Raw genomic sequence first — 69992 nt, 5'->3', positions numbered from 1 at the left:
AACGTCTAGAAGTGAGGTAACAAACAAGGTGATCAAAGAACTGTGTTGCAGTACCTCAACGGTGTATGAATTTGTACTTGGCTTGAGAAGATGCAAAAAAATTGGCGTACGCGCGAGTTTGAGGAGGACGCGTTGTGTCGGGGTATGCCGGGTATGTTTGTCCAACGTAGCGGCATTATGTTGCAGCTTGGTGAGCTTTGTACTAGAACTATTTTCAAGATGCTTGAGTCTCAAGTGCTGCAATCGATAACCGTGAAGATGACCGAGGAACCACCTGACTTAAATGTCGAACTTTCAGTTTTCAAGGTATTTTCTTCATCCGCTATGAATGGTTATAGGGTTGTGATGATAAATCAGGAAACAAAGCGGGGTATGTCTTCATGTCATATGTGGGAGACGGAAGGTATTATTTGTCGGCATTTATTAGTATACTTTCATTTGAATTTGGATAGAATCCCGGATGAAATGGTTTTGAATCGTTGGCGGCGTGACTCGAAGGAGCGTATACCATTAAAGGAACGGGTTATCGGATGTGCCGGGCCTAACAAGTTCTCGAATATGGTTTTTGTTAATCACAACGCCAAGCGTGTTTATGACTTGTTGAGCGATTGCAAGGATAATGAGACTTGTAGGGATGCAGTCAATGATTATATTGGCACAATGATAGGAGTTGTTCGTAGCATGATGAAGGGGTCGAAGACTGAGACTAAAGAGACCTTGCATCGCCCCATCCGAAATCCAATTGTAAAGAGGAAACGAAATTCCCGACGGAAGATGTGTAGTAGTATGTGGGAACAAGGAGGCCGAGCCAATAATCACTCATCATACGGTACTGATATATATTTGGAAGTTGTAATTTTATATTTTGATCCACACAAGCTAATTTCATGTTTATATATTTGGCAGTTGTAGTTTTATATTTTGATACACACAAGCTAACTTCATATTTTTTGTTGTTGTTTAGATGACGATGATGATTCACACAGAAGTAATTTTGGGTTCATCAATTCTGGAATGGAGCATGGCATCACATCCCCTGATCGTTTCTCAATGGATTAGTGTTTTGTGTTGCCATTTATTGTTTATCTCTCACTGCACTGAACTTGCCATTTATTGTTTATCTCTCACTGCACTGAACTTGTTTTGCTTTTATGGTTGTTTGGGTGGCTGTATTGTTTCCCTTGCATAGAAAATGTGAACTTCTGTTTGAGTTTTAAGTTGTCATCTAATTTGTTTTTTCACGTTATTTTGAGGTTGGTGCACTTGTTTGTTATTACGTCTGCGTTTGTCGATTTGAAGTATGGTCAATGTATAGCATCATTGTTTTTATATACTATATCTTTAAATGAGTGAGGTTCATGAGTTCCAGTTAAAAATTTGGACATGTGATATGTTATGCAAATAATTAATAACCTCACATATTTAGTAAAAAAATTGAAATCGAAATCGTGTATTTTAATAGTTTACTTGGCATTTGAAATTCCCCAGATGTTTATAAGCTTCGAGTAATTTAGAAAAAAAAAAAAGCAAACCCACCTTACAGTAGTCAGTATTCATAAATTTCTTGGAATCTTTAATTTTATTCCTTTGACTTATATTAATCATTAATGTTATACCATGTCGCCGACTTTAAGTTATCATATAAACAATAGATACTTTGACGAATTGCCTATATATATTTTATTTGCAGAGCAAATAAAAAAGGTGGCCCACACCTCTCTGAACATGAAGATTGACTACAATCTCAAAACCAGATCCGCTGTCAACGTTTCATTGGTTTTCTATAACATTCATTAATGTGGACATGTCCACATCACGCCCAATATCTATTTTGTTTCTACCGATCTGCACCAACTACAAGTATTTCGAATTTCTGTTATATTAATATTTCAGAATATTAACGTTTCTGAAAAATTAAAAAGGAGTTCATACTCCTATTCTTTGGAAAAAAAATTTAAGCTACAGTGGAATAAGTGAAAATATAATTCCAATGCATCAAATTAAATTTATTTTGTGGTTTCCTGTCTTAATAGGTCGACTATTTAAAAAAAAGGGAAAATTGCACCTAAATACACAAACTTTGCCGAAAATCCATTTTTGACGCGATTTCAGGATTTTACATTTTAATACACCAATTTAAGAAGTTGTTCAATTTTGACACAATTTTGAATTCCGGCGTCCGGGATATTGACGTGGCAGCCACCACGTCATCGCCACGTCACACACACACACACTCCACCCCCTCTCTCTCATACCCCACTCTCTCTCTCTCTCTCTCTCTCTCTCTCTCTCTCTCCCTACACGTCAGCTTCCCCCCACCACCCCCGGTCGGACCCTCCCCCTCCCCAAAATTGCGTCGAACCGCCTCTTCCACCACCGGCTTCCCCCACCACCATCACTCTCTCTCACCACATCTTCCACTGCCACCCCTGCTCTCCCCACCACCACACCTCTTCCTCCACTTCCTTTCCCCACCACCAACACATATTCGCCGCCCCAGCAGAGGGGGCTGGAGAAGAAGCGTGGGCAGGCGGCCGTCGGACCCTCCCCCTACTCCCACCGCGTCGGACCCTTTTTCTTCCCCCACCACCCGCCGCCACTTCCCCCACAACCGCCGAGCCCATCGTCGAAGTACCGAATCGGGGTCGTGGTCCTCAGAAACGCGTTGTCGGAGTACTGAATCGGGGAATTGCAAGGTGAATTCGGGTTTTGGGTTTTGGATTTGAGGAGAAATCGAGCCCTAATCCCTCGTCGATTTTGTTGGTGGGGAAGGGCGGTGGAGGGAGAGAGTCGTGGGGAGTGCGGTGGTGGGGAAGGCGGTGGAGGAAAAGGTTTGGTGGTGGGGAAGAGCAGGGGCGGCGGATCTGTGATGGTGGTGGGGAAAGGCGGTGGAGGAAGAGGTGTGGTGGTAGGGAGAGCATGGGTGAAGGAAGTGGAGGAAGAGGTGTGGTGGTGGGGAGAGCAGGGGCGGCGGTGGAAGAGGCGGTGAGAGAGAGAGTGATGGTGGTGGGGGAAGTCGGTGAGGGAAGTGGCGGCGGGTGCGACGCGGTTCTGGGAGGGGGAAGTGGCTGACGGCGGGAGAGAGGGTTTGCGGCTGGGGGCTCGACGGCGGCGGTGCGACGCGGTTCTGGGGAAAAGGGAGGGTCCGACCGGGGGTGGTGGGGGGAAGCTGACGTGTAGAGAGTGGGGTGTGAGAGAGAGAGGGTAGAGTGTGTGTGTGTGTGACGTGGCGATGATGTGGCGATTCCGGCTGCCACGTTAATATCCCGGTCGCCGGAATTCAAAATTGTGTCAAAATTGAACAACTTCTTAAATTGGTGTATTAAAATGTAAAATCCTGAAATCGCGTCAAAAATGAATTTTCGGCAAAGTTTGAGTATTTAGGTGCAATTTTCCCTTAAAAAAACAAAATGAAGCAAATGCTGAAGGAGAAGATTACGGATAAGAGCATTAAGTGATGTGTTGTCGCTTTCTCAATGGACCGATTTCTAAGAAACATAGGCTGTCTGCCCACCAGTGCATGGGTAGTCCGTATCAAAACCCTAACTAGGTTAAGGCATTGACCTACTAAATAATTAATTCTGCACAGTGCAATTAATGGAAGATGGATTGCACATGATACAAAATTTTAAATTATTTCGTCATGTAGCGAGATCAAATATAATTTCGGACTCATGCACCAATTACTCTATTTAAGCTTAAGTCATGAACAATAGAAATGCATATTTGTTATGAATTTGTGGCATAACAATTAAATTTCTGGAAAAACATAAATATGAATACGAATCCTTCTTTTATTAAATGTTTTCACGGAAAATAACATTAATGGAATCTTAGTTCAGACGTTAGCGTAATTAGTCATAATTTTTTTAGTATTATTGTACATAAATTTCCAGTCTTCCACATAATTAATCATTTATTAAAAAAAATTGACTTTCATATTATTGGAATCTTAGTTTCAATATTAACAATGCCACCTGATGTTCAGTGTACCACACGTTATGGCCCACGTCCACTTTCAACTTTGATTAGTTATATATATTTCTCCTTTGTTTTTAACTTTGTATGCTTTAGTTTAATGTTGTGATTATTATGTACGATTCATTCCATAAGCGAGGGTATATTATAATTTGCTAAAAAATCTAGCTAAATCAACCTTGCACCAATAATATATCTAATTAGGCATTTAATATTTAGTTTCTAGAATTCTCTACATTTCCTTGATTCTAGATATATATTTCTAATACAAATATCTTTTCTTAAAAATCAAGATTATTTTTACATTTTATTTGGCCCTTCAAGCTCAACAACAAATTACTAATGTCCTGCAAACAGGAAAGATGACATTCATGTCAAAGCACAAAAAAAATAAAATAACTTGATGAAATAATATCACAAAACTCACATTCAACTTTCCATCCCCTACGACTGTGGCACCTTCCGAAGTCGCAAAATTTGAATTCGAATTGCTATGGCTCCGAGGTGTGGCATCAAATCCATGGCAACTACCTTTACGCTTCCTGGTAGACTTCGGCACGCTTCGTTTGAACTCTTTCGGTTCAATTATTTCAACATCCAAAGCATCGACACTCTTAGATGAAGTACTCATCCTGGGTGAAATACCCGGCCGTGAAGTTTTCCTTTTTGTACTTGCCTTTTTGGTATTCGACTGAAGCCCGTCGCCACTACCGAATTCTAATTTGCGTCCAACAGGCCTTGTTAGGTCAGTGAATGGAGGCGGAGATGACACATACATGGATAGAGTCATGCCGAGTGATCCTATTCTTTTAACTTCACTTGTTGTCAAAGACATGCGTACCTATATAACCATGCAAAGCAAAAGGATATTTCTCCACTTAACAAGCAGACGTATAATGGAAGTTTCAATACAGAATAAACTAGCATAATACAAATACAAAAACAATTACTTACGGGTTGGCATCCATGCTCCGACAAAAAAACTTGTGCAAACCATCATCTTTCAGCGTTAAGTTGCGACTAACAATCCATTTCAAAATTCGAGGAAACGTTGTCAAATGTTCCGTATTCAAAGTGGCACAGAAAGTTCCAAGAGCAGGAATTACTTCGTAGGACCAACATTGTAATGCGCAGAAAAAACCATAGGTTTCCAATGACTGAGTCGGCCTCTCTTTACCAATAGTTGATAACTCGCGCTTCAATCGGTGCGTGGAAGTAACAAGATACTGGTATGAAACGAGACCCCAAGGAAATAGATTGAAGTTCTCAAGATTGTCCATCAAATGCAAATATCCCAACTGTACTTTACCACTATCTTCATCATTGCACAACAAAATCCCATAAATTAGTACTAAGTAAGCCAATTTCAAACTCCTAACAGACTTTCCTCCACTAACTTCACATTCCTTATGGAATGCCTTCACAATATCATTAAATACTAATTCGTTGCGACAAAGAAACACATCAGCATGGAATTTCGACTGTTTGGGAAGTGAAGTATCACCGCTAAACTTCAATCTTGTCATGACACAAAAGTCCGCTTTTCCAAATTCAACAGCAGGGTCTCCAAAGTTAAATATTAATGAATTTTTGTCAAGGCTGTTGGAATGAAGCCTCCTGCATAACAGTTTGAACACTTCCCCTTGAAATTTGATCTCACCAATATCCAACAAATGCCCTAAACATGACTCACGCAAGGTGCACATGTGTGCCTCCGACAAGAGTTCCCGTATTTCTCCAATATACCACAATTGGCATCTCGGTGTCAATGAAACCACTATAATGACAACAAACAAATAGAAAAAATTAAACTATTAACTCTAACACGTCATAAATTAAGCAAATATCATACAATTAAACACTATCATCACATACAATGGCGCATTCTTTCTATGGCAAAAAATTTTAATAATGCCGATCAACATAGCAAACTGGATTTCAGTGAATAATTCCTAAAGTTAAAAGTAAAATTTCAACACTTTAATAACAAAGTTCCAGGCATTTATTACGGTTCTTCTACAAAAGTAAACAACACAATTTCAGTCATTTATTTCATAATAACCATTCATTTAATGCTTTCATTCGATTTTAACCATCTATCGCAACTAAAAAATACATAAATTGAATACAGCAGAAAAACCCACCACGAGTAAACCACACGTGTCACAGGATGCAGAAAACGCCGAAGAAAAATCTATTAAAAAATAAAAAAATACCAGAATCTAAGTCTTTGGGCGTATCCATCACAAGCCTAATATCTACACCGCAACAAAGCTTCAATCTTTAGAGTTTTCACGATTCAGAAGCACAAACGTATGCTCGTCCTCAATCCTCATGCGTAAACTCTTGCATTTTGATTCCAACGGCATGCTTCCAATAAAAATTTAGAATACACTGGTGTGCTTCCAATAAAAATTTAGCTTAGGACTAATACAATCTAATGGTGTGAAATAAATGGAGGAATTAAACAATAGCTTAGATGAATGAAACGTGTCCCACTAAAATTTGAAAAACATAGGGAGGGTCTACAAGATTACTAGGGACAGGTGGCAACATCGAAAGAGATGGTGGTATTGGAGGAACAGTCAAACAAATGGGGCGGTATTTAATTTGAGAAACTCGGTCCGGCTCGGGAAAAACCAAACTAAAAAGCACTTTTCTCATTTGCAACGTGTCAAGATCTGAACGTCAATGTGTAATACACATTGGGCAGGTAAGACTCTACCATCTCTTCAGGACTGACCATGATGTTTCAGTAATTGTCATTCTAATGTTCGTTGTCCTTGATCAAAGAGTTTCTCTACCCATGCCATTCAGAGCTAAAACATTTCTCTTTGGATATGGCGCTCAGTTCTGAGTATAGAAATTAAGGTGGTTGATGATCACATTCCTCTCGACTACAATTAAGATTATTTTATTTTAGTTGAGACCAGATAAATATTCAAAGAGAAATAGACTCATCAATGCTGATATATAACTTACTTCACATCAATTTAATTAAACATCGACTCATTTCTTAGAGCATCCATATCGGTCTTAGAGCATCCATATCCGTGGGACCTCGAGTTGTTTTTCGGATGAGTCGACCGATGTAAGCCCCATGCGACTCGAGACCGACTCATCCGTCCTTTATGAAAGTTGCATGCAATGCACGCGCTGTATTAAAAAAATCGATTTTTTTAATCCAAAGGCTATTTCAGCCGATTTTCAAAAAAAAAAAAATCTAATGTAACGGCCATAAACGGCTATTTTTTTTTTCCTTTTTTTTATTTTTTTTTTCTTTTCACTCCTATATAAACCCCTCTTTCCCTTTCATTTCTTTCACCTATTTCACTCTTTCCCTTTCATTTCTTCATCATCTTTGCTTTCCTATCACAAAATGGCTTCATAGTTCGATGATACTTCGTCTTCGCCCGATGGGGAGACGAAGGAAATCATGGACATCATCGTCCAATCACAAAATATGGTTGTTCAATTTTTCACTCCCCAACCACAACCCCAACGACGTGTTATTTCCAATAGAGGGTTCGTTTATCATGATCGTGAGGCTACCCATCAACAGCTTCTTCAAGATTACTTCAACGACAATTCGACGTACGACCCCAAATATTTTTTCAGCGTCATTTTCGGATGCAGAATGAGCTATTCTTGTGCATCGTCGATGGTGTGCAAGGTGTAGATGGTTACTTTCGGATGGGGGTGGATGCTTGTGGCCAGGACTCCCTCACGCTGTTGCAAATATACACGGTGGCTATCTGACAACTAGCCACTGGTTTTTCTGCAGATACCTTCGAGACGAGTATTTGAAGGTTGCTGACACGATGGGGCGGCTATGCCTAAAGAAGTTTTGCACAACTGTCATCCAGGCATACGGCGGCGAGTATCTTCGGCGTCCTACACCAGCGGACGTCCAACGACTGCTTCACATGCACGAGGCGCGGTATTGATATCCCAGGATGCTCGGGAGTCTTGACTGTATTCATTAGGCATGGAAGAATTACCCAAAGGTGTGGCATGATGCATTTACATGTGGTGATCAAGGATAGCCCACCTTGATTTTGGAGGCTGTTGCATTTTATGATTTGTGTATTTGGCATGCCTTCTTCGATTTCGCCGGCTCGAACAACGACATCAACGTTCTGAACCAGTCGCCTCTATTCGTCGACGTCTTAGGAGAAACGTCATCGCTGGTGACGTTTGAAGTTAACCGGCACTACTACCAGATGGGCTACTACTTGTATAATGACATCTATCCTGAGTGGCGAATGTTCGTGCCCACCGTTGGCAACCAATCCGAAAGAAGCGAGGTTCAAGAAAATGCAAGAATCAACACGAAAAAATGTCAAGCGTGCATTTGGAGTGCTTCAAGCTCGATGGGAAATAATTAGAAGTCCGACCTGACCTTGGTACATTGATTATTTCAAAGACATCATGTTGGCTTGTATTATTCTACACAACATGATTGCGGAGAACGAAGGGAAATGAGCTACCCACTGGAGAGATGACGACTCGAGACACGAGGCGTTTAGTAGTGACTCGTCGGATGCGACTCGATGACCCCGCATAGCTTCGAGGAGTATGTGCAAAGATATGCAAAATTCGGAGATAGGAAGATACATGCGAAGCTTCAAGCGGATCTAATCGAGCACTTTTGGGAACGTTTCAGACCTCTAGGGCCGGAATAATTATTTATGTGTTTATTTTAAGCTATCTTTATTATTTATTTATTTTTATGTAATTTCAATTTTATGTAATTTAAATTAATGCAATTTTAATTTCAAGTAACCGTGTTATTTGAGTTGGTGCAATTTAAATTAAATGAAAAATGCAAATATCAAAACTAATGAATATGAGTCAGCTGGATGAGCCTCCCCAATGCAGGCAACTGACTAATAAGTGGACCACTCCTTGGATGAGTCAACGGATGTGGATGCTCTTAGAGATATAAAAATGCGCACATTTTCATTAAATGATAACCAATTTCTAATTTTAATTTACATTTATATATTTTATGTTAAGTATTAAATTAAAAACACAGAGAAGTAACTGATATGTGTAACTTTCTAATATTGGATCAAAATATAATTCACATACTTTTGGGGGGGGGGGGAAATCTTACTATTATTAATTTTTAGAAGCAAAATAATGAAGTTGAAAATCAAATAACAAGAAAAATTTCATACAATGAGGCTAATACATTATTTTCGGCTCAAATCTATAGGGTTATAGCTATTTTCGGACCAGGTGTCGGACTATTTGATTACGAGCTATTCGCAATGTAATTTTTATTAAAGTGAAAATTTTCAATACTAACTCTATCAAATTATCGGTCTAATCGAGTCAGCCTACGAGTTTTTGGTTGGATTAATAAAATCCCTATTATCCACTTGATCATTAATAGTTTAAATAGGTTTTTCTTTGTATAATTATATCAAAATCGAGATAGATTTTCAGGATAATATGTAACATATACTCTCTCCATCCTCATCAAATGTACTCCCTTCGTCCCGTGAAACTTGAGCAATTTCTTTTTGGCACGGGTTTTAAGGAGTTAGTATTTTGTGTATTAAGTGTGGTAGGTGAAAACGTAAAAATGTGAATAAAGAGGAAAAATTTTGTCATATAAGAAAAATGCTCAAGTTTCGCAAGATAACCGAAAAAGAAATACTGGTCAAACTTCGCGGGACGGAGGAAATATCTAATTTGTCATTTTCGTCCGTCCTTATAACATGTATCCAGTTGGTAAGTTTTTTATTCACAATAAAGTGCGATCCTACTCCACTCACAATATATTTAACTATTTTATTAAAATTCGTGTCATTTAGAAATTGATACTTTTGAGTGTGTATATAATTTTTTTATGAAGTTACAAGAGGTATCTGAATACAATCAATTATGCAGCTTGCAACACCACTCAACGGTGGAAAAACATCATCGCACGCAGGCGAGCCGCACATAGATGAGAACGCCCACCAAACAATATAATATAACAATAACACATCACCACATAAAGTGAAAAAATATTGCCGTTAAATAAGAATGAACCCAAAATCTCTTACAAAATAGAATCTTTTAGTGTCTCAACTTTGCAGCAATGTCTCGTTGGCTTGAGTGTGTATAGTTGTTATGTTTATGTACAACTATGACCAGTTTTTCCATAAATATCTTTATATATATAAAAAGCAAAGTAAATGTAATTTAATTCAATTGCAAGGATATAATTGGAATTGGAAAAAATCTTAATTAGTGGTTAATTCTTTTGTTTCAAACGGATACACTTTGTTATCTAAAAAAAAAACGGTTACACTTCTTCATTTACTTTTTATTCTCATTAATTATATAAAACCTATTTTATTATTTATTTATTTAATAATTTATTATGAATATAATATACAAAATGCATCTTAAATAAAAGATCATAAAAAGATCTTTACTTTGATATATAATATGTAAAAAATTAATTTAAAATAAATAATTGTTATCATTTAAAGTTTAACCATATTCAAAAAAATAAATACTTCTAACTTCCGTTCAAATGTGTAACATATTCAAATATCTTTCAAAATATTTTCTAATTAATATTTCTTCTTTCTTTTTATGAATTTTGTTAATTTTATTAAAAGTTTGAATTTTATAGGTTGATATTTTTTTTTAATTCATCATTTTTCACACCAAATTCATAATGTTTTTTTTTAACTAAACCAAATTCATAATGTTACATAGAAAATTCATACACAACTTATTTTATGCGGTAAATCTAGTTTAATTAGTGTAATTATAGAAACTCCATATATAAGTGATACAATATTTATATATAGACACATGTTATATTTTTGTATAATTACATTGATAATGTTAAAATATTAGATCACTTAACAAAATATAATTTTGGTGTCGAATTTTAATTATATTAATTTATATTAATATTATAAAACATATATATGCAGATTTTACGTGAGTCTAAATTCACATTCAACCGCGCATAGCGCGGGAGGTACACTAGTCTTGTATAAATATTGATACAACGTAAAGTTCAAATTGTTCGAACACCTGAATATATATTGTAAATTCTATTCTTATAATTTTTTTTTTTGAGGGAATCTATTTCTTATAATTTAAGCATATGATAATGTGTTGATTTTTTCTTTTTTTTTTTTCCCGTCTTGGGCGAACCAGTGTGGAGAGAGAGAAGGCTCTGCCTTCTCTCTAGACTCCTCACTCTCGCTCCTCTTCACACTTCCGCCGGAGGAAACTTCCTCCTTCACGTGCGGATGAACCTCCCTTGCGCTTATCTTTTCAAATCTCCTTCTCCTTCATTTGGATTGGAGTATTTTCGAAATAAGGGAAGGATTCAAGAGGCATTCAAGTCAAACTGCATTTCATCGGAAATTATCAAGGCATTTTGGCATAACAGCAGTCTCTCTCTCTTCGATGGAGGTTTCTTTCATCTGTTTGGTTTTCATCCGGCTCTTAGTTACTTGCTGTTCATTGTGTTTTGGGAGCGCCGACAGACCCTCCATCCTTCATCCTCTCGAGCTGATGCTTCACGCCGGAGATAAGCTTTTTCGTCGGGTCTGCCCTCTCCCTCATCACTTTCATCCGCTTGTGTTCTATTCGCTGTTGGTTTCCATTCGGTAGAAGTGATTCAGAGCTGCGGCAGTCCCCCATCATCCCTCTCCCACCGGAGGTGCCATGCTTTATCGTCGGGACTGCTCTCTCTTTCCATCTTTTTTGTTAGAGAAATCTGCTCTTTGCCGTCTTCAAGGCATAACAGGTGTTCTTACTCTTCGATGGAGGTTCTTCCATCTTTTTGGACCTCTTCCGGCTGATGGTTACGTACTGATGACTGTGTTTTTTGGGAGCTCCGGCAGACCATCCATCCTTCATCACCTTCATCCGCATGTTCTTGTTGCCGTTGGTTTCCTTTCGATGGGAGAGCATCAGAGATCAGGCAGTCCCCCACTCTCATCCCTCTCGTGCTGTAACTTCATGCCGGAGGTGCCATGCTTATCTTTCGGGGCCGCTCTCTCCTTCCATCGTTTTGTTTGTGTAAACTGCTCTTTGCCGACATTCTTAAGGATTTGCAGAAGATTGATTTTGGGAAGGACTCATGCGGTCTTCATGTTCATGGCTGACCCCATTTCCATCCCTTTCGCATTGATACCTCACGCCGGACGATTGCAGAAGGGAATCTTTTCTCCGGCAGTTCGTCTGAAGTTCAGTTTCAAACTCCACTTTTTTAGCCAAAAAGTGGGCGGCGGTATAAAGGCAGCAGACATGGAATTCAATGCTATGTCTTGGTAATGCATTGTTTAACCGAGATAGTGGGCGGCAGCAGACAAGCAAGCGGCTGCAGCAAACAAGGAATTCAAAGCTTTATCTCGAAAAACCAATTTAGTGGGCGGCAGCTATTATGGAATTCAAAGCTTTGACTCGAAATTAATTGAGCTGCGGTCTGGTGCATTACGATGCAACTACCACGGCAGTTTTCCCCTCGTCAAGCTCATGGTGCACGCACTTCATCGGTTGGCCTCCCGGCCTATTCCCTTGCAGCACACGTGGGACTAGTTTTTGGATTATCATTGGACCTTGTAATGGTACCATCTTAATGCAAAGGATGTGCCAATTTTGTTCTCTGCTATCCTTTTGGATTAGCATTTTTCTTCCGTTCCCTTTTCTCACTTGAGATTTGGTGACTTGTACTCACTTGGGTATGCCCAAGTTTTTCTTGTATCTTTTTCGTTATTTTTATAAAAAACTTATTAAACAAAAAAATGTGTTGATTTTTTCTACTCCGTATTAGATATTCTATGAATTTCTTTTATTTTTATTTTTTCGTTGATCGTTTTTCTTTTTTCTTTTCGGCCAACAAACAAGGCGGCGGCTTGCCAAATAAACTAGGATTTTGAATCTGAAAACCATCTCTCTCTCTCTCTCTCTCTCTTTGGGTGAATATTTATACCAGCAGGTCCACCACACAATATTGTTTCTCTCTCCAACGAAAAATCGAAGTGCGAAACCGACAAACAGTTTTCCCGATTCAAGGCGTTTACACAATCGAGAGATTGCGAGCGGTTCAGCGTTCGCAGATCGATCGATCCATTTTGTTTTAATTCTTCGATCCGAGCTGGTTGGATCAATCCGTCAGTATACAACTGTGAGCTCACCTGCTCTAAAAAGATCCGAAGATGTTCTTGTTCGATTGGTTTTACGGAGTGCTCGCATCGCTCGGTTTGTGGCAGAAAGAGGGGAAGATTCTCTTTTTAGGGCTTGATAATGCCGGCAAAACCACCCTCCTCCATATGCTGAAAGACGAGGTCTCCTTTATCTCCATTTTATTTTTATTTCTTTGTTAGGTGTTTACGTTTCTGGCGTTTGTTATTTTTATCACTTTGCGTTGAGAATCGGAATGAATCTTGTTGGGTCTTTAGCTCTTGTTCGTCATCGACAGTATTTTTGCGAAAATTCCGATTTTGGTGAATAAATTGATTTAGAGATCAGATGATGAGCGACTTTGTATAACAAATCGGGTATTTTCTATGTTTGCTTCTGGATATATGGTGGGGATAAGTGTTTGTATGTAAGTTCATCTCAGCTTTTGTTTTGGCAGATTTTGATACCGTAATTGATGCATATTATCCATGGTGTAATTAAATCATATCCCTTCCCAAAAATAATTAGATCAAATCAGTTAACTGGAAGTGCTGTACTCGGACTGACACTATAAAATAGATGTGGGTCGAGCCTCTGAAACTGCATTCAGTTGTCTAAATTTCCACTGCAAGTTGCAGATGAGATGTATGACTGAATTTTAATACATTTGCTTAGCACATAATTTTCCTGCTATTGCTTTCATGAAGAGTTGCCTTCCTGGTTTTCTCGGTGTCTGTCCTAAATCCTAATCTAAAATGTTCATCTTAAAGTGGGATAAATCATTGTGATCAAATTGGAGTTTTACTTGCTTTTTTCCTGAGTTAAGAAGTAAACTGAAATTCTTATGGTGTTTAAAATGAGCAGAGATTGGTACAGCATCAGCCAACGCAGCATCCAACATCAGAGGAGCTGAGTATTGGGAATATCAAGTTTAAGGCATTTGATTTGGGAGGTCATCAAATTGCACGCAGAGTGTGGAAAGATTATTATGCCAAGGTATAATATTTCCGAAACTTCTATTCATCATCATCCCAGTGATGAATGCTTCTTTTGTTCTTTAGTGACTGTTCACCAAGTGCCATAGCTTACCGTGTGTCCAAATTTTGCCTTTCGGTCTTGTGTTCTTTGATGGATCCTTGTTTTGCTGCAACATGTATTCGTCTGCTCCTACTATTCATGTTTTTTAATATTATTGCCTTCTTGCAGTGTTCTCTTCTATTGGTGTTTTCTGTGTAAAGTAAGTGTATGTAGCAGCCATTTGTTTTGGTAGTTGATTCTCAAGATGCTATTATTCTCAAAATATTTGATAGTATGGCCTATGTGATGTTTTAATACTTGACCCTTCCCAAATAAAGTTGTCATTTTAAGTTTTCTTGTCATTTAATTGCATTAAATCTTTTTTCTGGTAAGTCTTGATGATGTTCTTCACTGCTAGACTTTGATTCTTTAATTCTGTCCTTTTTGAGTAAGCTAGAATCATGTGAATTTTGCTCCTCTTAAGCAGTTAAAATCTTTGTGATATACTGTGCTTGTATAAGCAAGTCAAATTCTGAAGTGGAAAAGAAGCTTATTTACTTCACAAGAGCAGACTACCCTGGATAATATCTTGTTAGGGGTCCCAGTCCATAAGCTAATCCCTCTTGCGATACCAGGATTTGCTTTAATGTTGGTAAATTCTAAGATGGGCATTCATAAGCCCATACAAATCCAATGTTGTAAAAGTCTTAACTCTTAAGGGCATATTTGAGGCATTTTGTCTCGGCGAGGCGTAAGCCTCAAGTCGGTCCGAAGCTTAAGCCTCGGACTAAATTATAATGGTTGATATCCAATAATCTAATAATCTCTCTTTGTTGATGATTTGTTATTTGTAAGATGGATTAGTTGATTAAAATTTGTCAATTTTTATCCTGGAATGAATAATTTCTCTCTGATAAATTTAAAATTTTCTGTGATTGATCTTTTTTTGATAGATTCTGTGATTGATCTTTATCTCAAGGAAGTTGTTCCACGTTATGAGTTTAAAAGGGACCTTAAGTTTAAAGTTAAATTGTTCTGGACTGGTCAAATGCACTAATACAAAGTGATATATTCACTGAGAAGTCCTTTTAAATTGCTGCACCCTCTGCGCTCTTACTGCAACAAAAAGGTTAAGAAGGAAGCAACTTTTAAGAACAATAGTGTAACTTAGAGAAAAGTTCATGCTCTCACGAACATTGTTAGATGTTTTTTCTTTCCTTCTCTTTTATGAAATCCATGTTGCTTTTTCTTGACTGGTTCAAATAGGTATTAATATCGCGTAATGCAACTCAATGTTTTGAACTCCCTTAGCTAATTATGTTTGCAAATCTTTTGGATGCGAAGGTGGATGCTGTTGTTTACTTGGTGGATGCTTATGACAAGGAGAGGCTTGCAGAGTCGAAGAAAGAGCTTGATGCTCTTCTTTCTGATGACGCTTTGGCTAATGTTCCGTTCTTGATTTTGGGCAACAAGATTGATATTCCTTATGCTGCATCTGAAGAAGAGTTGTGCTACCACTTGGGGTTGACCGGCATCACTACTGGCAAAGGCAAGGTAAACCTTTCTGATTCAAATGTGCGTCCAATCGAGGTGTTCATGTGCAGCATTGTGCGCAAGATGGGCTATGGAGATGGCTTCAAATGGGTCTCTCAGTATATCAAGTAGAGGGACAATACATTATTAGACTTTATTCGGTGCCGCTGCCTTTCGCTGCTGCACTTGTCTGTTTGAAAGTATTGTTGGATAAATTTGACCCATCGGTTAAATTAATTGAATTTTTGATATATTTCTTGCCGAATGTCAGCAGATATTGGACGTATGAATACCCATTTATAGCTGACGAAAAGATTAAATTGATGAAATCTTTTGGGATTTTGAGCTTCGATTTAGATATAAAAATCTATGCAAATTATAAGCTATTATTTTCAGCCTTTCTTGCGTTTTGTTGATTTTGTGATCCAAGTACTCGTACTTTAAAATAGTTGGATGGAATTCACATTCAAATGTGAAGAATATTAAGAGCATCTGCAACGGGCTACTCGATGGCCCTTACTCGAGTAGCTCAATGCAAGACTTGCCTATTCGAGGGCTACTCGTTTGTTCGAGTATACCCGAGAATCACCCATTTTCTCTTCTTTTTTCTTTTCTTTTTTCTTTTCTTTGAAATTAGATATTTTAATGTTAGTTTTAAATATGTTTTTTAGGATTTAAGTAATTTTTAATTTATGTCTTTAGGTTTTTTTTAATGTAATTTTTAGGATCTTTGTTTTAATGCAATTTTAATTATTAGTAAATTATTTTATTTAAATTTGAGCAATTAAAATTAAATGAAAAGTATAAAAATCAAAATTAAAAAAATCAAGTAGGCTATCAAGTAATTTCAATGCACCCTCTCTACTCAATATGGTCCTCTCCTATATAGTAAATTTAACTATCAAGTAGGCATCAATGCAAATGCTCTAAGAAGGAGAGACTTGAAACAAAACAAGAAGAGAATGAACAGAAAGAACCGAAAATGCGCAGCACAGAGGCTGACTCAACAAAAATCCTTTCTTGTGCGCTGACAACACATCAAGTCAATCGTAGCTGACCTTAATTTTTATTTATTTATAGGATTTTGGCTTTTATTGGGAATTTTTAGCAGTTTCAAACAATCTTATCTCTTTTTAATTTTCTTTCACTTTTACTGAGCAAGAACACCATGTAAAACAAAGCTTTATAAATTATTTCAATTTTTCAAGCATTTAGAGTAGATTTGTACTTGAAATTGTAAGAATCGTTTTATTCTATTCCTTTAGTTCACTTTTGTGAATTACTTTATCTTTTGTTTTTATTTCTATTCTACCATGAATTTTAAATTCCTAATCTATGGATTGGCTTATTCAAATCGAGAGTTTGATTTTATTTGTGAATTATTTGTACTTGTCTAATTAAATTGTTTATATCCTTTGATTATCAATTGGTTATGATTATTCATTTTAAATAATGAATGAGATCGAGAGATGAATGCATTATTCGATCGTTGTTTAATTGGAGCTCAACTTAATCGAAAACATATAATCTAATTTGTTGAATGATAAAAATACGATCCTATATTCTATCGTTTGATTGTGACCTCATTATCTGCACAATGAGATTTGCTGACGAAGAAGGACGGAAATAGTAAAAGTGTGTTTCTCCTTTTTGATATTGATTTTGTGCGTACGTTACAAATAGAGAGAAGGACTATATATATGTAAGGTACCTAAGTAGAAAGGTAAAACGGTAATTTCTATCTATCACGTATTCTTCATGCATGGCAATGACATTTGCATGGGCGATTCTGTCAGAGGATAACAAATTTTGGCTTTTTATGACACTGATGTAGAGTGATAGGGATGCAGGAGTCCACGCATGGGCATATTCTTCAATAATAGCAAAGATAGCTACTATATTTTGTCGTCTAATTCCCAGCTCTGTCGTTGCAGGTACAAATGTGGAAACTTCCTCTGCAAAGGTTTTATTCAGACTTGAGCTTTGTAGAATATAAACGCAGTTTCATGACCGAAGTTGCATACTTCACAACTGATATTTCCATAGACAACCTTTTCGAGGTAATTGTCCAGTCCGGCGTCTTGCCACTCCCAACTCTGTGATGCACAGTCATGTGGCCTTCCTTTCAAGCCCTGGACATTGTCCGTCTCTGAGATCTGTTCCATTGAAAAGGACGTACGTGTTGCAATATTAGTCACACACATATTTTACTCATCATCATATAATTATTAATCAATTGTAGCTATTTAATTTGCATAGTTTCAAAGCATGGATACAAAAGTTATTACACTGTCTGTAATTGACATTATTCGGTTATATAAAAGACACTGTAACATTTTAAATACTATAGTGTCATTTTTTGATCTTATAGTGTCAATTACAGGAAGAGTCATTTATATTTCTAAATAGTGTCAATTATACACAGTGTCATTTGCGATGTTATAATGTCATTTCTATGTAGTGTCATTTATATAACAGAATAATTTACACGATTTGGATCAGGATGTGGATTCGAATCAAAATACAAGTCAGGATTTGGGTGTGGATCAACCCGATTGTACGGTATACAAAATTGTACCCAAGACCACCTGTTTTGTTTAACTGACCCCACAAAAGTGTTTAATATCGTTAAAGTAGGTAGACATCCAAAAATTCTTTTGCAACACTAATCCTTGAAGTTATTTTTCTACAATGTCTCATGTGACATATTGGGCTTCTTTTATTCTGCACTTACTAAACTATTAAGTCAAATTTGAAGTATTGGTAAAAATGTCATAAATGGGGATGTAGCTCAGATGGTAGAGCGCTCGCTTAGCATGCGAGAGGTACGGGGATCGATACCCCGCATCTCCACTTTTTTCCATTTTATTTGTTTCAATATCTCTCCACTTTTTTCCATTTTACTTTGTTTCAATATATCTACAGCTTCGATCGGTTCTATTTTAACTTTAAACAATTGTTTTCATTTTAACTTTTTAAATATCTACTGCTGCTTCGATCGGTTCTATTTTATCTACAGCTCCATTTGAACTTTTAACATTTATTTTCATTCGATCGGTTACATTAATTTCCAAGAGATCGCAAACGCAAACTTACATGACGAGCTTTTTTTTTTATGTGGGCAAATTAGTACCCTAACATATACTAGTATATAATAATATTAACAAACAACATGCATGCATATACAATTCAGGGGTAGTAACTAAAATCTAACGTTGGCAGGAATACCCAATCCCACGACGAGTAGTGGGGAAAATGGTGAAGAAGAAGGTGGAGAAAACCCCCGCCGCCAGCGGCAAATTCACCACCAACTCCGGCGCTGCCCACGGGAAGAAGCAGCCCTGCACGTTGGCATCGCACAACGCGAACGCCATGAACACCGCCAGCGCCGCCCACGCGTGAAACAAGTCTATCAATCTAACCCTAAACCTCGACAAATCCATCTCATCATCGTCGTCATCATCTCCGTTCAAAATCATCATCCCCTTCCACGTGGCCACCCCGTAGTGCAGCCTGCCCTCCGAATCCGTGAAGCTGTCGGTGAAGGAGGACAGAAAGCAGACGACGGAGCATGCGCCGATGAGCCACGCCGTCAGATATCTGTTTGATAAATGGCACACGCCCTTGTTGGAGAAGGACGGCGCCAGGGTTTGAAACGCCAACACCGTGCCGCTTGGGAGGAGGTTCGCCAGATTGGCCGCGCTCGCTAGGGTTTTCTGCACGGGCCGGCTCGTTGAGGAGCTGGGTTTCATGGTTTTGGATGTTTTTGTTTTGTTATTGCACAAATGTGTTTATAAAGAGTTTATTGAGTTCGGTTTAAGAAAATATTTAGGTATTTACGCATGTGATCAGTGTGAGGTCTTTTTTTTGGCATTGGAGGTTATGGCGTATGTCTAATTTTTGTGTGTGTGCTACAAATTGCTCGTCTGATGTCACTTGCTTCTTTGCTATCGATAATTAATTATATATGTTGCTATTCCTTTTGTCTAACTAATTAAATAATTTAAATGTATTTCTAAGTAATTAAGGAAGGAAAAAATAAAAACAAAGTTTGGTATAATGCCAACTATTTCTATTAATTAAGGTATAATATTTTTTTTTGATGAACGAAAAAATAAAATAAATAAAAAAGAAGTATACAAAATACTTGGGCATACCCAAGGGAGAACAGGGCCGAAAAAGCAAACAAACTCAAGTGAGTTTGATGCCGGCCGGGGGTGGGGTGGGCTCCCGAACAGATGGGGAGTCCAATAACAAACTAGTAGTGAAGTACCCTCGCAGGGGTAAGAGAAGCTTTCATCCTAATCAGCAATATTCAGATACAAAAAGAGTGAAGTACCCCCGCAGGGGTGAGAAGAACTATCATCCTTGAATACAAGTACAGAAGTACTTGTATGAAAATCTTATTATGGAGTCCGTGTATCACCAATTTAGAACGTCATCTTTGTTAATATTGTGTTTGAGTATTGTGGTTTAGGATTATGTCACGAAAGCCACTGGGGTACTCTAGCCCTAACCCACTCGGTTTCGGGCTGGCCCGTTCGGGTCCGCAAGTTTTACTATTTTTTTATATATTTTTTTTAAATATAAATAATCATATTCTTTTAATAAAAATATGTCGTATTTTTTAAATCAAGACAATTCGCTTTATTTTAGATACAAAAATTAATATTTTTTTAACATAAGTTTACATAATATATAACTTTAATTTTGTTTTGATAAAAATTGTATATAGATTTAATATAAATGACTATCTTTCTTTGACTTTTATATCATAGATGTTTGTTATTAACCGTTGAAAAAAATCGAAACATATTCTACAAGCATCAAAATGTTATTATTGAATTAAAAAGTAAAGTATTAAAGTTTAAAAATCAATTATTAAGAATGTGTTCGGTTAATCGGGCCAACCCACTCGGTTTTCGGGCCAACCCTATCGGGCTCGGGCTATTTTCGGTTCGGGCCATTCGGGCTAAATTTTTTTCGGGCTAAAAATTTTCAGCCCTAACCCACCTTTTTTATCAGTCTATTCGGGTCGACCCGTCGGTTTCGGACTTTTTTGACATCCCTAGTATTGAGGTTCATCCAAGGCCACAGCTTATCAGGAGATCAGCGCCACTAGCAACCTCTGGTGTGCGTTCCAACTGCTGAGTGTTGTCAAGTGCTGGCCCGGAAGTGCTGCTCAGCGCAGCGCAGCCCTAACCCGGAAGCATGCATTATACTCTCTCCGTCCCGTTAATAATGGCACGTTTTCCATTTTGGGTTGTCCCGCTATTGATGGCACGTTTCCTATTTTAGAAAAAATAAGGGAGTGATTAATGTTAATTAAAATCTTAATTAAAAGCCTAATTAAACCTATTTAATTAAAATCAAACCTCTCTCACTTTAACTCTCTCTCTCTCATGCTACACCCTCGCCGCCTCTCCTCCTCCACGGCGGCGGCGTGGCGACTCCGCGTCCACCCACCCTCCTCCGCAACTTCTCTCTTTCTCCTCTGTGCGTCACCTCCACTTCCGCTGGATCTCATTGTCTCCTCCACCTTCACTGTCGTCTCGCCTCTCTCTCGCTCCAGCCGCCTCCGCCATCACCTCCTCCACTGTAGCGCCATCTCCTGTACTGCGCCGCCTCCACCGTAGCGCCTCCGACTTCGCGTCGCCTTTCCCCCTAAGCTTCCCTCTCCAGAAAAACCTACCGGCAGCCCCCATCCACCCCCCTCTACCTCCGCCTCTTTCCTTATCAGATCTGTGCCTCCAAGAAGACGACCGCTCGTCCATGCAGCCCGCGCCGCCCTCCGCCTCCACCCTCCACCGCCTTCATTTCTCGCCACTCTCTGTGCAGCGAGATTCGAGATCAGTTCGTGGTGAAGAAATTTACAGATTAGGAGGCAATTTCTTTAATTTCTTGCAAATGTTTTCGTCCATTTCTTGTTGTTGGAGGCAATTTCTTGGATGGCAATTTCTTTAGGAGGCAATTACTTTTCTGGTTCTTGGATTTCTGTTTTTTTTTAATCAATTTCTTGGATTTCCGCCACTGGTTCTTTGTTGGTTGTTCAAAGGATGGTGTGTAGGGGTAGAGGGAGACGACAAGCACAGATAAGGGGAAGGGACGACGCCGGCGCCGGCCTCGCGGGTGACGACGGCAGTATATTTTTGGAGAAACAAAGGCCTCCTTTGTTAACAATATTTAAGATTCATTAAACATGTGGGACATACTCTAATACAACTCTCCTTAATACCCGTACCGAAAAGAAACGAGCCATCAATAGCGGGAAGGACCCTAACTCTAGATTTACCAACGTAAGTAAATAATAAAAAGTGAAATTAAATAAAGAGTAAAAAATAATTATATAACTTAATTGGATGGAATAAACCCTCAACAACATTAATCTAAAACATACATACATAATGAATCTTATATATAAGAGAAAAAAACCGAAGTAGATGCAAACTACATATATGTATAAATATGCTTCTTTCCCATTTCACATTTTCTGTCCAAATGTAGCACCACTTGTCTTTAAAAAACACAAAAAAAAAAAAAAAAAAACAAACAAACAAACAAACACACACAGCCATTGTATGGAAAATCAAACACAAGATAGAGAGAATTAATTGAAGATGAATGAATTTCAGTAAGTAAGATGCACAGTGATCCTGAGCAAGGTCTGAACGCCGTCCAAAACATGCTGGCCGGCCGGAATGAGCGACCTGAGCTCGGCGAAGCCGCAGGCGTTCTTGAACTTGCCGGTGCCGCCGGTGATGGACAGCCTCGACATGGTGCTCCCGATCCTGTACACCCCAAAGAAGTTGATGCTGTCTCCGAACTCCCCTCCCTCCATCATCGCCGTGAACGCCATCATCTGCGTCGACCCGTCCGCCGAGCTCGCCACGTACACCCCCTGCGCCTTCCCCACCTGCTGCGATCCCAGCTCCGGCGCCGCCGTCAGGTAGTCGTCGATCACCGTGATCGTGCCGAACCCCAGCCCCAGCCCGTCCGGCCCCAGCTGGGCCGTGTTTATGTTGTTGTTATTGTTGTTGTTGTTAGGGTTTCCCGCGAAGGCCGTGCCGGCCAGGCCCGTGCCCAGCGGGATGCCGTTGGCGTTGATGGTCGGGATGGCGCCGTTGGCGTTGGGGATGGCCACGCCGTTCTTGGGCGGTTGGAAGCCGAGGGGGCGGGCGAAGGGGACTTGGCCGCTGTATATGTTGCCCAGCAGCCCCGTCACCGGCCGCGCCGTCGGGTTGCTGCCGCCCAGGATGTCGTGCATGTATAGCTCCAGAACGGGGACTTCGCCGCCGCCGGCCGGGACCACCGCGCCGCTCGAGGTGATCGCGACGAAGAGTGTGAATAGGAACACTATTGCTGATTTCTTGGACATTCTTTTGGTCTAGGAGTGTGTGTGTTTAGCAAGGAGATTCAAATGTGGAATGAGAATGATACAAAATTGGACCATTATATAGAAGAAAAAATTTGTGTAGTTATAATAAATTGTGGTTTTTGTAAGATATATGGAGCAGTTGTATATGATTTGTGAAGTAGTTAAGTGGATCACGCTGTTGATGTGATTAATCTCAGCCGTCCGTTTATGGAAATGGTGCCATTTTTTCTCATGCATGTGTGGAGGGTACAACGAAACCATATAAAGGTACAAACATATTTCATTCAGCCACAATCCAGCAAAGCTTAAATCATGAACCTGAAAGCCAACTTCAACCACTCCTCAAAATCAAAATTCACTTCTCAAGAAACTCACCTGCATGTTTCGTTGGATAATTCACTTAATGTTGTCAAACCCTCGTTGTTTTATGTGCATGTGAGCGCTATTTGATGAATTATTAAAAACAAATGACAACTATTTCAGTTAATAAATGCAGCCTTTAATCATATAGATTTCCTATTTTTGGAACAAACCCCTTTCATTATAAGTTGTTGAATCTCTTAATTTGATATTATAACTATTCGATGAATTGATGAGAGGTCCTCTCTATGAGTAGATCCATCAACCTTCATATAACGGATGTATTAAAGCTTATTAGGTTCTTATCAAATAGTAATTAAAAAAATTACTTTATAGAAATTTATTGTAAACTTCAGCATGGGGATATTTTTTCCCTTCCTTCTCTCAAACCCAATTTAACATCATGCACCGTTGATTGTTAACTAGCAACTCTTAAGGTCACAATCTTGACCATGTGATTTGCACTACAATAGAGCAGAGGCGAAGATGATAAGATTACATCACAAGACAACACGAAACAGAGTAATGCCTCCACCTATCTTGCATCAATTTCAGGGACAATCATGGTCAAGCTCTAAAGCCAAACGTGCATCGACAAAGAAAGGCATGGCTTCCCACATAGAATAGAATGGGAAGTATGTGCTTTACCCACATTTCTGATTTCGGTGGAATAATTTTAGCCAGCCAGATCACGGATCACTTCTTCGACGATCCAAAACCTCCGAATCCCATCATAGCTGCAACGTCAGGGTCGATCTCGGGTTCCTCCTCTACTGCCTTCTCTTTCTGACATATTTGGCGCACCATTAGATATTATAAAAGAGAAACAAAAGAACAGGATTGTGCAATTTGGTGGTAGGATTACTAACCTTCTTCTCTTTCTTTTTCTCTCGACGCTGACGCTTTCTTTCCTCCTCTTCTTGTTGTTGTTTCAGAATTCGTTCATCAAAGTCTACAAATTGGAACAGGAAAATAATACGAATCATTCATGCATCTCAGGGCCACTGTGTAATGATCACACTTAGTTATATAAGCGATTCATAAGCAAAAACCTAGTTAAGTTAGTTCATCATGTAATGATAACAAATGTGAACTAGGCAAGTGGAGCACAATCTTTTATGGTTATAGCCATACCGCAGAGTAATACATCCGGCAATATGCCAATAACCACGCAATATTGAACACAACCACAAACATAAAACATATTCAATACCTTGTTCTGTAAAGCCTGGAGTATCTTTCCTCTTTTTGAGAACCTCAAACCGCTGCTGGACCTGTCCACCAAGCAAAAGAAATAAACATAAACTATTATATTTCGTGTATGATATAACCTCATAATATTGCTACTCAAATGCACATTTCTCAGACCTACTACAAACAAGCTACCTGTTAGACTCCTTTTACTATTAATCATGATTTGTTTAAGTTTTTCTTCAATCACTTATAGCACACATTTTAGTGAGTCTAATTTGATGAGAACACAGACACAGTGCAAATAATTTAAAACGTCAAATGATAAAACTAAAGAGAAAACTATTTTTTCTTGTTTAAATTATATATCTATGCATAATCCTAATTTTCATGTAACAAGAATCAGATAATGGCTAATTAACTTATCTCTAGTATTTAGGTCAAATTAAAGGTTTAACATTATTCTATCTCATTTATTAAATTATACTCCCTCCGTCTAGGGATGTCAATGGGTGGATTTTATCCGGACTGGAACCATGAAAATTATTCTGATTCCGGATCTAGAACCACCCGTTAGTTATTGGATCCGGACCATACCTAGACCATTGAATGACAAAATCAAATGGACCGATAGGTTAATTACCCGTGGGCCAAATAATACCCATACCCAAAAAAGCCCAAAACTAATTATGTTTCCACCCCCCCCCCCCCACCAGGCCGCCGCCACCACCACCACCACCCCCCCCCCAAGACAAATTTTTCTTAATGGGTAATCAACGGTTCCGGATCGGTCTGGGTAAAACTCGCCCATTGACATGCCTACCTCCATCCATGAAAGAACTTCCTACTTTTCCTTTTTGGGACGTCCACAACAGAACTTCCTACCTATTTTTTGACTATACCCCACCAATTACAAATATCTCATTACCCTTACTTCTCACCTTTTCACCACTCCCAATACTAATTAAAACATTTTTTTCATTATTCTCGATACACTCAACAATCTTTTCTCCACTTTTAATACACTCAACAACCTTTTTCTTAAAACCCGTGTCACTCCCTCCTATGAAGTTCTTTCGTGGGCGGAGGGAGTATTTATTTAAAGAGGTCTATGCTATAGGATTTGCTACTAGAGAATATGATTCACTATCAAGAGGGAGAGAGCAATAAAATTTGCTAAGAACAATAAGATCATAGAGAAAATTAGTGAATAATCTGGCTTCAAGCTGGCCAAACCATTTGGTCTGACAGGATTACATGGTATCTCAGTTCAGTTTACCTAGTTCCAATTCAAGCAATAAGCAGTCCTTATTTTTCTTGTCTCATCACTTTTCTCCTTTTCATTTCATCTTTATCCCTCTTTCCTCCACTTAATTTGTATTAATCAACCATACTCATTATGTCTATGCTAGTACAATGTAAGAGACCAGACAAATAGTACAATGTAAGAGACCAGACAAATAGAACCAAGTAGTTTCATTACTTGCAAAAACTATATACTAGCTTATGCATACCTCAATATGGGACAAACTATATCAATTACACATTGGAGGTGAACACCAAAAATCAGTTAAAAACCCATTGTTCTGATGGCTAAAACAGTTAACATACTTCATGCCAAGTAAAAGAAAGAATTTAAGCCCACCTGCTCCAAGGTTGCCCTTTCGGACCGCATAGACATTCCCAAAGCTCGTTGATCTAGGGAAAAAGAATCAGGTATCAATTGGCAACTATATATCACATAGACAGAAGAAAAACAACAAAAGAAATAGAGTGGGCTTTGACATACGCTTTTTTCCATTTATATGATCCAAGTAGTTAGCTGAATCTTTAACTACACATTCGCAAACTGAGCAGTAGTATCCAGCCTGCAACAGAATAGTGCCAAATGATTTGCATATATAAAATCCGAGAAAATCCAACACGTTTTAAAAGATTCTGTTTGCAAGCTTGGATTCACATATTAATACTTTATTTTAGGCTTCTCGGATGTGAGTGAGACAGTAAATTGACTCTCTTTCATTTTATTTATTTATTAATTTGTAGGAAGAGACAGAAAAATAACTCCAGAGAGATAAGAGCTCTTCTTACCAGACGGATAAAACCCCATAAGAGAAAATTGGGAAGCTTTCAGGCCAAAACTGTTTTATAGTAAAGCTCGAAAAGCATTCCTATCAATATTGATTTTCCAAGTCAAAGTATAACATCACAAAAGTGGCTCCTTCCATCTTCAACATGTGTAAACTAAAATTTATCTTAAATTGCAGTAGATATTGTATAAACAGGAGAACTATTCACAGCCCCATCTGTTTTCCTATATAACAGCATTAGCATTACCTTTAAATACAATACAAAAAATAATATTTAAAGAATGGTTTATCACATACCTGTTGACTGAGGGGCGCAATAGGAGTCACAACCTACAAATTAGATAAGTAAAATTTCATTTCTCACTAATTATAAAAGAGGTTGGTACATGAATAACAGCAATAATATATCTGGGAAGTTCATCACTGCCTCACTGCGGCATGAACTGAAAGAAAATGACAACTGCTCCTATGCCTAAGCACCATAGAAGTAATCAATAACTTGGATGACCAGAAGCATTCGATTTTTTCCAAACAATACCTGAGTCTTCCCCAAGCGTGATTCGAGGTCCACTTCATAATCTCTGTGCTTCAATGGTTTCCTTTGCACCGGTGGACCACTTGCTGCTCCAACAGAAACCAAAAAGATATGCAATCATTTCAAAGAGCCAGTAGCAAGCATCAATCATAAACACAACGTTCATCAATATAATACACTAACCACGTGCTGTGATCTATAAATTTAGGAGCATAAATTCATAAGAAAGAAATAATAACATTTAGATCAGAAACCATACATTTTGATTTGTTCCGAGCTTCTTCCTACAACACAAGTAACAAACAAATTATCAACCTAATATGCCAGCTGGAATAACAAGTTTTAAGTACGAAAACGTCAAAGAAAAAAAAAACAACTTATATTTACGCAACTCTATAGACAGACCTTAGCTTCGCGGTCCCGAGCGCGTTGCAGATACTCCTCTCGGTCGAATTTTTTTCGAAAAGTGTTATCAATTCCAGCAGCCTGCACATAAAGCAACAAAAGTTCTGCGCTTTGAGTCAGTGAAATCAAAACTCACACAAAATAGAGATGAATTTAAACCACGAGTTTGTGCTTACGCCGTTGCCAGATTGAGCCATTATGCAGCTCCGTTCACCGACTCTTACACTGAATTCGTACCAGAAGTAATCGCGTACAGATGAGGGGAACCCGAACCCGAAATTAGGAAGAAAAGGTCGATGGAAGTGAGAAAGGGATTCAAATTTTTTGGGACAGACTAATTAAACCCTAGTTTTTTTGAATTGGGTTCACATGCATATGTAAAATAATCGAAGAGGAGAGAGGGGTTGGAATTTCCCCTCTTCTGCATTCTTTTCTTTTTCTTTCTTTCTTTTTTTTTTAAGTTTTTTGAAAAGTTCATGGTATTTTTTTTTTTTTGAGAGTCAAAAGGTTATTTTCATGGCATTTTTATTTTTATTGATATATATAGTAGAAAAAAGGTTATTCTTAAAAGTGAAGAGTAATTTTATACAATATTCGACACTTTTAATAAATTAATCGAACTCCTTTTATATTTTAGTCCAATAGAAATTGCATCTTGAATATTTACAAGCTGCTAAATCAACGTAGCTACATTATTAATATTATATGTTCAATATTTAGTTGAACATAATCTTTTTTTTACTCGAGTTAGTAGATATAATCTTAAAAAAACGAGTTTGTAGAAACTATATTCATATATTCATAATTATCAAAATTAACATAATTGGCGTTGATAAAAGTAATATTTACTACTTTCTCTTTTCTACAAAAAATTCCCAATTAATTTGATCAATATTTATTTTGAACTATTTCAATTAAGTTGATCAATTTTTTATATAGATTAAATTAGAAAAGATTTTTGTGACTTTTTCATTTTATTATAAAAAAATATTTTTAAATTTCATGCAAAAAAAGAATTAATCGATTTTGGTGAGACAGAAGAAATATTTCTATAAGTTGGTAACTGGTAAGCCTACATTTTTATTTCATGTTATTAAGAAAATAATTATATTTTACTTATGTTTAAATTTGCTGGTTAGCAAGAGAAACGTAAAATGAAAGAAAGCGGAGGCGGTGAGCAACTATAAATCATAAATGAGGAAGTAAAATAAAACCACTGAAAAATCTCACAAATTTAGCAAGAGTAGACTAGACAACAAACACACAAAAGACTTCTCTTTTTTCCGATTGCACCAAAAATGTGGAGATCGCCGATCTGTTTCGCCGCCCTAACGCTGTTGTTGGTCGCTTCGGCCTACGCCGACGACGTCGTTGTTCTCACCGAGGAGAATTTCGATAAAGAGGTCGGTCAAAACCGCGGCGCTCTCGTCGAGTTCTACGCTCCCTGGTATCCATTTTTTTCTTCTTGATTTCATATAGTCGCCTGTTTGTTATAAAAACTCAGTCTTTTCGCGTATGTTATGTTGTAATTTATTGTGTTTTTCTTTGGTTTTCATGTTTGTTCAGATAATCGTGTAGATCTTTGATTCTTTTTCTGTTTAGGGGAACTCATTGACGTGGATCTGATTTGACCGGTTACTTCTTTAATTTTTTTTGTCAGTTAGTTAAATTGTGGTTACGTCTAATTATCTATCTCTAGGCTAAATTCTTTTATCAGAATAAATGGCTGTTAGCATTGGCCAATTCCATGCTGTAGCTCTGCCTATTTGAATTGATGATGAATGGGAGAGTTTTGAAGGTTTTGATCCAGAAATGGCCCATTCTTGCCATAGGCTTTATTTTGAACAACAAGACTAACTAGATTTTCCAAGGGACATGGCATGAGAAGCAGCTGATGGATTTCTCATCCCCCGGGCAGAAAAGGCTAGATTGTACTTTATTCTCGATGGGTGGTGGCCCTTAAATCTAAGACCCAACCCATCTTCTATATTTCTCTGGACTTTCGTCTTGCACGATATGATCATTGGAATCAAAGATAAAGAATTTCGGGGTGTTCCTTTTTTTTCTTACTCAGGCAATGCTTCTGGAGCTAGACTGAGGCAGCCTTCCACCAAACACATAGAATTTGCATCCTATTGGATTGGAATAGAAAGGGTAAATTACCATGCCTATTTAAAGCAAGAGCAGTGCAGGCGAGGGTAGATTAACTTGATAAATGGTACACCAAAGGAAAAATAATTTCCCATTTTACTTATAGGACGTTTTTTCAATTGGAAGACAGCAAATCTGAGAATTAGTGGAGTCATCTGAATTCCAAGTTTGAACTTAAATTTGTAAACTAACCAGCAGTGTAATATTCAGAATGGCTTATTCATTGCTGCTTTTGCTGCAACTATGTAGTTTCCGATACATGATGTGTTTCCATCTTATAATGCAGGTGTGGACACTGCAAGAAGCTTGCTCCTGAATTCGAAAAGCTCGGTGCAAGTTTCAAGAAGGCAAAATCTGTTTTGATAGGAAAGGTTAGCCTAATCTTTTAGTCCTGTTCATGTCTTGGAGTGAATTTGTTATGTGATACTCATTTCTCAATCTTAAGTAATTTCACATGTCATACTTTCAATCTTGGAATCCATCGTATATATGTGTCGGTCAAATGTCCCATTCTTATTGTACCATACTTTGAAGTTCTATAGAATGCTCTATCAAGTTTCATTTTGGAGATCCAGTGGTCAGAAACAAGATTATTGCTTTGAAACTCTCAACTTCACAGTAGAACACCTTCATCTACGCTAGTGCAGTAGAACAAATATTATTTGAGACAGCTAAATCAATATAAAATCAAAACTTATATAACAAAACACATACAGAATTATGAAATTCCAGAGAAGTTTAGGGAGGCCTGAGCCCCCTCACTACCCTTGACGTAAAGGTTATAATTATGCTATCATTTTTAGTAGAGAATGCTGTGGGATTTGCTATTTAGAGATGACTACTTGGTCAAAGTAGTTGCTTTAGACCGAATCTGTTTATATATCACTAAGCGCATATTTCTAATGTTATATTGTTCTATTAATATTATGTTTTGCTTAACGCAACTTTAGTTTTGACCAAGGCAGCCAAATTCTGTTTGAGATTTTTAGTATTTTTTGTTCGAGATTTGTCCCTAATCATAGTTTTAAGTTCATCGGAGGGTCTTCTTTTTTAATGTTTCTTTCAGAATTATGATTGCTTTGACCCTACTATTAAAGGTCTTGATCTCAAGGGATGTACCATGTCAACTTGATGCTCTGTTTTCCTAATTTTACATTTTATTCCTTAGGACAAAATAATTGCTTAATGTCAACAGCTACATTGTTCTATTGTAGGTTGATTGTGATGAGCATAAGAGCATTTGCACCAAGTATGGGGTTTCTGGGTATCCCACTATCCAATGGTTCCCTAAAGGTTCCTTGGAGCCAAAAAAGTGGGTTATACTCTTTTGTTTAACCTTTTCCTCCTTTCCTTTCTCCTTGAAGTAATTTATCTGGTAAAAAACTATACAACCTAATGAACGAAAATTTCATTTATTAGGTATGAAGGTGCAAGGACTGCTGAAACCCTTGCTGAATTTGTTAACAGTGAAGGAGGTAAAGCATTTATAGTTTGTCATAGTTTTCATCCACAATTACCATGTAGGTTTATCGTATGCCATTTGATGATTATGTTGTTTATGGTGGCATAACTAACTTCGGCTTGAGCAACAAATCAATATGTGTTGCAATCTTTCAGTTTTGTGAAGAAATTTTGTATGAACTTATGGACGAGAATTGGACGATGTGATGCTCTCTTTTTAGTGTTTCTACTTATTAGCTTTACTTGAAGCCCAGGTAAGTGATGATCATCAACTTGTTCTTCATCAGGTACCAACGTCAAGATTGCTGCAATCCCTTCAAATGTTGTGGTTCTGACTCCTGCTAACTTCGATGAGGTTGTACTTAATGAGAATAAGGATGTGCTAGTTGAGTTCTATGCACCCTGGTAAGTGTACATGAGTTGTTTTCTCTTGAGCACTGTAATGTGATGTGAGATGTGGTTCTCATGCAATTTAAATTATTTAATTGGCGTTGAAAGCAGCTTGAGAAGGCCTCTTATTAATTATTATGATATATTTTCCAAATGCATTAGTAAATCCAATTTATATATCATATTTGATGCTTTGCTTTTCCAGGTGTGGTCATTGCAAGAGCCTTGCTCCTGTAAGTTCAGTACTGCCTAGTTAATTGAATTGTCATGACTCTTGAAGAGTTTATTCAGATATTGATTTCTATATCTTTTCGACATGTAGATCTATGAAAAGGTTGCAACAGCATTTAATCTGGAGGAAGATGTGGTCATCGCTAATGTTGATGCTGATGCGCACAAGGATCTAGCAGAAAAGTAAGAGCAAAAGCACAGTTGTTTTCTTCATAAAAAAACATAAGTTTTCTTTAAATTCTAGTTTGATAATTTAAATTATGTCCTGGTACCATTGGCTGCATCTTTAAGTCCTCATTATATTTCTGAAAAATATTTACTTTTCTATGGGATGGTAATGTGGCATCGGTTTGCTTATGAAGTATCTTCTGCCTAGCAGGTATGGTATTAGCGGTTTTCCTACATTGAAGTTCTTCCCAAAGAACAACAAGGCTGGTGAAGATTATGATGGTGGCAGAGATTTAGATGATTTTGTTACTTTCATTAATGAGAAGTGCGGAACAAGCCGAGATGCAAAAGGAAAACTGACCTCCACGGTCTGTGACAAAGTTACTGATGTGATCATGCTCACTTTTGTTTCTGATACTGATCTGCTTTATCTCCTCCGTAGGCTGGCATCATTGAGGATCTTGGAAGCTTAGTGAAGGAATTTTTGAGTGCGAAAGATGATGAGAGAAAAGTTATATTCAAACGGTTAGAGGAAGAAGCTGGGAAGCTGAAGGGTTCAGCTGCAAGGTTTTCACAAATGCATATTTAATTTGATCGGTTGTGTAGTGATGTTATAACATGCTTTTGTACTTAGACTGTGCATATTAAAAATTTGGATTATTATTTTCTCCCCTCTAATTATCCTGTAGATATGGGAAGATCTATGTGAAAGCTGCTAAGAGCTGCATGGAGAAAGGTTCTGATTATGCAAAGAATGAAATCCTGCGGTTGGAGCGCATAGTTTCTAAGGTACATCATTAGCTCTTCTGCTAAGGTTTTTGCAACTAATGAATTTAAAGTTTCCTGTACTTTCCATGATATACAACTGGATGTACTAATGGGAACAAAATAGATTGATTTTCGGAAATTTCCATTAATTCTGTCGATATATTATATGTCTATGTGAAATCGAATTGTCCTGATGAAAGTTTTCTGTGCCATTCAATTTTATTTGGAGGATGAGTTTTCCATGACTGCTGACTGGTATTTCAAATGCTTTTAGTAGCAATGTACAGCCATGCATTCTGGAAGAAATATTCATACATATTTTGTGATTGTTGTTCATGCAGTCAATCAGCCCAACGAAGGCCGATGAATTCACCCTAAAGAAGAATATCCTCTCAATGTTTGCTTGAGATGAGAGAACAATCGCAGTGTGGTATATCCAATTGACTTGTAGGAATTTTTCTGGGTTTTCCCGGTACGCGAGCTTCTACCTTCGATTCAGTTCGGCCATGTTGCTTGAAATATGAGTTGAGGAGCAGGAGTAACTATTATTATTATTGTATCACACTGGTAATCACAGAAAACATCTTACAATCACAATTTTCATATTGACAGAGTTGTAAGTTAATGCAGATTTTGAGTTGTTTCAGCTGATAATCTTGTTTTGTGGTTTGCCTGTGGATTTATTTCTTGAATTGATTCAGTCCATCAAAAAATATGTAGGACTTATTATTATTTTGTTGAGAGCTTTGGCTGAGTTGGAGATAAGAAGAGGATGGAAATGATTTATACATATTGTTCAGTATGAGTATATGTTTGCCATCTTAAAAATATAATTATATAGTTATCAACGTGTGCTGGGAATATTGGTGTATGAAGAAATCAAGTTTTTGTATGAATATGAATAACATGTTAATTTATAGTATGAGTTGTTCTCGATTATTGATATTTCTTTTTTTAGATACAAGGTATATATCGTGAAGCTAGATATATATTGTAATGAATTAATCAATTAAGCTACAATCGAGTAATACTATAAATTAGATTAAGTAATCAAATAACTGAAAATAATTAAGAAATTGAAGAATATGCTTCTTATTTATGAGTTGCTCTCGATTTTATTATAACTGCAATTTATTTATGTTACGTCATTAAAAAGGAAAGATAAATGGGTGAAAGATGAATTTTTAGGGAAAATACCATTTCATTTCATAGCCTTGACCTTTATACAATTGAATCCCGGCATATATGAAATTATCAATTAATGTATAGTATCTTATTATTGTTGTTATACAGTGAATAATGTTTTAGATTTTATATATATGCAAAGGATTGAATGAATTAATTATTACTTACCCCATCCCACTTTAATAAGTCATGTTTTCTTATTTAGACGTCTCAATTCAATAGACCACTTCTTAAAATAGAAAGTCAATACATAATAAATATCTTCACATAATTCATTGTTTATACTAAATGTCATTGTACCTCACACATAATTACATCTTCTTTATTTATCTCTCATACTTTTTGGATAAATATATCCTCAAAAAAAATTACTCTATCTCTTTTATTTTATTATAAATTATTCGCTTCTAACATATAAATCAAGCTTATGTCGAGACGGAACACGAACACAATCGAACAAGCTACACTTGTGCCCAAGTCTTGTGGCCTATTGAATTGGGACGAAAAGAGTATAAGAACTATATTCATGGAGGGAATAGGTTATCATTTGAATCCCCTATATATATATATATATATATATATATATATATATATATATATATATGTATATATGTATATAGGGTGTGGTTATAATGAGAACCACATTTATCGTGAGAACATAAGAACCATTAAAATCAATGCATCTGCTATATAAATTAATGCATTCGTTATTAAATTTAATGCATACGAAAATAATAAAAATTTTGCTCCCTTCAGGATTCGAACCCAGGATCTGCATTCATCCACCAAGATGATGCATCCACCGTAGATCTTGATGATCGAATGGCTTAAAATGGTTCTCCGTTCTAATTTTATTTAGTGGTTCTTATTTGAACCTCTCCCTATATATATATATATATATATATATATATGGGAAAATAATACTGTATTGTGTTATTGTAAAATTGATGCGAGTAAAGATTAAATAAATTTAAGTTTTTTCTTTTTCTTTTTCTTTTGCAAGCAATTCGTCGAAATTTGATGGGGAACCACTTTATATCATAGTTATTACTGTATATTCCATCCGTCTACGATATCGTTTCCATTTTTGTTATTTTGGTCCGTCCACAATATCATTTCCACTTCCATTTATAGCAGTAGGATTCACAAACTCCACTCGCAACAATAGTGGAATCCAGACTCCACTTACAATAATACTCACTATTATCAACTATTATCCATTATTTTTTTTAAACTCGTGCAGTCCACAAAGTGGAAAAGATATTGTAGACAGATGAGATGAGGTATTATTTATAGCCGTAGCATATGAAATTATATTTATATAAAATATTTTTTATTAATTTTATTTGACCAAAATTAAATTGATGGTACAGTTCAAACTATAATAATCTCAATAATTTTCGTCAGTTAAATGTATGTAATTTTTTGTTTAGAGCTAGAGTATATTGTCTTTTTATATAATTTTTCATTTGATGAAATTTCATAAAAAAAATAATGGGGTTGGGGATTTTAGAAATATATATATATATATATATATATATATATATATATATATATATATATATAGTTGGGCTATAATAAAAACAGATTTTTTGTATAAAATAGGAACGCATCTCATCCCTTGATTATTATAAATCTGATGGCTAGATTTCATCTCAATTTTCAGCCTTATTATACACGTTTTTTATGAATGAGGACATTTATGTAATTTATATATTCATTAAGTTGGTACAGCCGATTTTGATAATTGTTATCTTAATCTTACCATATCAAACCAAATCTTTTTTTCCCTACCAATTAACCTAATCCATTTGCACTATTTATCTCAATACGTCAATTAGCATCTGCAGCACATCAATTTCTTCATAAAAATTCAGAAAATCTTCTTTCATTTTCTACAGACTGAAAACTCACAAAATCTCAAGTTCCTTCAATTTTTTCATGGATTGAAAAACCAGATGGAGTCGCCTTGTTCGTGCTATATAATTAATATGTTAATATCAATATATTTTGTATAATTGTTATTATCTTGGAATGCAATTCGATGGCTTATTTTGTTTCGATTATGTACGACTGGATGTTATTAAATCATACACACATTTAGTAGATTCAGCGCATGAGTTAGTTTTACGTGAAGAACATGCTTTATCATTTCACAGATCACTGGAATTATCAGATTATTTAGTTCATACTTTATGACGTGCGGATTCAGTGCATGAGTGCATGAATCAGTTCATACGTACTATCGAATTGTCACGGTTCATACATTCGTTTGTATAATTCATTATGGTTTTGCCTATGAAATTAAACTCAGTTTATTCCTTATCTGCAATATGTGCTGAAATTAAACTCAGTTTCTTCGATTTTTTAATCATATTTTTATCTTTACAGTTTTTGACTTATTGCTTCTTCCACTTGTTTTTAAAACTAATTGTCCATTGGACCTCATGTTATTCAACGTTTTTCAATTTTAATTAATTATGTTATGCATCTAAATTCAGTTTTTGACTTATGATTCGTAAAATACTTATTACTTAGATGCATACCTATGATTGCAAAAAAAACTTATTACTTAGATGCATAAAAAATATTGATGGTTCGTACAGTTACTACGAAAATTCATTTTGATATTATGTTAATTCATTCATTTATCCTGTTGATTCATTCCGTTATTCCAATATGCTAGCCATGACTACAAAGAAACTTATTCCATTATTCCACACATGTTAAATTTCCATTACTAATTAAATATTCATTCAGCATAATACTAACAAAATTATGTATTCATTCCATCATTAGTTTTTGGGTATGAATTCGACAACAAGCTCAATCACAAATACATCAATAACCAAATATCATGGATCTTAAAGCGTGAACATTGTCGGATAATCCTCATACGGTCTCACAACCCATTCTTTGTAGTTCACCATCCCCTCCTTACATTTCTCGTGCCTTATCTTTTTGACGACTTCCACTGAAGACCCACTCCCGTCTGACGAATCTTCCGACGTCTCCTGCTCAGCATTGTCCACAACATCCATTTTCTTCCTCTTATTCAAGACCCCTAATTCATAAGGAACTCAAATTAAAACTTCCAGCAATGCTATTATACTATGAACTTTGCAAAAAAAAAAAAGAAGAAGTTATCACATACCTTCTAACATACTCTCCATCATAGCACGTTTCATATCCTTCATGAATTCATCATTCATATGCTTTGTTCGTGCTGCATCAATACAGACAATTATTGATCGACCCACGCTTTTAAAAAACTAATACAATATAATTTGATTCAAACCTTCTTTCCTTCTAGTTTCTTCAGCATCATCGTTTCTCTCCCTGATTATTATACCTTTCCCATTCTTCTGTGCAATATAAGTTGCGCTTCACATGACATTACATAACGTTACATATTTATATACTTACTTAACTCATTGATTCATTTAAAGAATATAAGCAGTTCATTCTACAAAATTTGTATAGCACATATAATGCCATCGTTGATTCATTTAAACAATATAAACAGTTCATTCTATTTACATGATGCATACATTAGTTCTTACTGGATCATACAACAACTCGTTTGAATCCATCATAAAAAATTGTACCTATTAATGCAAGCATTAAAACTGATTCATTTCATACCTGACTACGATTCATACTATAATTACATGATTCATGATATAGTTATTGTGGTTCATCCCGAATACAATAATAATATAGGAAGCCCACACCACACACCTACTATCCATACTAAACCGGCAGCCGCAAATCCATGAAGACAAACATTAAAACAACAATAATTTTCTGTTCTGAACCATGAAATATCTCACACTCTTAAAAAGGACAAAAATATAAGGTTCACCAATAAAAAAGCTACTAAATCTACATAACCTCTTGAAAAATATAAAATTTGTGGGGGACCACCGAGTTTGGAACACAAAAATACCAATTCAATATAGCGACAATGACAGATCAAATTTCATACTGCTATGCAACATAAATATGTGTGTTTAACTCATTAAATAAAAAATCCTTTCTACATACACCTATCACTACTGCTTCGACCAAGATGCCGTTTTTTTAGCAGACAACAAAATTCAATCGAACCCCATGGACGAATCGAACATTCAACACCATTTCGCCATTTTTTCAACCAAAGAAACAAAAGATTAAATTAAAGAAAATAAAACACAACATTGTCATCTACATACCAGTTCTCTTTGATTTCGTAATCACCATTATAGCTAATTGCCCGGTAAATTCTTTTTTTCTCGGTTGTATGAATCGTCCGCTGGCAGCGGCGGAAGTGATGAAGTGAGAATAAACCCTACGAATAATAGTCTAGAATTTCTTCACAAAATTAGATTAGATATGTCAAAGATACGATTCAACTCATCCAATCCCTTCACTTCGCAGGCAATTAAATATCCAAATAAATGGGGCACTATTTTCGGAAGAAGGTTGGTGAAGATAAACAGCCGTTTTTTTTTTTTTTTACCAAAATAGCCTTCTGCGATTTTTATGTATGAATCACACATTGATTTAATTATAACCAATCCGTAAGTAAAAGATTAATCTGGACGGTACGATCAAATAAATCTATGGTTAAAATGTATTCCTATTTTAAACACTTAAGGGTGTTTTCACCCTAGCCCAACCCTATATATATATATATATATATGTAAATTTGACATAGGATATGATGGAGGATTAATGATATATAGAAAAGATTTATTAATTTTATAGAAGTATAGTTTTTTCAAAATTAACAGGTAAGAAATAATTTAATACCACATCTTATATGCGAGCATAATCTCATCCGCATCTTACAAGACTTTTGAGCATCATCTTGTCTGTAGGTAGAAATATCACATTTGACTTTTGTATATCAAATTTATGATCATCATCTTATCTGAAATTTGAAATGTGGCATTTGACTTATGTGTGTCATCATCTGGAGCTTGAAAGAATGTAACTAACTTTTGGGCATCATCTCATTTGCAACTTACTTTTGAGCATCATCTTGTCTGTAGGTCGATATCACATTTGACTTTTGTATATCAAATTTATGATCATCATCTTATCTGAAATTTGAAATGTGGCATTTGACTTATGTGTGTCATCATCTGGAGCTTGAAAGAATGTAACTAACTTTTGGGCATCATCTCATTTGCAGCTTGAAAAATAAGAACTGACTTGTCATCATCTGGAGCTTGAAAGAATGTAACTAACTTTTGGGCATCATCTCATTTGCAGCTTGAAATATAAGAACTGACTTGTGAAAAATATCTTATCTGGAGCTCGTAAGACCACAACTAACTTGTGAGCATCATTTCGTTTATAATTTGATAGACCAAAGTTTGTAGAATATATGCAATAGGATTTGAACTCTTGACCTTTGAAAGAAAGAATAAGGTCTTATCCACTGCACCAATTCATAACTTAATATAATTTAGAACAAAAAAAATTATAGATACTTGAAATATTAATGTATTATTTAAATTAAAATATTAAAACATAAATTAATTAATTTAATATAAAATAAACCGGTTAATCGGTTTAACCGGTTAACCGACCAGTTAAACCGATTAATCGATTAGTGATGAACACACTAACCGATAACCGAACCGGTAAAAACCGGCTATCGGTTAACCAAAAATCGGTTTTTCCGATTCGGTTACGGTTAAAATCGATTAACCGGAACCGTTTTACCACCCCTAATCATTCATTTAGAGCTTGAAACACCGGAGTTGAGTGCTAAGTATCATCTTATTTGGAGTTTAAAGGGCCATAATTATGTTATGAGCATCATCTCGTTTAAAATTTGACAAACCACTTCTAACTTGTGAACATCATATTGTTTGAGCCAAAACTGAGTTAGTTTTTAAACATTGGCGAAACAAGAATTAACACCCTAAATAAAATGATAAACGACACGGGGATTTTACGTGGTTCGATTGTGAGATCTACATCCATGGGTGGATTTTTGAGGTTTTCACTATGTTTTTGGGAGAGAATACATTTTACCTTGAGAGGTGAATAAAGGAGATGTCCCTAAGCTAATAATCAAACTCCTATTTATAAGCATCAAAGTAAACTTAAGGCCCTTGGGCCCATTAATTCAAGTAGTTGGGCCTAAGCCCCTATTACATTAGTCTTTGTCTTTGAGCTGAATCGTCAGCGCTGGGAGCCAAGGCTAGACTATCAGCGTCGAAGCAGAGCCAAGTTGTCGAGGCTGGGTTGCCAAAGCTGAGTTCTCTTTCCTTCAAAAGAATATTCGAGTCCCGACGCCACATAAGACCAGCCCTGTAAAAGTCAACGTTGCACGAATGTTTAAAATAATAATAATAATAATAATAATAATAATAATAATAATAATAATAATAATAATAATAATAATAATAATAGCATTAATAATAATAATCAAGAGAAATATTTCTGCCATGTTAAGCACAATGTTGATGCATATTTTAGTCATCATCAACTACTCCCCCTGGTCTGGTTGAACTGTGTCTTCTTCGTGTTCAACCAGTGAAGTATTGTTAGAGCCAACACTGTGTTGTTCTCCCAAATCGGATATATATTCACTATCTGCAACTCATTTAAAAAGAAAAGTTTCCACTCTATAACATAACAAATGCAGAGATTAAAAAAAAATGTCAGCTTTGCAAAACAACAAAGACATAATATTCCAACACTGCAAATTGTCAACACGTAAGAATTTTCAACGCTGCCAATAAACAAAGATAAGAAATTTTCCTTGATTATAGAGTTGTGGTTGTAGACTTGATTTCCCTTTTAATTCTTGAATGTTGTCAAAGATGATCAACTTTAATTTCTTTGAGCGCATAAGAAAGCTAGCGCTTGAGAATATCTCATATTAAATATCTTGCACAGATGAGCAATATAAATACTTTGTGTTGGGCAAATAAGAAGACCATCGCAAGAAGATGCCGAAATAATATGTAATTTTGTCAAGGCTGGAAAATATAATACTTTGATAGCATAAGAAGGCCCGTCATAAATATTTGTCAAGTCTCAATGATATACTCTATTATTGGGCACGTGAGAAGACCAACGCGTAAGAAGACCAATACATAACTATCACCGTTGGGTGAGGTGATGTAGAGAATAGCACATTGAGAAGTGACTTAAAAGTAACCGTCGATGAAAAGCGATTTAGAGAATAGCACACTAATTAAGAAGTGGCTTAAAGTAATCGTCACCGTTAAGTGATTTAGAGAATAGCACTCCGGAGTAATTTGATCATCGCCATCGCTAAGAAGCGATTTAGAATTCAGCGCACCCTAAAGTAATTTAGCCATCGCCGCCGCTAATAAACAACATTGAAATTAGTACACTAAGAAGTTTATAGTTTACCAGACAATTAGAATTTATAACTTTCTCAATGTTGGTACCATAGTAAGCTCGTCATTTTTGTTAAATTGAATTAGATAACTTAGATTTAGAGTTTCCGCATATACTTTAAACTGAATTTAACTCGAACCAACATCAAATCGTTAAAATTTTCAATCCAATTAAATTTAATGATCGTAAATTTAGTTTATTATTTAAATGCAATCATATAAAATATCGATGTGAGATTCCAAATAATGAAGTCTCATTAAAAAGTTCTATGGGATTTTAAAAAGCTCTATGGGATTCAAATTTTATTTAAACAAAATTGAAGTTGATAATTACTATCAACAAATACATATGAATAGAAAGAAGCTATTATTTGAATTTAAAGAAGCTAATGACATAAAAAGCTAATAAAAATAATGTACATAAACATAGAGGCGAAATTTAAAGTGCCCTTTCTCTTATGAATAATTTGAAAAATGCCCTCTCTTACTATACCAAGCACTACATGCCCTAAATAAGTGAAGAACCGAAAATGCCCTTTGAATGTGATGGATGTGCATTGTTTTCCGCAAAAGTTCTTACACATCTATGACAAAAGTTGTTAAAGTGTAAGAAAAACATCAATTCATCAATTTAAAGAAGCAAATCGGTCAAATAAGTGTTGGAACATGTGAAAGACTGACAGAAAAAATAATATTTATTTATTTTTGAATTAAAATCGAAGGTTTTACAAGTAAATCGTAGGCTAATTAATCAATGGAATATAAATACTAAAAATTAACACAATCGATATTAGCACTCAAAACACACATTGGAAAAAAAAAAAAACAATCCGACCGTAAAAACAAAGTGTCCGACCGGACATAAGGTTTCATCGGTCGGACGCATATATGTTCCGGTCGGATAGATGTTTTTTTGGTTCTGATGTGTGTTTTGAGTGCTAATATGGATTGTGTTAATTTTTTGTATTTATATTCCATCGATTAATTAGCCTTCAATTAAGGGACATAATTTTTTTTTTAAATTGATGATAAACGACAAATATGATGTGAAATAGCCTTGTCAGTAAAGTATTCATGTCAAACACTCTAATTTCATTGAAATTCACGTGAAATGAAGGAACCTTTGTTTATATATGAGTGAATTCTCTCATCCTCTCATCCGAGCACTCAAAGTGAAAAAAACACTCAAACTCATTAGAAATTCTAATATTTTCCAAGTGGTGAAGCTATTATTTGTGAATTCTCTCATCCGAACGTTTAAAGGTATGTCATTTTACGTTTGAAATGTAATTTAAGTTGGTTATTGTTTATTTTCAATGTTTTGTTTGATCCTATATGCTTATGTGAATTATTAGCATATTATAGCATACTATGATTTAAAGCCACGTTTGAAGGAAATACATGTGAATTAGAACACATTCTATCATGTTTTAAAGTATTAATTAGTAATTATTAGTTGAATTTTAGTTCTATACATATATATTGCTGTATAACTCATGTTAATATGCTCGAAAATGATGTATCCGCCCGGACAAGTGTCCTTGAAAATGTGTCCGGCCGTGTGTAATTATATATCATGTAATACACGGCCGGACACATTTCCTCGAAAACTTCCCCGGGCGGATAGATGCTTTTCGAGTGTATTAACATGTTATATGTTGTATTTTAACATTTTATTCCCTTTACATCATATATTTATTGATTTATTATTTTTTATGTAGATGAATGAATATGGGAGATACTTTGTGGTTAATTATGGAGGTGCCTTCAATGGTTATGAGTACATCGGCGGCTCTTCTAAGAATTTGCATATTTTCGGAGACACAATGGCCAGTACGGTGTACATGATAAATCACCTGATGTTGGAGAATTCATTGAGCACTAATTACAGCTTGTATTATTTGACGAAGAGATTAAATGGCAGGGTATACAGTAAAAATACTCTTGCCGATGACAATGATTTGCTTCAGTTGCTGGCGTCCCAGCCACATTTTCCTGAGATTTATGTTGTCGAAGACGATTACAGTGGAGGAGTGTATGTTCCTTCGTTCGATCTCCCTCAATCTTCCGGGTATGGAGGTGAATCCAGTGCAACATTCGAAGGTGGGGACGGATTGAAAGCAATCCAAAGATATGCTTATTTAGACCAATCAGCCGGAGATTCACCGGCGCAACAAAGTGTTGAACCGTCGGTCACTTGGGGTAATGATCAGTCAACGGGTTGGCCTTCATGGGATGAGCCAAATCCGTACCGTTACGATCGCCTAACAACTGATCGTTGTTGGGGTCCAGCTGATGATCAATATACGTACGAGCCTCAGTTTGTGGAGAATGCTGGTAATGTAGATGAAGATTATGTTCCATCGTCTGAAGCCGAGACTGATACAAGCGCCTCTGAAGACTTGTCGGAGCCAGAGAACGTGAGAAGGGCGGGGATTGAATATGCAGGTTGGCAGAATTTGCAGATCGACGACGATGATGACGAACAGGTTCCTGGAGCAGATGAACTAACTAATTGGTTAGTTCCGGTTATCCCGTTGGACGCTGCAGCGGCACTTGTTGATATTGAAGATTATCAGCTACTGCCTCGGGAGTTGTCAAAGAATATGTATTTCAATAGCAAAGATGATCTGATCGTTGCAATCGGTCGGGTAGTTTTTCTATCGGCATAAAATACTTTAATTTATTAAATCGCACAAAGCCCACATACACAATGCAATTATAATTACTTAAACAAATATTTCAGATTGAAACAAATTCAGTAATACCCAGCAAAACTCGCAATAATAATTACTTAACCAAATATAATTAAATTAAATTCAGTAAATTACTAACTGATTAATATAAACATACAAATAATTAAAATGGAATATTTTATGCTAAAAAACGATCGGTCCGGCCGGTGAAGTTCCCGGAAAACTCAATCCGGCCGTATATTTCATTTAAATAATGAATTCGGCCGGACCGATTTATCCGGCCACTTCACCGGCCGGACCGATCGGTTTTTAGCATAAATTATTCTATTCTATTCAATTTCATGAAAATTAAAAATAAAAACCTGTGAAGAAGATGCCATTGATGAGTACGACGTGCTTCAATATTTTGAACTCTCTCGGTGGGTAAAAAAAGTGAAGAAGCCGATATGTGTGGTGAGTAAAAAACCCTAGTGAAGGAAGGTAAATATAGTGGTGTTAAAAGTTTTCAAAAAAATGTGATTGAAGCCGATTGTATCGGCTTTATGTCTATCAAAAGAGAATCAAATTTTTTAGAAAGATATTTTTGACCTTTATGTATCGGTTGTTGCAAAATTCACTTGGTAACATGCATGATTTTTTTGGGTAACACGCATGCATTTAATTGGGACGGATTTTGAGTATATATATATATATTTTAAATTTAAAGATATGGATTAATTAACACGATATATATAGTGTTATATACTATATATCAACATTCAAGAATAACACAATATATACAAATAATTTCAAAGAATATATGTATTGAAATTAAGATATTAAAGGGAAAAAAAATAAAAAATTTAAGATAGATACGCATGGATATATATTATTAGCTTCTTGATTTTTTTTTTTTATGAAATTGAATAAAATATAATATTTTATGCCTAAATAATATCTATCCGGCCGGTAATTTTCAAGGAAAAATGTATCCGGCCGGGTCATTGTTTTTCTGAAATGTACCCGGTCGGATACATTTCTCTGGCCATTTCACCGGCCGGATCGATGGTATATCAACATAAAAGTGTTTTTTCTATCTATTTCTATCTTTATATTAATTTTTACTATTTTGCTGAATTTAATTTAATATATTGTTTAAGTGTTAATTAGTGTCCGGTCGATAATATTTACACTTTAAATAAGCCGGTCGATAATATATATACAGTTTAAAAAAATCATTTCGGACACTCAATGTGTAATCATTTCGGTCAACATCACAAATTATTGTACAAAAATGCATTGGAACTTAAAAATGTGTAAGATTGTGTAAGAAGACCGAAATGATTACTTAAGAATTAAGATGTTGACCCACTCAAGGGTTAATTAGTAATTTAGGGCATGGATAGCTTTGTATGATAAGGGTGGGCATTTTTCAAAATATGAATAAGGAATGGGGCACTTTTGCCTATTAACACTATATTGAATTGGTATTTTGTTGATTAATTGAGAAATGGAAATGAGCCGCAAAGATTAATTCCGAAAAATAAAATTTATTAATTCATTGTTCTAACATATGGATTTATATTATTTGACAAACTTAATTACTTTATATTTAATTATAAAATTAGTAAACTAAAAAATTAACATAAGAAAAATCAAATTTATTAATTTATTAGTCTAATATATGGACTTCTATTATTTGATAAACTTAGTTTTATTGGCTGAATTGTTATTAGTCAAATTAAATTAAAATTTTGATGGAAAAATATAACCACTTATCTGGCCAACGAATTAATTAATAAACCAAATTAAATTCAAGGTGCTAAATATACGTAGGATGAGATACTACACATAATTATTTATATAAATTTTATTCCATATAGAGTGTGATTATAAAGCAATATGGAATAGAAATTATGAGGAAAATAAGAATGAAGGAGAAAAATAACTAAGAAGAATCCATAAAAATATAAATGAAGAAATTCTAGGGAGTTAATATATAAAACTATCCACTTTCATATTGTAAAGATAAAAATTGTCCACTAAGATAAAAATAATAAAAACTGTCCACTTTTTGATTGAAAAGACGGAAATACCCTTAACATTAAAAACATAAAAATTAACCATTTTTCTCTCATTCTCTCTCTTCTCTTTCTCTCTCTACGCATTCTCTCCCCCAATCTCTTCTCTCTCATCTCTCTCTCCACTCTCTCTCATCTCTCTTTCTCGAGCGACGCTGCGGCGGAGCAGGTCAAACAAGGCGGCGAGGCGCGGGCAGATGCGGCGGAGAAAGCCACCGTCGGCAGAGCCGGGGGAGGTGGACATCGGCTGGAGGTACGCCTACGCCGCCTGCTTGACGAGGCGGTTCCGGATGCAGATATCGGATCCGCCACCGCCGTCACCTCTCCCTTCCTCCGCCACCTCCTACTTCACCCCGCCGCCACACTCTCAATGCCGACCTCCGCGCCACCGCCTACGAGATCTTCATCTGCGCCAACCGCTCATCCGCCTAATCTGGAAACCGCCATTGCTGCTTTTGAGATTTCTCAAAGAGGAAATCACAGGCGGTGTGGGAATCGGCGTGAGCGAGCCTGCCGCTGCTCGAGCTACCGCCGCGCCGATCGATTCTCTCCGTCGGCACCCAGGTGGCGGGCCTTGTCGGACTTCGGAAGAGAAGGGACGCCGGAGGCGACGGAGCTAAGGGGTTTTGCTGCGGAAACCCTAGATCTGAAGCGGCGTTGTCCTCGCTACCGGAGCTAGGGTTTCGTCGGAGCCACCGTGGCTTTCAAATAGGGATTACAGAGGCGTAAGACGACGGCCGTGGGGAAAGTACGCGGCGGAGATAAGGGATTCGAGTAGGAAATGAGCGAGGGTTTGGCTGGGGACGTTTGAAACGGCGGAGGAAGCAGCGTTGGCATATAATAAGGCGACTTTGCGAATCATAGGTCCAAAAACACATCTGAATTTCCCTCTGGAGAGTGTGGCCAAGACATCTGTGAATCATGGAGCTGTTGGCAGAGATCATCACTGGAAAAGGGCAGCAGATCTAGATGAATATGAATTAGAGAGATTGTGATTCAATGTTGCGTGCTTCGTCTCTGATTCGTTGGTTGAAGATTGAGATAATATGAATTAGAGAGATTCAATATTGTTGCGTGCTTCATCAATCTTATTCATAAAAATAGCACTCGATTATTTTTACTTTTTTTATGTTAATGTTGGTTGATAGTGGGCACCCTCCACTTTTCATGGTTAAAAGGTGGTCTGTTGTGTAGAGAATAGAATTCACGGCAGCATAAGCCATATCAGAGATATGATATTGTGATATGATATTTATTGATAATTTCTTGAATTCACATTTTAATGTTTTTGAATTCACATTTAGATCTATGAATTTATAACTTGATATTTTTAAATTCACAATCAAATCTATAAATTCACAACTTAATGTTCTTGAATTCACAACCACATCTATGAATTCACAACCACGCCTATTAATTCACAACTAAAACTCTAGTTGAATTCTTGTTTTAGTCGTGAATTCAAACTTTAAAAACTCAAATTCACAACTACTTGAATTCACAACCAAAATAAATTCTAGTTGTGAATTAAATCAGGTTGTGAATTCGACTGATTGTGAATTCACAACCAACATAAATCTGGTTGTGAATTAAATTTTGGTTGTGAATTCGTTTGTTGTGAATTCACAACCAAAAAATTCTAGTTGTGAATTAAATTTTGGTTGTGAATTCGACTGATTGTGAATTAAATTTTGGCAGTGAATTCGACTAGTTGTGAATTCACCAACAAAAAATTCTGGTTGTGAATTCGACTGGCTCAATTCACAACCAGTGTAAATTCACAACCAAAAAATTTTGGTTGTGAATTCACACTGGTTGTGAATTGCGGGATTTTTTAAAGGGGTGATGTAAAGTGGACATTTTTTTAATTTTTAATGTGAAGGGTATTTTGGTAACAGTGGACATTTTTTAAGTTTTTTATTTTAGTGGACATTTTTTATCTTTACAATATGAAAGTGGCTATTTTAAAAATCCACTCAATTCTAGGTATGTCATAGGCTAACTCATTTTTCTATAACGAAGAAAATTCTAATTTGTATTTTCAGCTTAATTAATAAAGTAAAAGGCTTTTATTTTGAGGATTAACTTGATAGATAAAAATAAATAAATAATTTTTTTTAATGAATTCACTTTGAAATATCTCAAAATTCTTAATATTTTTTACTTTTTTGAGATACTTTTACTTAATGCATATCCATTAAATAGTTGAAATTAAAAAAGATTGATAGTATTAAAAATACCTTTTAAAATAAAATAAAAAAGATTGATATTAAAAATAAAAATATTCAATTATATACGTAATAATAATAAAAAAAGAAAAAAAGCTTACTCTGTTCGCAGTAGCACAGCATCACCTCAAGCCCTCCGGTCTTCTCTCACTCAGCACCGCCTCTCCTCTCCCTCGCAATTTCTCCCGTTTCTTCTCTCTCACTTGAAATTCCCCTCCTTTTTTCTTTTCAACATTATGAGAGAAATCGTTACTATCCAAGTTGGGAACTATGCAAATTTTGTGGGCTCTCACTTCTGGAATTTCCAGGTACCATTTTTATTTTTTGTCAAAGAAAGCTTCAATTAGCTTCGCATGTTCAAGATAACTCTATTCTACTTGTTTATGCTTATACGAACTCAGAAGATATTCTTCAATATTACTGTTACGCTATGTCCTCGACGCATTAAATCTATTGAAACAAAGTCTTGTTAGAATTATTAGTAAAGCCTTATATAATTGCAATTTCAATGGCAAAATGATACTTTGCTTCGTTTGTGAAAGGACGAGTTGCTTGGACTAGCCGAGAGCGCTGAGAGTGATGAGATATTCAAAAGCCACGGCCTCACCATGGATGTCCTTTACCGTGCTGGTGAAACTCAGCAGGTTGATCTTATTTCCATTCAAACCCTTGCTGTGCAGTTCCAGCTTCCGTTGCTTTATCTGAAACTAGTGTGTGCTTGTAGGTTTAGTACATTTGTTGAGTTGTGACAATCTTAATCTCTTGTTGTGTCTTTCTTGTCCAGGGCATTCTCACGTACACCCCTCGGCTGGTGTCGGTGGGCCTTCAAGGTATTTATGTCATTCTAAATTATCACTCGAAGCTCGTTGTTCTTGTGGTTCGTTCAGCACTTCTGACTGTAGTTGGTCAAGGATTTTATCTTGGAATTGATTTTGTGCTGAGGAAATAATTTATCCGTTTTAAAAATTGTGTAAGCGGTGCAACCTAATTCACGTGTGTCATTCTTAAACTGGCACTTTCAAGAACTCCTGAAAATTTGGTGTCTTCTACTTTTTATTCATCATCAATATGCAAATTTTAAGGCTGTTTGCTGTAATTAAATATAGTAGAGGAGTTTCCCCAAAAAACACGTTCTTTTAAACAGTGCACTTTTTGTCAATTTTCTCTTTCCAATTTGCTCCACATTTTCATATGATTGCACAGTCGTTTCTTGGTGTTATTAGTGTAAATGATTCAGTTTTGTGGTTATGTATGGATTTGATCCTCCCCCGTTAATCTCATAACAAATACTTTGGCAAAGAGTTAGTTTTGGAATCTCTAGTTTGAGGTTTTAGCAACCCTACATGTGTGTGTGTGTGCGCGTGCACGTGCGCGTGTGTGGACATATATATAACCCAACCCTTTATATGAGGTTTTTACTATAACCCAACCCTTTATATGTATACATGCCAACTCATATATCTATATCTATATCTATATCAATTTTAATGTGTGTTTGTGTGTAGTTTTATATGAACATGCATATGGAACTATGTAAATATCTGTTTGCGTTGCTGTTTGCATTGTAGTTTGATAGCGTGAACATTTTCTTTCAAAAGACATATTTCTTAGGCTGTTTGCCTAAGAGTTTTCTTTTAGGTCCTCTTTTTACAACTTTTTAGCTATTATGTAGGTCAAATTTCCGTTCTTGAATTACCGGGATATGTGGAAAATGGATTAGTTTATCTTCTATGATTGATACTAATGCATGCCTTTTGACTCAACAGGATCCCTAGGATCAATGAGTTCACGTGGAACCTTGTACAAAGAGATTCAAGAAACCAAAGTTGATAGTTTAACATGGTGAGACTTTATTTTCCTTTCAAGTTCCACCATAATTTGCTTTGAATTAAGATACAAGATACAAACTACATGTATAGTTTTAGAGAGTAATTATAGATGTAAACTTTTAAATATTATCCATTGTCTTGTTTTATGTGCATATATATTAAATAGCTCCAGACAATGTATTTAGGACAGGTCCTGTAACAACTCAAGCATCTCAACCCTTACAGAAGAACTTGTTCTTGCAAAGCTTGGACTGGGAAGAGAATGAAAATGTGGATAGGTCAAGAGCTTATGACAATGTACAAAATGAGGCTCATGCTGAAGTTCAAGATAAGGACATTGTTGAATGTCTAGAGAATGAAGTTCATTATTGGACGGACTTCTCAAAAGTTCATTATCACCCACAAAGTCTGTATGAATTATGTGGATTATGGACAGACATTAAAGATTTCAACAATTATGGGATCGGGAGAGAGGCATTTTCTGGCGGTCTGCATGCTGAACAAGTTAATGAGAGGCTTCGTTTTTTTCTTGAAGAGTGTGACCATCCTCAGGTAGTGCTGCTGCTATATGTCTACTGTCTAGTTACCCTTTCCTTTTTCTAGGAATATGTCTGGTATCTGGAATTTCAACCTTCTGGTTTTTTCATTCAACTGGGATGATCCTTGATAGAAGGATTACCAAATGTTTGCTACTTCAACTCTTTTAAGGTCTTCATTGAGTGTTTTTAGACAATCAATGGAAAATAGTAGATGCTCGTACGACCAGTGTAATTTGTTCTAATGTCATGCCTGCTTTCTATGGCTATTGAAATTTCTGTTTCACATTATTTTTACAGGGAATTCAATTTATTGTCGATGACTCCGGAGGATTCTCTGGTGTTGCAGGGGAGGTTTTAGAAAGTATGGCAGATGATTACCCAAACATTCCAGTGCTACTGTACTCTGTTCGAAGTCCTGACTCGTGCCTGGATCCGAGCAGCCGCAAGCAGACAATAACCCGTAAACTTCATAATGCAGTTTCATTTGCGAAGCAATCAGCACTCTGTAAATTGATAGTACCCGTTGGTTTGCCATCCCTGAGTACAAGTAAGCATGCAATCATCTTGAGAGGCTTGCCTTTATCATTGGTGATTGTCTTTATTGAATTGTAGTATCTGCATATTGAAGATGAATGAGATAAGTATAAAGTAAAACATTAATATGGATCTTTTCGATTTTGTTTAAGGGCATTTTTATTACTCCCTCCGTCCCACTTCACTTGGCCTAGTTTCCTTTTCGGGCCATCCCAACCGACTTGGCTTGTTTCCTCTTTGAGTAATAAATTTTCACTACAATAGATATGGGCCCACATACTTACACTACAATCTTACTCTCCTTAATAATCGTGCTGAAAAGAATTAGACCAAGTGAGATGGGACGGTGGGAGTAATAGTCTAAACCTTATCTTGTCCATTTGTCTGTAACTTGTGTATATCTCATAACTTGCCCTCTGGATTATAACTGTTGCATTGTCTAATTGCATATGATCTTTTTCCAATTACAAAGGTAAAATGTCCAAGTACCTTTATTTGGAAGATCGAAAGCCTTACCACACCAGTGCCGTTTATGCATCTGCACTACATTCTATCAGTCTCCCTTTCAGAATGGAGCCACATGGGCCCAGTGCACAATTCAGCTCGACATCTGGTGCAGTGACTATAAATGACCTTGTACAGATTTTAACCGGACAGGCTCGGCAGAATATGGTTGCTGTTTTGGATGCTTCTATGCCAGCTCCTGCTTTGGCAGGTACTATATTCTGGTTGCTACCTTACCCATACGTTGGCATTAATTTGCTGTTGTATATGAAATATCAAATCATGTAAACTAGGTACCGGGTTCCAGCAATCTCTGTTGGAAACTTTGCAGCCACTGACCCCAGAAACAGCTGAAGATGTCGAAGACATGCATGCTTTGGAGTCTATGATCATTCATGGAGCCTTTGCATCAGGTAACGTTGAGAGATTGGGACCCATTTTTCCCTCGTTTAATTTTCTTTTAAATCATCGACAAGCATTATATATAGCTGTCGTTGGTGACATATCTCCTCTCAGTTTCATACCCGAGTCATAAATTTATTATGCCTTGTACATTGTGGAACTTAATTTTATTGAAATTGAACGCCATGAACTAAAAAAATGCTCTTAATGTATAAAAGAATCCTATCATATCATCTTGAGTTTGCATTAATCTGAGAATTGCACACATTCGTATGATAAATGAATGATAAAAGTTGACATCATCCAAAAATCATGCAAAGACTCTACTTTATCCATACAGTCATATTCACAAAGCGCACGAGACATATATGTCCTTTTGTGTGTGGTTATAAGATGGGAGATGTTGTAAAGATTATTTTTTTGTCAATGAAAATAATATTTACAGTTTGAGTAGGCCTTTAGCATGTAAATTGGGATGGTGTTGATAAATTCGGAAGATAGTTGACATTTTTATCATCGATAGGCTAAACCCCTATAGATCTTTGTAGCTGATTCGATCCTTGTAGTAAAAAAATGTCACTGATCATCTGTTTTAGTTCTCATTCATTGGAACATTAACACTAAATTATTGTTTTGCTTACCATTAATCTCAGGATCGAAAAGGGCTTCAGTTTGTGAAGTAAAGGAAGCAGTGCATGCTGCTTATATGAATGCAGTAAGAAGACCTAAGTTCTCTCATCTCTCAGTAGCTCAATGTCCTCTCCCCATACCATTGCCTTATCCTTCAATATTCGGGAAACATGTTGGCGGACGCGGTGAACTATCTGATACGCCCCTCTCCGATTCATCATCATCATCGAGAGGGTCGCTTGAAGTGCAGTCCGTCCCAATGGCAGCAAGACTACGATCCAGCATTGCCATTTTGCCGTTTCTGGAGAATCGGCTGCAAAATCTTCGGAAGTTGGGGATTGCACGAGGGGCGCTGGGGACGGAGATACTCGGAAGTTGGGGTTTTGGAAGAGAAGATGTAGAAGACATAGGAGAGATGCTGTCTGATATGGTAACAAAGCTCAATCCTATATCTGAAGCATCATCAGATTCTGATTGACACTGCCATTAACTAAGCTTTTTTGTTACCTTGATTTAATTTATTAAAAAATAAGAAAAAAAAAAAAAAAACTTGTGTTTATTATGGTATTGATAAGTATTACAAAGAAATTGCATCTGTTGCCGTTATTGTATTCCTGTTGCTATTGTCGTTTATGTAAATCGTAGTGGGACAAATATCATGATATAATTATCTATATAAACTTGCATGGTTGTGGCTATTTTACTTTTAACTATATATAAAATTTCAAATACATTTTTGACAAATAATATAGTTGGAATTTGATAAATTAATAAATGAACACCGGCAAGACACGACCCGAAATATATACACACCTCAAAATTGATCATCGAAAGCAAAAAACTAGATGTACCTAGTGCTTTTATATTACATGAATGAGATTCTTTACAAAAATACTCTTGGCACCGCTGCAACAAACTATTTCAATACTAGCATAATTTTTAAAGAATTGTTACTCTAAAAAGTGCCACTAAATAAAAATTGTGACATCGTGTGATGAGTAGTTATTAGACGTGTCACAAAATATAATGACTTTTAAAAGTGTGTACTAATAAAATCTACTTATATATTTTTATATGTAGCAAAAATTTACAAATGACACTAAAATTATATCGCTACAGTATAATTTTGTTGCAGCGCACGCACGGAATAAGCACGGAATCGATACATAAATGTCCGCTTCTAACTTTGCGACTCTCTCATTACATCCCATAATATATATAAGAAGCTTAGACATGATAAATCAAAAATGAAAATATTGTTATAGTTATTGAATAAACATAAGGTGATTCACATATTGATTATAAAGTCAATACATGATTGGCAAGTACAAGTCTCAAAACGACACATCTCGCACCCAAAACACACACATTGCTCGCAACCCCCACATTTGGAAGCCCTTGGGCACCCTCTATTCACTTTCCGAGACTCCCGCTCCTCACCAACACTGCAACTCAATCTACATATATATATAATAACACAAATTAATATACTACTCATATAAATATAATAATGAATTCATTTACATAAACTTAAGACTTACGTATTATTTGGCATGTTGGAACACGTCCAATCAGTGATAACAAGAGCATCGTGATAGATCTTGCAATCCTCTTTAGTTCGAAGACTAAACCTACGATCCTTGCCGCATTGGGCGCAGCGCATGAACTCGTCGCGATGCGTCACTTGCCGCAGAGGCCTCACGAAAGTGAACCTGTGATGCTTCAACAAGCAAGTCTTCCACACCCCCACCTTACTCCCATCCTTACTAAACACCCATATCTGACTCTTCCAGTTCGCGTGCGCGTTTATTTTCCCCGCGTGCTTCGCAAACTCCACCGGCGATACTCTTGCTGTGAGTGGAGTCCGGGTCCCACAAATTAGAAAAAGTCGGTGTACGTAAATACGTGGGAATTTTTAAGAATAATAGTTACTGAGATTATAAAATGGGAAGATGTTTCGTGGACAGAGGGAATACTATTACCTTTGTCGCAGTCGGTTCGACACGTGCAATCGATCTCGAGCTTGCCGTCAATGAAAACCCTAAGTTTGCCTGGTGTGTCGCCGTATCTTGGATTGGTGCAGCCACAGTCGATCTCTATAAATTCTGACGTCACTTGCAATACTCCTAGGAAATTGGCTAATTCTTCCTCGGTGAACATGGTTGCCATGTTGATCTTTTCTTTTCTTTTTTCCCTTTGTTTGGCTGGAATTAATCAAATTAAGCGAATAAATGTTATAATTAATCGTCATATGTGATTCATTATGTCTAGTAAGTCTCATATAGTGTTTCAAAAAAGGTAAGTCTCGTATTATAGTTGTGTTGAACAAGTAATTTTCATAGAGAACTCGCTTCCCCGTGCGTGTGCGTGTCTGTGTACGTGCACTAACCTTGCACGTGTGTGCGTGTGTATAATCACCTCTCTCAACAAAAAATGTATATATATAATCAAAAACATAATGTAACACCTAATGAATCTTGTTATGAAAATGAAAATAGCTAGTAATTAATTATGATGCTACCAGTATATATATTTTGTTTAAAATTTGTATATCGATCAGCTCACATATATATAGAACGAAATGAACAAACACACACGCTTATATATATATACTCCATCTGTCTCACTTCACTTGAACTACTTTTCTTTTCGAGTCGTTCCACTCAACTTGACCTATTTTCTTTTTGAATAATAAATTTTCAATATAATTGATATAGATCCACATACTTTATATAAATTTACATTATAATCTTACTTTTTTTTTTAACAATTATATTCAAAAGAATTAGATCAAGTGAGATGAAACAGAGGAAGTAACATACATAGTAGCCGACATTGTGCGTTAGTATTAGCTAGCTAACCCTTAACAAAATAAGAAATGTTGATGACATTTTCTTAGAAAGTGACTTGTAACTCTGGGTGAAATTTATGAGTATATATCTAACGTTAAAAAGGATTAACTGTCCATAAATATACGAATTATTTTTAAATTTTGGATTTTAATTAAATTACTTTTTTGATAAAAAAAATACATAAATTTTTATTTTTTTGGAATTTGATGTGAGCCCAAAGTTTTCTGGCTAATAACTTGATTGTCGGGAGTTCGATGGCAATTTGAAGGTACTGTTGGAAAAATTTTGACGTTATCTTTCTAATAATCCTTATATTGTTGGATTTTGGTCACCGAAAGTGATTGAAAAATGGTATGAAAGTTGATGTCATGAAACTCTATATGTTTTCTTTTTTTCTTTCGACCACTTTCAGTGACCAAAGCCCAAATAATATGGTATCGAAAGATTCCCAATGGTACCTTCGAATTATCTATCAGACTCCTAACAATCAAGTTATTAGCCAGCAAACATTTGGAGTCAGGCTAAATTTTAAATGATTAAAAGTTTATGTATTTCTTAACTAAAAAATAGATCTAGTTAAAAACTAAAATTTGAATATATTTTGTATATTTATAGACAATTAATCCAATTAAGTTGAAAGGTGAAACCACATTGCATGATATAGAAAATTATTTTTGAAAAATAAAAATAAGCAGCTTATATTAGAAACAAAGACAAAATTAACTTCACATAGAAAGAAAATATTTCTAAAAGCACATAGCAAATCCCAAATAAGCCCCGATGAGAGTTTTTTTAAAGGGAACAAATTAATTATTTTTTGAACGAGGAAGAAATTAATTTTGATTACATACATCCATACATAATGTCATTCTAAAAGCATAATCCTAATATGCAAGTTTACATACCATTGGTCAATTTATTATTGCTTTAGTTTGAATGCCAAACACAGAAGGTTTATTAATATTTTCCCTCTCCCGTCGCCATGACTTTATTTCAATGATAAACAATATTAATTTAGATTACTAAGTTGAATTTCAAGATACCGAAAATAGAGAAGATAAAAGGAAAAAAGAAAAAGAAGTCTATCTCGTGCAAACAAACAATGCAAATCACTCACATAATCACGTACTCTAATAGAACACTTGCAGACGATTGTACCGAAAAATTTGTGAAAGAATAAATAATTTAATTGAAGAAATTATTAACGAGTCTTTTGATTCAATAACGATTTGTGTTGTAAGTATTCCTCGTTGATAATTAACACCAACATATAAATCAAATAATTAATTTCAATCCATTAATTCTGATTGCACTTCTACTTGACAGAGAAAATGTGAAACGAAGTCAAAAATATGTTTATACATTTGTGTGTGTGTGTGTGTGTGGAGCTAGCTAGCAAATTGATGCTATAATTGGCATACCATTGTAGTGAAGATTAAGAATACGATATCACAAATGTACTCTACTTAAACTTGAATAATAAAAGAAATAGGAGACATCACATACAATGAGATGTATAATAGACTCGTATTTATATAGTTAGATCAAATTGAAAAAGAAAAGAAAATTTCTTCCATCGAATTGAAGTGTTATAACCTTAATAAAATTAGGGTAAAGAAAAACTAACCTTAAATTTGTAAATGAATAGATTTGATGTTTGTAGAATTTCTTGACACAACCACCCTGTTTATATAACCAGAACACGCCAACTCTAATTAAAACTCGTTCGAATTAACTTTTTTCTTTCAAATTCGATATATGTAATCGAGCATTGTAGGACTCATATTTTGACAAAAATAATAAATTGTTTTTCCCATATTACATTTCAACGGAACGATGTAATAAATGAACAATATTTACAGATGTTTCTTTGAAAGAAAACAAAAAGGTAATAAGTGCTGAAAAAATCACAACCTTTACACAAATTTTGTAATTTTGACATGACTTTTGTAACATATGTTGATCTATACTCTCTCTTGTTCAAAATAATGTCGTTTTAGATATTTTTATTTTCTTCAAAATAAATTTGGTTCTAGCCTTTTTTTTTTCCTCTCCCCATTCCATTATTATTCTAAAAATATTTTTTACAAGATCTCAACTCTAACTTTTAATTAAGTTAATTTAGGTAAAAATACATTGTTCAATTAATTCGATAATTTTAAAAATATACCCCTATTTATTTTCTTCTTGAAAGTGTAAATATATCCCAATTGATCTTGTTATCTTTAGTTAAATACTTCATTCATCCATGAAAAAATTTTCTAGGTGGAAATGACACAAATTTTATCAATAATTACTTAACAATAACCACACAGTGGTGGGACCATTTCCTCACTATCAATATCAATACATTCAACAATTTTTTATTAAAACTCGTGTCAAAAAATTTCTTGCATATATTAGGGAACTGAGAAAATATTTTATATTTCTCTCTCATTCTTCCTCTCTCTTTTCTCGTTTCTTCTTAATAGTCAACCTAAGGTTATTTTCACTTTCATTCCTTTTTTATATTAAGTAAATTTAATTTTTTTTATTAGATATTATTTTTTTTATTTACATATTTTTTAATTATAATACTTTTTAATGTAATTAAAGACATAGAAATTATATCGGTTCATTTTAAAACTCTTTAATTTTAAAAAAAATAGAATTCATATTAATTTTAATATAATTTTTTAGATGAATAATTATATATATATATATATATATATATTCAAATATGCTTTAGATTTTATTAAATTTTTAGTTATGTTTGTGTACGAATTTTTATATTTATTTATATTAGCGTGTTTGTTGTTATTACTTCTTAATTAAATTTCGGAATGGCTCATTGGAGAATCATTATTATGGTAGCACATGCTTATTTAAATTTACTGAAGTCATCTACATTTTATTATAAACTAAACAATACATTTCTCATGTTCAATCCCTTTTTTTTTCACTAACCTACTGATAAAAATAATTATTTTAAATGCATATAAAAATAATGGGTGTTGTGTTTATTAAAATTATTTGGCATGTATCTACTCACGACTCACTGGTAGCACCATTGCTTGGATAAATTTTTTATTAAAATTGAAATCCAACTAAAATAATACAATAGTATTATTTTTCAATGTTATAAAATTAAACTTAATAAATCGATCAATTTTGTATATGAAAATAAATTATATTCTTTTCTCTTTTTTTTGCAAAAATAGATAGAAATAATGTTGTAAATATATTACTATATTGCATAAAATGATCGGATTTGAAAGTTTGCATAAGATTAGTTTATTTTATTTATAGTATGTAATAGTTACGAATTTTATAAAATTTAAATTGATTTGAATTGTCATTAATTTGACCTTCATTTACATCGAATTTGTCTATATAATTCATATATATTTTTAAAATATTTATTATGTGGCAATTTAGGATTTTGATTTATACCTTTTTTTAAAAAAACCTATAACATCGAAGATGTTCACACTTTAGATATCCTTTAAGATCTTTATTTTTAAATTTTGCATTTAAATTAAATGAAAGAATTAAGTATATGTTGGATATGCCAATTATCTTAGCACACTTTCATTTTTCAATTTGTCCCATTTATAATGACACTTTGAAAAAACATTTGATTCGTTTATAACCTTACTCATACACACATCACGGTATTCGACAATAAATTGAAAGATAAAACAAAGTATGCATGAGCCAACAAATAATTTGCAAGACACATTTGATCATACACAAAATAAAAATGAAGAATCCAATGTAACATGAAAACAACTACCCTACCAAACATGCTAGGTATGATATATCTTTTGGGAGAGCCAAAATTACCCAGCCATCGTATAGATATCAGGCAATTTCTAGTAATATCAACTAACCAAAGAAAATTGCGGTAGAAAAAAGTTATCCATTGCCGCTTAAAAGAAATTAAGTTACGTTCCAAGATGCAGCTGACTATCTGCCATTTACTCCGTTCCAATATTACCTTTCAGTTGAAGCTGAAGCCACCAGCAGGGACGGAGACCTCAGCCCCTCCAAATTGGAAACCCGACTGGGATGCATCTCCTGGTGGGCCTGGCTCATCATCATCCTCCAACCAATACGTCTCAAGCATCTTCACAGCCTTCTCGTATATCTCATTGTTGTCATGACTCTGCAAGTTCTCGATTTTTTCAAGGCCTTCAGCATCATCGATCATTTGTGCAAACAGGTTGGCTTCTCCTGTGCGACCCAAATTCTTCTCAGATTCCCCTACTTTCAGAATGTTTTCAAGACCTTCCAAACATACTGTCACGATCCTTGGGTCAGGGCATACAAGCAAATCGCATAAAGGCCTAATACAATTTTGACTTACAAGGTACCTATTCAAGAAAGAAGGGATTCAATTCTAGTAACAATGATAAAATGATATAACAAAAAGGTAACATAAAACGCATAAATCATAATATCTCACTTTATTTGTTCATGAGTACCACCAGACGTGGCATTTGACAAGGCCCACGCAGCCTCTTTTTTAACATCAAATTCAGCATTTTGTAGCAATTGGACTAGTGGACCAATAATACCAGCCTCAATGACAGCCTGCAATAAGCCGAGTGTTGCTATAAAAACATGTTTTCCGGCACCCCAAGCCACCTTGGCTAATATGCTTCATACATACAAATCCAAAGAAAACAAAACTATACCTGAATTTGCTCTTTGTTTCCAGCTGTGATGTTGGAAATAGTCCAGCAAGCTTCCTTTTTAATGCTTTTCTTATAACTACCATTCAAGAGGTTAAGAAGAGAGGGCAGTGCACCATTGCGGATGATAAACTGCAAAAGGCACTCAATCTTCAGATATGAAATTATATTATAAAACAATTGAAGTACAAACTACTTTTACAGACCCAATGGCAGGCTCTTCGCATATGTATATCATCTAAGTGAATAATTAAAATATTAGCCACTCTATGTCCTGGGGTGAAGATAAATGAAAGGATGGGCAAGAAAGCATTTAAGGGGAATTTATGGAATAAAGTCACAATATATGTCATGAAACAGGAGCATCAGTTCATCCTAGTACAGAGACTAGTTCTCAAGATAGCAATAAATCATACTAATTGGATATTGCTCTATATCGATTCCCCTAGCCTAGAATATGAAGAATTACTTGAAAATCATACATGTTAAGAGCAAAAATCAAACGCCATTTGATCATAAAGTCATCACAATGTCCAGCAAAATAAAATAAACGAACCAAGAAATCTCAACATGTTACAATTCCACAAGTATAAAGAAAAGATAACACATCAGTAATATAATTGACAGAACATCCTCAAGCATACCTGAGTTTGCAAATCATCACCCGTGACAATATTTCCAACTGTGCGAAGAGCAGGGATCAAAACAGAGGGTGATGGATGGCTGAAATGTCAAATTATTCATTAATCAGACAGATAAGAACAAAAGAACAGGCTTCCAAATAAAAGGAACTTGCTCAAGAGTATATTTGATACGAAGTCTAGATACTCACAGCAACAACTCAACCAAACGGGGGCATACTCCAGAGTCAATCACAGCTTGGATTTTGTCATTACTGCCATCTGAGAGATAAGAGAGGGCCCAGCATGCATCAGTCAAAACTTCCTCATCAGTTGAGTCTATAAGTTGTCTGAGAACTGGGAGCGCGGGGCTTGTCTGCATATCACAACCATAATATCAAAAACTGTTCTGCATCTGACTCAAAACAGTGGCATGCATTCCTCAAAGGTAAAGGCATATGTATATCATTGAATAAGATGCATCAGCCATCTGGGAAATGAACAAGGGGAACCATGCTTTATATCTACTGGAACAAAATAATTATACAATACCCCTCCACCCAAAAATAGTAAAAATTATTCTTACAGTGACATCCATTCAAAGTTTCAACAAATAAGCCTACAACAGTTCAACAATTACACAATGACACTTTTGTTTATGATATGATGGAAGTTTGTGATCCTTTCATCATTAATTCAAAGGAGACAAACCTGTTCAAACTGCGGTGGTGGCTTGCCTCGACAAAAATTTGATAGAGTCCAGGTAGCATTTCTGAGCATGGACAGCTTAGCATGTTCATTCAACTGAGCTAGCAAAGGACCCAAAGCTCCGTAATTAAGTACAAGGTCTCGACATGTGGAGGAATCACCAGCCACATTTCCCAAAGCCCAAACTGCCTAAATCACAAAATAAATATTGTTATTACAAATAAAAATCCATAGCTTATTAACATACATAAGCAAAAAACTCCTAACAATATAATACAGGACATTAGTAAACAATTGAAAGGCCAAACTAGTCCTTTAACATACACACCTGTTCCCGAACATCATCACTTGGAGAACCAAGAAGCTTGACAAATATTGGGACAGCCCCATGATCAATTACAACCTTAGTATGTTCAGATGTCCCGGAAGCAATATTGGTCAGAGCCCACGCTGCTTCAAACTGCAGCAGTTAACAATGTAGTACAAGTTAAGATAAGAAGAAACCTAAAAGGCTTCAAGAGACACAAACCAAAACAGTTAATATAAGCAATATTGCCATACCTGAAGTTGTGGAAAGTCCTCCCTTGTCAAAAATTGAACAAAGCGGGGAACAACACCAGCTTGAATGACCTCCTGAATAGGAGGACTACGTTCTGCCAAATACAATTGTGGAGCACAAGAGGAATTCAACACCGAGAAAAACTAAAACAATTTTTCCAAAAATCAGCATATTTCAAAACAAATTATTCACCTATCGAGAGCAATTTACGAAATTGGGTTGTAGCCTCGAGTTGCTGACCAGCATCTTCAGTCCAAACACTTTGAACCATTACTGGTAGATTTTCTAACTGCACCTATATTTTTAAGAATCAATAAATTAGGTCGGTCACAATGAAAACCTTCTGAAATTTGGAACCAAAAACAATCCTTTTTTTTGTTAGTTCTATTGAAATTTGAAGTCAAGCAGGGATGAAAATCAACGAGATCGTAGAGGCATCTAAACATTCAATCCAAGAGACACGAGAAAACATTGAAACATTACAATTACAGGATATGTAAATCAGAATAAGAGAAAATCAACACCAAAAATCACAAAACCGTGCAATAAATTGAACACCACAAAGCCCCAGTATCGAAGGACTAATAGAACTCAAAACCTTCCAATCTAACCATACATCTACAAAAACCAACCTCCTCTACAATTCAAAATTAAAAAATAAAAATAAAAAATTAAAGAAATAAAAAAAGAAAAGAAAAAAGGAAAAAAGAAACACCATTTCAGAGCACGGACACAGTGCGTATACCTTTTTCTCGATGCCGGTCGTGGCTTCGACGGGGACGGAGAACTGCTGGACGCCCTCGCGGCGCTTCTTCTGGAGGTTCTCCTCGCGGCGGCTCTTGCGAATCTCGACCATGTTGTCCTCCCTGCGGCGGCGGCCCTCGTCGGCGTCAACGGCCACCTTGTACCTGGTGCGGCGGACATCCGCGCGAGAGTTGGGCCTCAGCGACATTGTTCGATTCAACGTATATCGCCGAGAAAATGAAAACCGAAAACGAAATGAAATTTGGGGATTGAATTTTGAGTGGCGGAGTGGAGAAGCGAGGGATTTATACACATACAGGGGTTTAGTGAGTGGGAAGTCGGTTTGTATTAATTTGGGCACCGATCAACCCTTATTTACGGGAATACCCCTCCCGTTTTGAATTTGAATTTGAATATGAGGGAATTAGGGAAAGCCGATCATTTTTTAATGACATACAGTTGGGCCGCAGCCCAATTTATTCGAGGGCCAGTCCAAATCAGTTGATCCCCGATGATGAATGTGTTTGATAGGAAAAAAAAAAAAAGGTGCAATTATGGAACATTTCATTTAGAATTAATGTTTTGATTATTATATGGATATGAATCTGCCTATGTTGGAAAAAAAAATGCAAAACACGATAATTTTTAATGTTTCAACTGCTTTACCCCCCTATTTGGTATTTCCATGAATAAGGACTTTATATTCTCAAGCGTTTTACCTAAATTTGAAAGTGTGGACTTGTCTTCCAATTTAGCCAAATTTTAATTAAAAAAGATTGAAAGGTACGACACTCGTACGTACTCTCTCATTCACATTGATAATACTTTTTTTTCGTCTCTCCCATTAATCAAAATTACAGCCCAAATAACATGTAATCGACTAACCCGACATTCGATAACCCAAAAATAATGTGTTCGCCAGATTATATGATTTATAATACTTTTTTTTCGTCTCTTCCATTAATTAAAATTACAGCCCAAATAACATGTAATCGAATAACCCGACATCCGATAACCCAAAAACAATGTGTTCGGCTGATTATATGATTTTTTTTTCTCGTTAATTGATTTTTAACTTCGTTATTATAATAAAAAAAATTCTAAAATTTTGTGAAATATATTTTAGTTTAATATTAGAATCAAATATAAAACGTGTTTTTAATTCTAAACCTCATTTTTATTTCACTGTGTTTTTAATCAAATATTTATCATAAAACGTTTAGATGTAAAAATTAAAAAATTATAACCATTTAACAAAATTGTGTGCATCTTTTATATCTCTAAGAGTTGCATATAAGTTATTATGTAAGTCAATGTTGAAATCTCACGTATTTATGTGTGTATTTGTTTCTTACAAATATAATATTATAAAAAAATACTATTAATTAATTTTTTTAGTAAATTTTTTAGTCCGACTAACCCGATGGGGTAGCCCAAAATCCGAATATTTAGGGTTAGGGTTGAAAATTTCTAACTCGAAAATTTTTTCAACCCAGTTAGTCCACACCCAAATAACCTGACAATTCAATAGGACTAACCCAAAATTCGGTGGTTGGCTCGAATGACATTCCATGACTAAATCATCAGAAGTCCGTCTCAAATTATAATTACGATGTTGTTGTTTCATTAAATATCTTTCTTCAAAACAAATTCCGGGGTCTAGTATATTTTGGTCAGAAGACTTGAGTACGACACCCGCTACCGACCTCTGGCCTGACAGAATATTACTATATCTCACTAAAGCAGCACGGAGATAGCACAAGAAAGTGTATATGATGAATCAAAAATCCCTTAAAACATAGGCTAATAGGCGAGCTTGAAATCCTTAACGGATCTGAATGCCGAGAAGTAAACCATCTAACATTATCCCAAAGAAACTTGGACTCATAGCAATAAAGGACCTCACGAGAGACTATTGAGAATAAAAGATCCATCAAGCGGTCTAGAAATCTTTAGGTTTAATAAAAAAAGGATCCCAACCATATGCCAGCATCAAATTGTGCATGCGTATGCAACGGGAATCACAAATAAGTTGAAAAAATCAAAACACTCATGCTCTCATAAGCTAAAAATTCATCATTAATTAATTAGTTTCAAGGCCATGACACTATAAATAATTCTTAATTTCTCACTCTCAAAGTATGTTACATATATGAACTTATCCTCTATCACTTAGAATATGATCAACAAAAAACTTATTGATACATTTTTGGATCATGAATTAAATTATCGCCTGATTTTGGCGTAGAGGTCCCTCTCTGGAGGCTCCTCTTTGAGTCTATTTTGCAGTGTTCGAAAACCTTGTCTCCAAGGACCATCATCTATTCCCTTTTACCATGTCTCAGAATTCATCACGTCAAGCAAGTATTTTTAATTTATTATAAAAATATATAGATATTATTAACCACACTATACGATTTTTTTTTTATGTTGGATGTATTTTAATTAGCGTATCCATAAAATATAATAACACGTAGATTGTAAAAAATCATTAGAATTTACATTTTCATTTACAACTTGTTCGATTTCATACGATTTTTTATGTTGGACGCATTTTAGTTAGCGTATCCATAAAACTAGTGTGTAACCCGTCGAATTTCGACGGGTATCATTTGATGTTAAAATTTATATAAAAGAAAAGCGTAAAAATTATTTCTTAATATATTTATAAATTATAGAGATTATTCACTAAAAAACTCTTAATATGATATAGGTTTACGTTACACATCAAACTAAAATGAAAAAATAAATTAAATAGGACTTTCATCCTTAACATGACTTAGCAAAGCGTATATTCAAAAAAATTATTTGCCACCCACTACTATTTGTCACCCATACCCGCGACCCGTGGATACCTGTCATCCGTCGAGTATCAGCCACCTGCAATCCGTTGGATACCCGCCACCCACTACCTGTCGGATACCCGCCACCCTTTACCCGTTGGATACCCGCTACTTACTACTTGTTGGATACCCGCCGAGGATTGAAAATAATGATAAATATTAGTTGAATAATAGAATAATTCTATGAAGCATGATGACGAATACGTAATACGGAAAGGATCGATACAGGGACGTAAATACGTCATTTTTTCAAAAAATATGATACGATACATCAAAAATACGCTTTAGTTTTTTTATTTAAAATATATTTTATATATATTATAAATTCATAATTCACTAATAATATAAGCAAAACACTACTAATTCATAATAAAGTGAATCAAATAATAGCAAATGAAACAGTCTTAATAGTTACTCCCTCCGTCCCACTCCAATAGGCTCACTTCTTTTGGGCACGGAGATTAAGAAAACTTACTTTTTAGTAGGAAAGTGGTAGTAAAGTGGTGTGATCCACACCAATTAAGTACAACTTTTTTACCCAAAAATGAAAATGAGTCTATTGGAGTGAGACATCCCAAAAAGAAAATTGAGTTTATTAGAGTGGGACGGATGGGAGCAGGGACAGATCTAAAAATTTAATTAGGACCGGGCGAGATTTCATCGGATGTTTTTAATAAATGTTAGTAAAGAAAACAGACCGGGCGACCGCCGAGATTTCATCAAAATATATACATATATATAGGTAATAAAAAAAAATTGACGGGGCGACCGCCGAGGCTGCCCGGCCTCTAGATCCGTCTCTGGATGGGAGTAATACTTGATAAAACACATTAAAATGTAACACAATATCGTGTATATGTCAATTTAAAATTACAACAAACGATGATAAATAATAATAATAATAACAATATTGTGTATTTTTTTTCTTTTTCTTCTTATTATTTATTATGTTTACACGATTTTTTTTGTTATTGCATAATAATAATAATAATAATATTATTAATAATAATACTCTTTATGTTTACCGATTATTATTTGCAATATATGCTCGTTAGTTCATTGTCGTATTGGTGAGATCACTGAGATATTAAGCATCGAGGTTCACAACCTCGGATCCGAAATAAATTACTTGACTCACTGCATGTACAAATATCCAAAACTACATTAACCCCAGAACATAAGTTGCCAAATAGATAACATCACAAAAGTCCATTTTTCACAGTAAGCATACAAAATAGAGGGAAGAAAAATATGGGAACCGATGGAGAAAAAGGGTATAAAACAGAAGGTTACAACTTGACGTCTTTATATGGGGTTCTGAAATTGTAGACATCATTGTATAAATAAATAATAACATGAATAAAAAAATTATGTTTAACGATTATTATTTGCAATCATATTACATGGAGTAATATAGTTATAGATTCTACTTTAATCCCTGCAACAAAAAAAGAAGAAAAGAATCAGCAAGAGACAATCTCAAGAATGTAAAGAAAAATTCGCAGCATTTTGTCAAACACATAATATGAAAAATTTGAAAACAGATTTCTTAGATTTCTCAAGAATGTAAATAGAAATAAAACTCACATATTTGTTCTGAAAAATTAAACAATATAACATCACCTCAAAATCCAAATCATATAACCTCTTCTACAGTTTGGTAATTAACCAATAAAAATCACCCACTATTAACATTCCCAGTATATGCAGCGCATCTTATCCTCATCTTAAAATCTAAGATAATGATTTGCTTACTTTGAGGATGGGGACTGAACTTTTTCATCTGCTGTTTTGGCTTCTAAAATTTGTTGTTTTGGCTTCTGAAATTGAATCACCATGTGATCTCACAGTCCTGTAAAATTGTTAAGCAATCAAAGTGAGTCACAACATTAGTATATAACGAAGCATATACTTTATAAAATCTGAATTAATAAATACAAAACTTATAAAGGGCCTTTCATTTATAAAAGGCCATGTGTTGTGTAACATAGGTAGATCAGAAAGGGAGTGGAGAAAATAAAGGCAGATCATAAATGGCTCCAAAAAGTATCAATTATAATGCTTGAAAATGGCTTCCACAGCAATTCAAAAAAAAAATTGAAACTCTGCATCAGTGGATAACACTAAAAGATTGGCCATATTCATGCTGTGGAGAAGGAGAATTTCATATACAGTAGATAACATATTATGACTGTAACCAAACATCTTCATCATCGAATTCAAAATTTACTCAGTCGTCATCTTCTTCTTCCTCCTGCACGAAATATAATTTGTTTGCAGATTCTTGGCCTAGCACCAACCCATCAAGATCAAGCCACCTCAATTATATACATAACAATCAAGATTAACATTATCATCTATGTTATCCTTGCACAATTATTCATATTTATTTGAATGAGGAATCGATGATCTTTATCAAATCACAAACCTTGGTCATATAATGATAATTTCTTCATGTTCGTACATGAGCAAAGGTTCTCAAAGAACCTGATAGATAAGTATATATCGATCCCTACAGCTCGATTTAAAGTAAGCAATCCCTTAATCCTCTAAACCAAAAATCTGGAAAAAAGAAGAAAAAGAAGAAGGGGGTATTGCCGCGTTAATGCAAAATAAAAGAAAGACAACAAAAGAAGAAGAAGAAGGTTACCTTGCGTCCACTGCATCTTTAATAATTCAAACTAATGAATTTATAGATGAAAATCTAGGGTTTAAGTTTCCTTTGATAAAATTGTTTCCAAAAAAATTTCTTTCTAAAGTTTATTGCCATTCTATATTTACATAATTTGCAGCTACTGAAAATTAATTAACATAAAAATCTAGGGTTTATGTTTCCATTGTTAAAAATCTTTTCAAAATTTGTTCTTTCTAAAATAATAATCATTCTATATTTAAAATAGTCAAACATTTAATACTTACCATATGGGGGAAGGGAGGTGGCAGATCGGCGGACATGGCTGCCGTGGTCGTCGGAAATCACAAAGAGGCGGTGAGACTGCACTCGGATTCCAGTCAACTGCACTCGGATTCAAACAACTTTGATTATTAATCTTTCCTAACATAATAATTTTCCATTGTTAAATCTAAACCCTAAAAATTGGCAGATTATTGATCGATTGGTAAATCTTTCCAAAATTTCATTATTCTAAAATTGAGCACTGATCATAGTCAATAATTACATTTCATAATTGAATACTTACCATGGCGAGGCGGCGGACTGTGTCGATCTCGGCGGTGGCCGGCGCGGCGAAGCCAATCGCAGCGGGAGGCAGAATGAAGAAATTGGTGGAGTGGGAGGCAGATCGGAGCAGATCTCTGGCGATTGCGGCAGCGGCGGTGACGCGAATCGCGACGGAAGAGAGGGAGAAATTGCTACGCGGAGACAGGAAGAAGGGGCCGCGGTGGCAGATTGGAGTAGATCTCTGGCGATTGCGGCAGCGGCGGTGACGCGAATCGCGGCGGAAGAGAGGGAGAAATTGCTACGCGGAAACAGGAAGGAGGGGCCACGGTGCCGAGTTGGGGTCGGAGTAATCGCCGCGGGAGAGGGGAGAGGCTGGTGTGGAGCTACAGAAAGAATAGACAAACGAAGGGGAGGGATTCACGGCGGAGGAAGGAGGGGCGGCGCTGATTCAGACGGGGGAGGGGAGAGTAGTGTGGAGACGGGGGTGGTTTAGGGGAATTGAATTTGGGGAGGAGAGATACTTAATTTTGTGTTTTAAGAATTAAAATAAGATATGATGTAGGATGTATTTTGCCACATAGGATGACTAATATTATGCCAGAAGCTCTAGAATTGCAGGGATTTTAAATCTTGAATTCTTAGATAGGCCACGTAGGACCCCGGATTAAGGAGAGCGCAGGATTCCTTAACCGTATTATATATTTGATATGTAATAATTATAGCAAGTAGATTGTGAAAAATCATTAGAATTTACATTTTCATTTAGAATTTGTTGAATTTCATATATAATAGCATACCATAATTATCTATCCATGGAATAGTAGGGAAGCAATAGCACTTTGATTATATCATTACATGTGGATAAGAAGGAATCTGAAACAATTTAAGTTTGCTTTAAAATCTTGAAGGAAGTGAGTAGAGAATAACACATCAATTCTGTTGATCAACTGAATTCGGACAATGACGTGAACTCAAATTAATTAACAAATAATTTTTGCACACATGTCGTGTTTCTTGAAATTAATT

At 35.6% G+C, this 69992-nt stretch overlaps 9 protein-coding genes, 1 long non-coding RNA gene and 1 other non-coding gene across 13 annotated transcripts in view; 5 read left to right on the top strand and 6 right to left on the bottom strand.

The window, feature by feature from the left end:
• LOC130998286 (protein FAR1-RELATED SEQUENCE 5-like) overlaps positions 1–1059 on the top strand; it is a 2558-nt gene extending 1499 nt beyond the window's left edge. The window contains exons 1-4 of the mRNA XM_057923717.1: positions 1–16; positions 339–403; positions 453–829; positions 965–1059. The exon at positions 1–16 is cut by the window's left edge and continues 1499 nt beyond it. Coding sequence (XP_057779700.1) covers positions 1–16; positions 339–403; positions 453–829; positions 965–1059 — 553 coding nt within the window. The remainder of the gene's footprint in view (positions 17–338; positions 404–452; positions 830–964) is intronic.
• An 11720-nt stretch (positions 1060–12779) lies between these two features.
• LOC130997491 (GTP-binding protein SAR1A-like) lies at positions 12780–16010 on the top strand. The gene is made up of 3 exons (XM_057922820.1): positions 12780–13295; positions 13996–14127; positions 15493–16010. Exons 1-3 carry the CDS (start codon positions 13167–13169, stop codon positions 15811–15813), a joined length of 582 nt encoding a protein of 193 aa, XP_057778803.1. The 5' UTR covers positions 12780–13166; the 3' UTR covers positions 15814–16010.
• A 2451-nt stretch (positions 16011–18461) lies between these two features.
• TRNAA-AGC (transfer RNA alanine (anticodon AGC)) lies at positions 18462–18534 on the top strand. The gene has a single exon. It is a non-coding gene; the product is annotated as a tRNA-Ala (tRNA).
• Positions 18535–18890: 356 nt separating this feature from the next.
• On the bottom strand, positions 18891–19433 carry LOC130998285 (protein DMP4-like). The gene has a single exon (XM_057923716.1). The coding sequence runs from the start codon at positions 19431–19433 to the stop codon at positions 18891–18893; it is 543 nt and encodes a 180-aa protein (XP_057779699.1).
• Positions 19434–22118: 2685 nt separating this feature from the next.
• LOC130997489 (dirigent protein 18-like) lies at positions 22119–23145 on the bottom strand. Its single transcript, XM_057922817.1, has one exon. The coding sequence runs from the start codon at positions 23054–23056 to the stop codon at positions 22310–22312; it is 747 nt and encodes a 248-aa protein (XP_057778800.1). The 5' UTR covers positions 23057–23145; the 3' UTR covers positions 22119–22309.
• Positions 23146–23726: 581 nt separating this feature from the next.
• On the bottom strand, positions 23727–28625 carry LOC130997490 (uncharacterized). Its single transcript, XM_057922818.1, has 10 exons — positions 27814–28625; positions 27638–27718; positions 27492–27516; positions 27236–27318; positions 26995–27027; positions 26397–26475; positions 26253–26305; positions 24630–24690; positions 24286–24368; positions 23727–24202 (listed from the first exon to the last, which is right to left on the bottom strand). Exons 1-10 carry the CDS (start codon positions 27832–27834, stop codon positions 24113–24115), a joined length of 609 nt encoding a protein of 202 aa, XP_057778801.1. The 5' UTR covers positions 27835–28625; the 3' UTR covers positions 23727–24112.
• A 310-nt stretch (positions 28626–28935) lies between these two features.
• LOC130997488 (probable protein disulfide-isomerase A6) lies at positions 28936–33460 on the top strand. The gene is made up of 11 exons (XM_057922816.1): positions 28936–29084; positions 30075–30159; positions 31003–31100; positions 31208–31263; positions 31537–31654; positions 31845–31872; positions 31962–32053; positions 32250–32406; positions 32481–32605; positions 32728–32827; positions 33148–33460. The coding sequence occupies exons 1-11, from the start codon at positions 28936–28938 to the stop codon at positions 33211–33213; spliced, it is 1074 nt and encodes a 357-aa protein (XP_057778799.1). The 3' UTR covers positions 33214–33460.
• Positions 33461–48433: 14973 nt separating this feature from the next.
• Positions 48434–53481, top strand: LOC130997486 (uncharacterized). Of its 2 annotated transcripts, XM_057922814.1 has the most exons (9): positions 48434–48653; positions 48888–48989; positions 49130–49175; positions 50112–50187; positions 50360–50726; positions 51011–51260; positions 51720–51962; positions 52045–52164; positions 52807–53481. In XM_057922814.1, exons 1-9 carry the CDS (start codon positions 48582–48584, stop codon positions 53259–53261), a joined length of 1731 nt encoding a protein of 576 aa, XP_057778797.1. In that variant the 5' UTR covers positions 48434–48581; the 3' UTR covers positions 53262–53481. The 2 variants fall into 2 exon arrangements, with proteins under 2 accessions (XP_057778797.1, XP_057778798.1); XM_057922815.1 differs by lacking the exons at positions 48434–48653; positions 48888–48989 and having other exon boundaries at positions 50400–50726.
• A 590-nt stretch (positions 53482–54071) lies between these two features.
• On the bottom strand, positions 54072–54963 carry LOC130998284 (protein ULTRAPETALA 1-like). The gene is made up of 3 exons (XM_057923715.1): positions 54766–54963; positions 54325–54634; positions 54072–54240 (listed from the first exon to the last, which is right to left on the bottom strand). The coding sequence occupies exons 1-3, from the start codon at positions 54950–54952 to the stop codon at positions 54072–54074; spliced, it is 666 nt and encodes a 221-aa protein (XP_057779698.1). The 5' UTR covers positions 54953–54963.
• Positions 54964–59339: 4376 nt separating this feature from the next.
• LOC130997485 (importin subunit alpha-2-like) lies at positions 59340–63292 on the bottom strand. Its single transcript, XM_057922813.1, has 10 exons — positions 62944–63292; positions 62391–62493; positions 62201–62292; positions 61968–62099; positions 61643–61828; positions 61144–61307; positions 60956–61034; positions 60315–60443; positions 60083–60210; positions 59340–59990 (listed from the first exon to the last, which is right to left on the bottom strand). The coding sequence occupies exons 1-10, from the start codon at positions 63148–63150 to the stop codon at positions 59618–59620; spliced, it is 1593 nt and encodes a 530-aa protein (XP_057778796.1). The 5' UTR covers positions 63151–63292; the 3' UTR covers positions 59340–59617.
• A 3770-nt stretch (positions 63293–67062) lies between these two features.
• Positions 67063–69517, bottom strand: LOC130997484 (uncharacterized). 2 transcript variants are annotated; one of them, XR_009093101.1, is made up of 5 exons: positions 68986–69517; positions 68705–68801; positions 68214–68347; positions 67541–68103; positions 67063–67223 (listed from the first exon to the last, which is right to left on the bottom strand). It is a non-coding gene; the product is annotated as an uncharacterized LOC130997484 (long non-coding RNA). The 2 variants fall into 2 exon arrangements; XR_009093100.1 differs by having other exon boundaries at positions 67541–68347.
• Positions 69518–69992: the final 475 nt, after the last annotated feature.

This window comes from Salvia miltiorrhiza, chromosome 8 (genome assembly GCF_028751815.1).
Source record: "Salvia miltiorrhiza cultivar Shanhuang (shh) chromosome 8, IMPLAD_Smil_shh, whole genome shotgun sequence".
Taxonomy (NCBI): Eukaryota; Viridiplantae; Streptophyta; class Magnoliopsida; order Lamiales; family Lamiaceae; genus Salvia; species Salvia miltiorrhiza.
This window is presented reverse-complemented; position numbering and strand designations above follow the sequence as displayed.

Excerpts from the sequence above, each read along its gene's own strand:
- LOC130997491 (XM_057922820.1), top strand. The coding sequence starts at position 13,167 with ATGTTCTTGTTCGATTGGTTTTACGGAGTGCTCGCATCGCTCGGTTTG. Across the intron at positions 13,296-13,995 it reads TCCATATGCTGAAAGACGAG|AGATTGGTACAGCATCAGCC; the intron begins GTCTCCTTTATC and ends TAAAATGAGCAG. Across the intron at positions 14,128-15,492 it reads GGAAAGATTATTATGCCAAG|GTGGATGCTGTTGTTTACTT; the intron begins GTATAATATTTC and ends TTGGATGCGAAG.
- LOC130998285 (XM_057923716.1), bottom strand. The coding sequence starts at position 19,433 with ATGAAACCCAGCTCCTCAACGAGCCGGCCCGTGCAGAAAACCCTAGCG.
- LOC130997489 (XM_057922817.1), bottom strand. The coding sequence starts at position 23,056 with ATGTCCAAGAAATCAGCAATAGTGTTCCTATTCACACTCTTCGTCGCG.
- LOC130997490 (XM_057922818.1), bottom strand. The coding sequence starts at position 27,834 with ATGGCTCAATCTGGCAACGGC. Across the intron at positions 26,476-26,994 it reads TTGCGCCCCTCAGTCAACAG|GCTGGATACTACTGCTCAGT; the intron begins GTATGTGATAAA and ends ATTCTGTTGCAG. Across the intron at positions 26,306-26,396 it reads TCATATAAATGGAAAAAAGC|ATCAACGAGCTTTGGGAATG; the intron begins GTATGTCAAAGC and ends CTTTTTCCCTAG.
- LOC130997488 (XM_057922816.1), top strand. The coding sequence starts at position 28,936 with ATGTGGAGATCGCCGATCTGTTTCGCCGCCCTAACGCTGTTGTTGGTC. Across the intron at positions 31,655-31,844 it reads GTTGAGTTCTATGCACCCTG|GTGTGGTCATTGCAAGAGCC; the intron begins GTAAGTGTACAT and ends TTGCTTTTCCAG. Across the intron at positions 32,828-33,147 it reads TGGAGCGCATAGTTTCTAAG|TCAATCAGCCCAACGAAGGC; the intron begins GTACATCATTAG and ends TTGTTCATGCAG.
- LOC130997486 (XM_057922814.1), top strand. The coding sequence starts at position 48,582 with ATGAGAGAAATCGTTACTATCCAAGTTGGGAACTATGCAAATTTTGTG. Across the intron at positions 48,654-48,887 it reads CTCACTTCTGGAATTTCCAG|GACGAGTTGCTTGGACTAGC; the intron begins GTACCATTTTTA and ends CGTTTGTGAAAG. Across the intron at positions 49,176-50,111 it reads GGTGTCGGTGGGCCTTCAAG|GATCCCTAGGATCAATGAGT; the intron begins GTATTTATGTCA and ends TTGACTCAACAG.
- LOC130998284 (XM_057923715.1), bottom strand. The coding sequence starts at position 54,952 with ATGGCAACCATGTTCACCGAGGAAGAATTAGCCAATTTCCTAGGAGTA. Across the intron at positions 54,635-54,765 it reads TCGAACCGACTGCGACAAAG|CAAGAGTATCGCCGGTGGAG; the intron begins GTAATAGTATTC and ends CTCCACTCACAG. Across the intron at positions 54,241-54,324 it reads TCCAACATGCCAAATAATAC|ATTGAGTTGCAGTGTTGGTG; the intron begins GTAAGTCTTAAG and ends ATATATATGTAG.
- LOC130997485 (XM_057922813.1), bottom strand. The coding sequence starts at position 63,150 with ATGTCGCTGAGGCCCAACTCTCGCGCGGATGTCCGCCGCACCAGGTAC. Across the intron at positions 61,829-61,967 it reads GTGATGATGTTCGGGAACAG|GCAGTTTGGGCTTTGGGAAA; the intron begins GTGTGTATGTTA and ends TTTGTGATTTAG. Across the intron at positions 59,991-60,082 it reads GGTACTCATGAACAAATAAA|GTACCTTGTAAGTCAAAATT; the intron begins GTGAGATATTAT and ends TTTCTTGAATAG.